The 60948-nt window shown below is 39.9% G+C and overlaps 4 protein-coding genes, 1 long non-coding RNA gene, 2 other non-coding genes and 1 pseudogene across 7 annotated transcripts; 5 read left to right on the plus strand and 3 right to left on the minus strand.

Moving 5' to 3' along the window:
* Positions 1–979: 979 nt before the first annotated feature.
* On the plus strand, positions 980–1926 carry LOC104893447 (uncharacterized). The gene is made up of 2 exons (XM_010679554.1): positions 980–1597; positions 1687–1926. The coding sequence occupies exons 1-2, from the start codon at positions 980–982 to the stop codon at positions 1924–1926; spliced, it is 858 nt and encodes a 285-aa protein (XP_010677856.1).
* Positions 1927–6132: 4206 nt separating this feature from the next.
* LOC125498042 (small nucleolar RNA R71) lies at positions 6133–6237 on the minus strand. The gene has a single exon (XR_007274810.1). It is a non-coding gene; the product is annotated as a small nucleolar RNA R71 (small nucleolar RNA).
* Positions 6238–17167: 10930 nt separating this feature from the next.
* LOC125497317 (uncharacterized) lies at positions 17168–21136 on the minus strand. The gene is made up of 2 exons (XR_007273948.2): positions 20553–21136; positions 17168–17436 (listed from the first exon to the last, which is right to left on the minus strand). It is a non-coding gene; the product is annotated as an uncharacterized LOC125497317 (long non-coding RNA).
* A 7419-nt stretch (positions 21137–28555) lies between these two features.
* LOC125497801 (glutathione S-transferase T2-like) lies at positions 28556–29314 on the plus strand. The gene has a single exon (XM_048645498.2). The coding sequence runs from the start codon at positions 28556–28558 to the stop codon at positions 29312–29314; it is 759 nt and encodes a 252-aa protein (XP_048501455.2).
* A 325-nt stretch (positions 29315–29639) lies between these two features.
* Positions 29640–30553, plus strand: LOC125497800 (uncharacterized; annotated as a pseudogene).
* A 7007-nt stretch (positions 30554–37560) lies between these two features.
* LOC104893411 (hypothetical protein) lies at positions 37561–39084 on the plus strand. Its single transcript, XM_010679516.4, has 2 exons — positions 37561–37779; positions 38381–39084. Exons 1-2 carry the CDS (start codon positions 37665–37667, stop codon positions 38956–38958), a joined length of 693 nt encoding a protein of 230 aa, XP_010677818.1. The 5' UTR covers positions 37561–37664; the 3' UTR covers positions 38959–39084.
* Positions 39085–41026: 1942 nt separating this feature from the next.
* On the plus strand, positions 41027–41860 carry LOC125497798 (uncharacterized). The gene has a single exon (XM_048645495.1). It carries the CDS (start codon positions 41027–41029, stop codon positions 41858–41860), a length of 834 nt encoding a protein of 277 aa, XP_048501452.1.
* Positions 41861–52667: 10807 nt separating this feature from the next.
* LOC125498142 (small nucleolar RNA R71) lies at positions 52668–52774 on the minus strand. Its single transcript, XR_007274908.2, has one exon. It is a non-coding gene; the product is annotated as a small nucleolar RNA R71 (small nucleolar RNA).
* Positions 52775–60948: the final 8174 nt, after the last annotated feature.

Raw genomic sequence — 60948 nt, forward strand, 5'->3', positions numbered from 1 at the left:
TTGGGATGCTAATATGGATATTGAGAAGGAAAATTTTGATGTGTTGCCAACCTGGGTGCAGTTGAAAGTTGATTTCAAGTATTGGGGGGAGTAATGTATAAGAAAACTGGTAGCTCCTGTAGGGAAGTTTGTGAGAGTGGATAAGGCAACAGAGATGAGAGAAAAATTGCAATATGCCAGGGTATTGTTAGAGGTGAAGGTGGATCATGAATTCCCGGATCAAATCTCTTTTGTGAATGAAAAAGGGATTGATGTTGTGTTTGAAATACATTATGAATGGAAACCTGTGATGTGTGATGTATGTCATCAACTGGGGCACTCTAAGGAGGAATGTAAAAAAGTAAGAGTGCAGCAAAGGTGGCAACCAAAAGCTCAGGTGCCAAATGTAAATGTGGCTGAACTCGAGAAGTAATTGTTTCAAAGAAGTTAAACAACCAGCAAGGGTGGCTAAAACTCCAGTGACTGAGGTGTGTGTTGGTAATTCATTTGAGGTCCTTGCTGTAGAAGATGAAGACATTTTGGTGGGAGAAATTGTATGTGACAGGGAAGGTGGTGGATGTAAACAGAGGGGGACCCTCCAGATGGTGATGGATAGCATTCTATGTTAGAATGTCAGAGGGATCAATAAAGTCAATAAACCGAAAGATGTGACGCATCTTTTGAATCAAAGATCCCTTGGCATTGTTAGTCTCATTGAGACTAAGGTGAAAGTAGGTAAGATGGGTCAGTTATATCAAAGGCTTTTTTCAGGGTGGTGTTTTTGTACTAATTATTCTTGTCATTCTAGTGGTAGAGTAATTGTGGCTTGGAATCCATTAAGCTTTGATGTTAATATTGAATTAGTTACTGATCAGCTATTCACTGTAGAGTCTGCTCTAAAGGAAATCAGAAGCAATTTAGATGCACATTTGTGTATGCGTTTAGTAGTATTGCATAAAGGAGGAGTCTGTGGTAGGATTTGGAGGGGCTAGCTAGTTCAATGAGTGATCCATGGATTGCGATAGAGGATTTTAATTGTGTCCTCAATAAGGAGGAAAGATTTGGGGCAGCAATGAGAGATGCTGAAATGGAGGATTTTCGTAGGTGTGTTACAAAGTGTGGTATGGAGGATATAAAATCTAGTGGATATTTTTTCACATGGAATAATAAGCAACAAGAGTTGGATAGAGTGTACTGCAAGTTGGATAGGGTGATGGGTAATGCAGGATGGATGGATTTGTTCCCAACTGCTGAAGCTTATTTTATGCATGAGGGTCTCTTTGATCGCTCTCCAATTTCGGTTAGAGTGTACCCTGAGGTGAATCAGGGTAAATGTCCATTTAGGTATTTCAATATATGGAGTAAGAATCCAAGGTTCTTGGAAATTGTGTCTGAAAGCTGGAATACAGAGGTTACTGGTTCAACAATGTTCAGGGTGGTTAGAAGAATGAAGAGTGTGAAAGAGGCTCTAAAGAAGCTAAATAGGGAGGGCTTCTCTAATATTCATGTAGCTAAATCCTTGGCAAGAGAGAGGCTCAACCAGGTTCAGAAAAGAGTGCATAATGGTGAGAGGGAGGCAATTGATGCAGAAATCCAAGCTGCTGTAGACTACAGAAGAGTCCATGATTAGTATTTGTCCTTCTTACAAGAGAAGGCTAAACTGAGATGGATTCAAAAGGGTGATGCAAACACTTCTGAGTTTCATAGAGCAATAAAAAGAGGAAAATTAAGAGTAATGTGTATGGCATAAGAGCTATTGATGGTACATGGGCAGATTCACCAAATGGTGTAAAGGAGGCTTTCCTGAATTATTATAAAGGGTTGTTGGGCACTGCAGGAGAAGTGAAGGGCCAAATTTATGAAGATGTAATTGGTCAGGGGCCTGTACTTACTGATGAGCAACAGAGAGAACTACTAGAGCCTTTCACAGGCAAGATGCGAAATTGACTATGTTCTCTATCCCAGAGGATAAATCACCTGGTCCAGATGGATTTGGTTTAGGTTTTTATAAGGAGAGTTGGGCAGTAGTAGGTGATGATGTGATAAGAGTTGTCCTTGAGTTCTTCAGGACTGGGAAACTACTGAAAGAGATAAATACAACTGTTTTGGCTTTGATTCCCAAAGTCAAATGTCCAGGCAGTGTGGCAGAGTTCAGGCTAATAGCCTGTTGCAGTGTAATATATAAATCTATTACAAAATTGTTGTGTTTGAGATTGGAAAAGGTGTTACCAAAGATAATTGCGGATAATCAAGGTGCATTTATATAAGGCAGATTTATAGCTCACAATATAATGATCTGTCTGGATATTGTGAAGGAGTACGGAAGGAAAAATGCAAAGCGTGGGGTAATTATCAAGATGGATATGATGAAGGCTTATGATTCCATAGGCTGGAACTTTGTGAGGAAAATGTTGTATGCTTTAAACTTCCCAGAGAAGATTATCATGTTGATAATGGAGTGTGTCAGTACTCCAAGGTTTTCATTATAGATAAATGGGAGTTTGCATGTTTTCTTTAAAGGAAGGAGATGACTGAGACAGGCAGACCCTATGTCTCCTCTTCTCTTTGTGTTGTGCATGGAATATTTGTCTAGGACTTTAAAATATGTAGGAGAAAAGCCTCAATTTCAGTTTCATCCTAGGTGTTTGGGGTTAAGCTTAATCATCTCTGCTTTGCAGATGATGTGATCCTATGTTCCAAGGGTGACTTTGTATCTGTTTATACCTTACTACAAGGTTGCAAACATTTCTCAGAAGCTTCTGGGCTTGAGGTGAATAAAAAGAAGTCTGAGGTGTTTACAGTAGCTATGAAAAGAAAAGAGGTGCAGAGGATCCTGGATGTAACTGGGTATAGCTTGGGGCATATGCCTTTTAAGTATTTGGTTGTCCCCATTTATTTTAAAAGGATCTCTGCCAAGTAGTGCAACTTTATAATAGAGAAGATGACAACAAGAATTCGAACTTGGAGTAGTAGACACCTCTCTTATCAAGGGAGACTTCAGCTTATAAATTCTATGCTTGTTAGTCTGCATGTGTACTGGGCGCAAATTATTAATCTGCCTAGAAATATGTTGAAGGAAGTAGATAGTATTTGTCGTGCTTATTTGTGGACAGGAGAATATTATAGTGGTAAAGCTGGCTATGTTGCTTGGCCACAAGTATGTTTATCGCTGCATGCTGGTGGTTTGGGCTTGAGAAATTCCCAAGTGTGGAATATTGCAGCGTTAGGGCGCTATATATGTCTGGGCTATTGCAAAAAAAGAAGGATAGCTTGTGGCTTAAGTGGGTGAGTGAAATTTATGTGAAAGATGTGAGATGGTGGGAGTATGAACTTTCAGTAGGGAGTAGTTGGTACTGGAGGAAAATTTGTGAGGTGAAAAATAGGATCAAAAGGAGCCTGGGTGAAACAGTGTTGTCACAGATGGAGGAATACTCTGTTAAGAGAATTTACAGTTGTTGTGTGGTGAGTTCGAGAGAGTTAGATGGGACTCTTTGGTGTGGAATAGACTGACTGTACCAAAGCATAGATTCTTTATGTGGTTAACTATGAAGAATAGAATGCAGACTACAGAGAGGCTGTTCAACATTAGTGTAAGTAGTGATCCCTTATTCCTAACTTGTGGATTAGAAGTGGAATCTCAGGAGCATTTGTTCTTCAAGTGTGTGTATAGCTGTGCAGTGGTGAGAAAAATTATAAACTGGCTGATGTGGAGAAATGGAGGAAGTAATATCTAGAGCATTTATAGATATATCCAGGGAAGCAAAATGTCAAGATTGAAGAAGCAGATATGTTATGCTGTTATTGCTGCTATGATATACCAGTATGGAGTGTTAGGAATGGTGTCCTATGGTTGCAAATGGTTCCTAGTGTTGATAAAATTGTACATATCATTCAGAGGAATGTTACAGATAAAATATAAAGTGTGATGCATAGGAAAGTTTCAAGGAAAGATAGAGAATGGCTGAGGCTGATTTGTTTGGTGATATGTAATTAGAGATAGTCGTTGCTAGGATGTATGGTCTTGGTTTGAAATGATACTTATCTTATTGAGCAAAAAAAAAAAAAGCATGGGAGTGGAGTATTCCCTCTCATTCCCTTAAGTTACTGTATTGTGTCATCTCTCTCTCTCTCCTCACTCTTTGATGCGTTTATTATTTATCGATTATTTACTTCAATCCCCTTAGTTTTAATGGTCGATTTGAGCCCTTTTGAGCTCGTTTCTTTTGGATTTGATGTGTTTGGAGTTCTTTTTGTGTGTTGCATGTTTTTTATGAAGATTAGTCATGGAGTATCTAATGTTCACACAAGGTCCAAGGAGTCCAATGGTCACACAAGGTCCAAGGAGTATCCGGAAGATTGCACGAGCGATTCGGTTGGATTGCACGGAAAATAGACAAGAAAACAAACTCGCCCGATCGGGCGAGCCACAGAACCTGAGCTGCTGCATATTCATTTTTCCCGGCCAACCGGGCGACCAAAGGAAGAAAAACGTTTACGCTCCCGACCGGGCGAATCAAGAAACTCAAATCTGCCAGCATTCACTTCGCCCGGCCAACCGGGCGACTAAAGGGGAAAATTCGCTTACACGCCCGGTCGACCGGCCGGATTTGCTGATTCGTCGTAACTTGTCAATCACTGTCGCCCGACCGAGCGGTTTCTCTGTACGGGTTTTTTCGCCTTTTTTTAGTTGCTTTTGTAAAAGTTATAAATAGATTTTCAGTATTTTCGATTAGACTGTCTTATTTTCTACGCTTTTTAGGGAACACTTAGTTTTTCTCTCTCTAGTTTTGTATAAACTTTTACCTTTGAAGATTATAGAGATCGTTGATTTCCTTTTCATTGTTCCTCAATCATTTGGTATTCCTCTTTACTTTGTTTAATTTAATGAATTCTTTGACTTTGATCATGTTTATTGAGTTTATTATTAGCATGAGTGAGTAGTATATTTCTAGGGCTTAGAGAGGGAAACTATGTTTATACCTTTTTTGTTGTGGTTTGATGTTTTTCGATATTTGTATTGAATTAGAATAATTCCTGTTGATTTGTTATGCTTGTTTAATTCATGTAATTGCGCAATATCATGAGTTATGTTTAGCTAATAAGAATTAGAATCGAAAGATCGTATTCATTAGAGGCTTGTTACAATAGGAGTTTGATTATTTTGAGTGACCGTACTGACATATGTTAATCTAAGAGTTGTTAATGCCTGACCAAGGATTGACGAAATACTTTTTTTATTTGAACCACAATCCAAGTATTGTTGAACTATGTTGTAGTGATTAGATTGGTAGAAGCATGGTGGACCGATCATTGCCCTAGGTTTTTAATTATTTGATAAATTACATCATTTTGTGTTTCTAGATTTTAGTTTAGTTAATTAATTCTCAATCAATTTTCTCTCTTGAAGTAGTTAATAATTGAGCATAAATCTGTAGAATCCTCTCCCTTGGATCGACCCGTATTTGCCAGTTTCTGCTAAACAGACACCTGCACTTGCGGTATATTTTAAACACATCAAGTTTTTGCGCCGTTGCCGGGGAGACGGCTAGTTTTATAGCTTTCTGATTAATTATTTGACTATTTCGCTGTCTCATTGGAACTTCAAGTTCCAATTGAGGCCATCTCACTGCACATTTTCTTTGTTTCTTTTATGCCCAGGTCTAAAAGAACAGGTACTCCAGTTCCACTGATCCTGATCTTGAGAAAACCTCGGCGCTCAAGGAGACACAAAAGAAGAAAAAGCAGTCTCCTAATCAGGGAAAACCCATGGAAGAACCAACAGAACCAATCATGCCTCCTAAGTCATTGAAGTCTTATGGGGTACCTTCTCCTAGCAATGTTCCCACAGGCCCTACTATGCCTGATATACAAGCAGCCAACTTCGAAATCAAGCCTACTCTCATTAATATGATCCAACAGAATTAATTTGGCGGACATCCATCTTAAGACCCTGCAAATCATTTACAACGGTTTCAATAACTCTGTCGTACCGTTAAGCACCAAGGGGTCACTCCTGATCAGTTGAAGGTCATGGATCTTCGAATTTTCATTAAAGGACAAGGCACAGAAAGGCGAACGATGTTAATGAAACTGAGTGGAGTGCTATATCTGACGCGTTCCTGAAAGAGTACTACCCTCCCATCAAGACTGCAGAAATAAGACATAAGCTTGCTACCTTCCAACAAGAACCCGATGAAACATTAAAGAAGCATGGAATAGGTTCAAGGATTTGTAGAGAGAATTCCCACACCACAATCTGGATAAGTGCTTCATCATCCAAGCATTCAACAATGGTCTACAACCTAATATCAAGAGTACAATTGATTCATCTTCCTAGATAAGGAGTTAGATGAAGGGTACAATTTTCTAGCCAACTTAGCAGCGAATGATCATAGTTCCTCCAGGACTATTACAAATAAAAAGTTGGATGGTGATGCATATGCCTTGTTGTCTTCACAAGTAGCAAGTTGAGCATGAAGATGGACTCACTAAATCTTCGCAGTCTAGTACTCCTCCATGAATATTAATGCGATGTCTTCCATGGCTCCTATTACTTCTTCCTTTTGTGAAGTGTGTAGTATTCAAGGCCACTTTGGTCATGATTGTTGCTACAGTCAACCTGATCTGAATCAGATGGAGCATGCAAATGCTTTTCAGTAGAGACCACACAACCCCTACTCTAACACTTACAACCCAGGTTGGAGAGATCACCCAATTTTTCCTAAAGAACAACAATGTTCAGAATCCTCAACCTCCACCACAATCTTCCTACCAACCACCACATCAAAACCCACCACAACATGCTGCTAGACAACCGTATTATCAAGGGGCTCCTCAGACCCCCCTCCTGGTTTCAATAGGCCTTCACACCAAGGCTATCAGCAGCAAGCTCCTCATAATCCAGCTCTCAAGAGCCTACCATGTCTGATCTAATGAAAATGATGGTTTCTATGCAGAAAATCATGAGGAGAGCATCAAGGAGCTGAAGAACACCACCAACATTTGGAGACTCAACTTGCTCAGGTGGCTGGAAAATGCACAGAACAACCAGGTCATCTGCCGGGGCAACCAATTCCTAAAGAAACTGCTAATGTCGTACTCTTCGAAGCGGTACACAATATGATGCCCCACCTATGCCTACTGATGATTCATACCTCCAGTTCAGAATGATGTGTGGATGAAATGAAGGTGAGGATAGCTCCAGAACTGAAGTTGAGCGCGGGAAAGTGGATGAGCAGAGAAAGCAAGGAGAAGGTTACTGATTCTCCTACTCCACCACTACCTTTCCCCCATAGGATGCAAAAATCAAAGGTCGATCAACAACTTGGTAAATTTATGTCTATGGTCAAAAATCTTGAGGTAACAGTTCCTTTCACTGATTTAATTTCTCAAGTACCTGTGTATGCCAAGTTTTGAAAGATATGATACTAAAAAAAGAGATTTTGGTGGGATAGATAGGTTGCTTTAACTGAAGAATGTAGTGTTATTCTGCAAAATAAAATTCCACCAAAACTAAAAGATCCTGGTAGTTTTTCCATCCCTTGTAATGTGGGTGCTTTTGCTTATAGATAAGGCTTTATGTGATTTAGGTGTTAGTGTATCTGTTATGCCCAATGTTATTAAAATCGCGATCCGGATCGTAGGATCGTACGATCCTACGATCCAGATGAGGCACATCGATCCGGATCGTTTGCACAATCGCAATCCAGCAGGATCGTATCAGGATCGCACTAGGATCGTTAGAATCGATGGGATCGCGATCCTGATACGACTTTAACGATCCTAGAATATAGTGGCCAACTGGACTTTTTTTTACTTTTAGAAGTTCAGCCCAAACAAAGTTCAGCCCAAACATTCATTTACCACGCAAATGCCGAAATCCCTATGCGAAATCCCTAATTCCTTTAACCACGCAAATGCCAACTGGACTTCCTCTCTTCCTCAGTTCCTCCAATTTTTCTCTTTCTAGTTTCTACTCTGCAAATTCAGCTAAATCCATAATTTGTGGTAAGTTTATTTCTCTTTCTAATTTATTTTTTAATTTCGTGGTGTTAATCTGTCTTAAGTTGATTAAATTCGAACCTTTTTTTGCTCTGTGCTTAGTAATTCGATTATTCGAAGCTTTTTTTTGTTATGTGCTTAAAAATTGTTGATTAAATTTGAACCTAATTTTTGCTAAGCTGATTTAACACTAATCTTTGCTTCCTGATTTAATTCGGAGCTAATTTTCGCTTTATGCTTGACTGTTTGTTTGTAATGTTCGTTCTGTGCTTAGAAATTGTTTGCAAAATTCTGAAATTAGAGCAATGTGAGTGTGCTACTGACTGTATTACAGATTTACAGTAGTACTGTGGATTATTAGTTTCAAATTTCAATGTTTCATTGCTCTAATTTATTTTAGTTTTTATTTTCCTTGTATTCTGTTTTTTATTTTGTTTTCTTTTTTCGTTTCTCTATTTCAATCAGTGTTATTCTTCATTGTTCTAAACTTCTAATTAGTTTTCATTTTTTAATTTTCTTTGTGTTTAGAACTTAGAAGTTAGATCATGAACTTCGTCTGGGAAAAAAAAGAGAAAAAATGCATTTGGAAGTAGAACTGATCCGGGTTGGGAGCATGGAACTGAGGTAGATAGTGACTCTAGGAAAGTGAAGTGTAAATATTGTCAGGTTGTGCATGCTAGTGGCATCTTTAGGCTAAAACATCACCTTGCCGGTACTAGGAATAATGTAGAACCTTGCTTGCAAGCTCCAGATGATGTTAAACAACAATTTCTAACCTTATTGAGGGCTAATGAAGAGGAGTCAGTTAAAAAAAACGGAAATTCAATGACATTGGTGAGGAAGAAGATGCTTATGATGTTTCTCGACCATATGCTTGTAGTCAAAGGGGGAAGGGGAGCATGGATCGTTTTGTAACTAAGAAGACATCTATGCAGACAACTCTTAATCAAAAGTATAAAAGGGAAGAGAGAGAGGAAGTGTGCCAACAAATAGCCCGTTTCTTTTATACTAGTGCCATTCCTTTCAATGCAGTCAATAATCCTGAATTTGTGATTATGGTTGAAAAAATTGCTAAGTTTGGCATAGGACTTAAACCACCAAGTTACCATGAAATTAGAGTGAAATATTTGATTAAAGAAGTGAGTAATGTGATGGATATGCTTGAGGAGTATAGGGAAGAATGGAAAAAAACAGGTTGTACAATTATGTCGAATGGTTGGAGTGATAGGCAGAGGCGATCTATTTGTAACTTCTTGGTGAATAGCCCTAAGGGAACTGTTTTCTTGTCATCTATTGACACATCAGAGATCTCAAACACTAGTGATAAGGTCCTTGAGATGCTGGATGCAGTAGTACAGAAGGTTGGTGAAGAAAATGTAGTGCAAACTAATGCTGCAAACTACAAGGCTGCTGGAGAGAAATTGATGGAGAAAATGGGCACGTTATTTTGGACACCATGTGCAGCCCATTGCATCGATTTGATGTTAGAGGATTTGGATAAGAAGATTAAAATTCATGGTGAGACAATTTTGAAGGCGAGAAAGGTAACAACTTACATATACTCTAGAATACTACTACATACATGGATGAAAGAATTTACTAAAGGGAGAGAACTAATTAGACCTGCTGTCACCCGATTTGCTACTTCATACCTAACTTTGAGGAGTCTAAATGAGCAAAAGGGTCCACTGTTGGCATTGTTTGCATCCAACAAGTGGAAAAACAGCAAGTTTGTGAATTCTGTTGAAGGAAAAAAAGTGCAGAGGAATTCTAGATACTCAAGGGTTCTGGAAAGGTGTGACCACATGTTTGAAAGCAACTTTGCCCATTGTTAAAGTTCTTCGTATGCTAGATTCAGATGAGAAACCTGCAATGGGGTTCATTTACCAAGCTATGACACAAGCAAAAGATCGAATCAAAGAAAACTTCAACAATGTTGAAAGAAAGTAAGTTTTCCACCAATTCTCTCTGTACTTAGATACTTATTTATTGTCATTTATATACTAAGTTGGGTTCTTTGTGTGTTAACTCTTTGAAAATAGCTATAAACCTATATGTGATATTGTTGATGAACGTTGGGAGGTTCAAATGCACAGACCACTACATGCTGCCGCATACTTTCTCAATCCCCAATTCCAGTATAGTCCAAACTTTAATGCTAATGCAGACATTAAGATTGGGTTGTACACTTGTTTGCAAAGAATGGTCGTTGACCCCAATGACCGAATGCTTATTGATTTACAAATGGATGCTTTCAATAATGCTAGGGGGCTTTTCGGGTTGCCTACTGCAGTGATGACTAGAAATAAAAAGAGTTCAGGTATTTTTATTATACTTTATTACTTTCTATGAATACTCAGTTAGTATATAAAGTCATTAATCTTACGTAACTTTACATATTTGTTTGAAGCTGATTGGTGGGATTCCTATGGGGATGAATGTCCCGAACTTAAGAAGTTTGCCATGAGAATTCTAAGTCTAACTTGTAGCTCCTCTGGTTTTGAACGTAATTGGAGTGCATTTGAGATGGTAAAATAACTAGCCTTTAATTATCCATTTTTCACATATAGGTGTAGGATTGTATCTAAATCATGTCTATCATCTATTGCAACAGGTTCATACTAAGAAACGGAATCGTTTGCATCAAAAAAAGATGAATGATTTGGTTTTTGTTATGTATAATCTGAGATTGAAGAAGAAACAACAACAACCTGTGATTCAAGAGACAATTGTTCTTGATGATCTACCATCTGATGATGAGTGGATAACTGAGAGAGATGAACCTCTCCTTCCGCATGATGAGACATGGTTGAACGTCCTTGATAGAGCAGCTAGAAGATATGCTCGAGAGGAAGCACAAAGAGAGAATGAAAGGGGTGATCAAGGTATGTTTGTTCTTTACTTTTCCTCCTTCCTTACCTTTAAAATTTCAGTTTGCCATTATAAGTTTATAACTTTATTTAAACGTAATGGGCAGCCGACAACATTGAAATTCACGAGTTGAGCGATGACGAAATTGATGGTCAAGTTACTCCAACGGCTCATGGTTCAAATGATATTGAGGATGGGGATTTGGACATGACATTTGGTGATGATGATATTGGTGATGAGGAACAAAATACTACCCAATATCAAATGAGAATAAGAAGCTCAGGTGCTAATATCGTAAACGATGGTGTACATGATGCAAACTTTGGTTATGATGATTGATTAACATATTTGTATTCTAATTTGCAATAACTTTTATTAAGATGTCTTTGTATTGTTGGTTTGTAATTTGTATTATTAACATTTTCAATATTTGTTTTTTTCTGGACGATTGTTGTTGTATGTTTGGATCTTTTTATTATGCAATATCAATTATTATCGATAAATGCTAAGTTTTTTAGCATTATTTTACTCCATGTATGAAGAATGTACAAGCAGATTAGCTAAAATTGACTTAATTTTACAAATTTCATAGGATCTTACAATCCTACGATCCGATCCTACGATTCGATCCTGCTAGCTCCTCACGATCCAAAGTAGGATCGCGATCCTGACAACATTGAGTTATGCCTTTATCAATCTATAGTAAACTGAACTTGGGTGCTTTAAAGTGCACACAGATTACTCTGCAGATGGCAGATCGATATGTGAAATATCCTTTAGGTATTCTAGAGGATGTACCTGTTAGAGTTGGAAAATTTTATATTCCTGTGGATTTTGTAGTACTTGATATGGAAGACGATAGTCAAATTCCCATTATTTTGGGTAGACCTTTTCTATGTACTGCAGGTGCTGTTATTGATGTAAAATCCGGCTCTCTGACTTTGAGTGTTGGTGATGATATTGTTACTTTTAAGTTAACCAATGCCATTAAGTCTCCTATGCTTGAGCACACATGTTGCAGGATTGACATACTCGGTGAGATCTCTGGAGTTAGTTATTCACAATTTCTATCAGATGAATTATTGGAGACAAGTCTTGATCTGAATGAGGGCCTTAACATTGATAAGGTAGCATATTGTAAGGTAAATAAGTTACAACTTAAACCTTTACCTTCTCACCTCAAATATGAATTTCTTGATGATGTTGAGGAATGCCCTGTAATTGTCGGTACTAAACTCACAGATAGCCAGCTTTCACAACTTCTTTCAGTGTTTGTATGCACAAGAAGGCTATTGGGTATAGTATTGATGATCTAAAGGGCATTAGTCCTGATTTTTGCATGCATAGAATTAACTTGGAAGAAAATCACCGCCCTTGCATACAACCTCAAAGACGTTTGAATCCTAATATGCAAGAGGTTGTGAAAAAGGAAATTATGAAACTACTTGACGCGGGATCATCTACCCATCTCAGATTCTAAGTGGGTGAGCCCGGTTCAAGTTGTTCCTAAAAAGGGGGGACTACTGTTGTTAAGAATGATAGGATGAACTAATTCCTACTCGTACTGTTAAGGTTGGCGGATGTGTATTGATTATCGCCGATTAAACACCGTCACTCTGAAAGATCATTTTTCTCTCCCTTTTATTGATCATATGTTAGAAAGATTAGCAAAAAACATAACTTTTTCTGTTATTTGGATAGATATTCAGGTTTCTTTCAGATTCCCATTCACCAGCTGATCAGGAAAGACGACGTTCACTTGCCCCTACACACTTTTGCATATCGCAGAATGCCGTTTGGTTTGTGCAACGCCCTGCCACATTTCAGAGATGTATGATGGCCATTTTTTCTGATTTCATCGAGAATATCATGGAGGTATTTATGGATGATTTTAGTGTTTATGGTTCTGACTTTGATGTGTGTTTGCATAATCTCTCTAAAATTCTGCAATGTTGTTCTGAGGTTAATCTGGTTCTTAATTAGGAAAAGTGCCACTTCATGGTGAATGACAGAGTGGTACTTGGACACCTCATATCTGAGCGTGCCATCCAGGTGGATACAGCAAAAATTGAGGTGATTGAGAAACTTCCTCCTCCTGTGAATGTCAAGGGAGTGAGGAGTTTTCTGGGTCATGCGGGTTTCTATCGCAGATTTATAAAAGACTTTTCAAAAATTGCGAAACCCCTTACTCAATTGTTGCTCAAGGATGCCACTGTTGCTTTTACTGATGCGTGAGTGGAGTCTTTTGACAGGATTAAGGAAGCATTGATCACTGCCCTATCATACAACCTCCAGACTGGAGTCTTCCTTTCGAGATCATGTGTGATGCTAGTGATTATGCGTTGGTGCTGTGCTTGGTCAAGGAAAAACAAAGTCCTCCATGCCATCTACTATGCCAGCAAGACCTTAGATGAAGCCCAGGTCAACTATGCTACTACAGAGAAAGAGTTGTTGGCCATTATTTATGCTCTTGACAAGTTTCGGACCTACCTCATAGGTTCGAAAGTGATTGTCCATACTGACCATGCTGCGCTCAAGTATCTATTGGCCAAGAAGGAGGCCAAACCACGACTTATACGATGGATACTCTTACTACAAGAGTTTGATTTGGAGATCCGTGACAAGAAGGGTGCTGAGAATGTAGTTGCAGATCATCTCTCCCGGTTGAGGTTTGAGTCAAGTGCTGACGGTCCCATAGATGATGCTTTTCCAGATGACCATCTTTTTACTGTGTCTACTCAATCTCCATGGTATGCTGACTTTGCTAACTATTGTGTTAGTGGTTCTCATCCTCCTGATTTGACTTATCAACAGCGAAGAAGTTTTATCATGATGCCAAGCATTATTATTGGGAGACCCCTCTTATACAAGAAGTGCAGATGGCTTTTCCGACGATGTATAGCTGATTGGGAGATAGTTGGATTCTCAACATTGTCATAGTATGCCTTGTAGTGGACATCTTGGCTCACAAGCTCAGCTTATAGAGTTCTCCAGAGTGGTTTTTATTGGCCTACTATTTTAAAGATGCTCGTGTTTTTGTCTTTTTGTAAGAATGTCAACGAACGGGTAATATTTCAAAGAGAGGGAATGCTGTTTTGGAGATTGAACCATTTGATGTATGGGGCATTGATTTCATGGGACCTTTCCTTCTTCTTGTGGAAACAGGTATATATTGGTTGTTGTGGATTGTGACTAAGTGGGTTGAAGTGTGGCTTCCATTACCAATGATTCTAAGGTAGTCATGAAGCTTTCAAAGGTATTTTCCTCGATTCGGAGTCCCGAGAGTCTTGATCAGTGATGGGGGATCTCACTTTCACAGAGCCTTCAAAGCTTTACTGAAGAAATATGGAGTCACTCATAAAGTTGGTTTAGCTTATCATCCTCAGACTAGTGGTCAAGTTGAAGTCTCCAATCGTCAGATCAAGCGCATCTTGGAGAAGGTAGTCAACAGGTCAAGGAAGGATTGGTCACAAAAATTGGATGACATCTGTGGGCTCTGTGAACTGCTTTTAAGACACCTCTAGGAACCACCCCATATCGATTAGTCTATGGCAAAGCTTGTCATTTACCAGTTGAAATGGAGTATCTCCCAGCTTAGGCAGCTAAAGAAGTTAACCTGGATTTCGAGGTTGCGGGGGAAGCAAGATTTCTTCAATTGAATAAGTTAGATGAGCTTCGACTGGAAGCATATGAAAACACAAACTTTACAAGAGCAAACAAGAGATTTCATGACAAGATGATTGTGAACGGGAGTTTCATGTTGGTGACAAAGTTCTATTATACAACTCTAGACTAGCTCTTTCCTGAAAGCTTAAGTCAAAATGGTCTGGACCTTTTTTGTCACTGACGTGAAACACATGGAGCTATTGAAGTGGCCAATGCAGTTTAAAGTGAATGGGACGTCTGAAACTGTACCATGAGGGAGCTTCATAGGCCAAGTAGAGGTTATGTACCTAGACACTCCCTGATTTTGAAATCAAAGGTACTACGGTCGTGGGGGACCATCTAAACCAGCGCTTTGCAGGAGGCAACCCGTCTTTTCTTTTTTTTCTTTGTTAGTTTATATTATTTCTTTTTTTTTAGAGTGGTGAGGGAGAGTGTACTGATATTTTGACGAGTTTAGTGTGTGCAGGAGGCAAATCTTATGACATGGGGAAATTTTAATCCCCATTAACCGGGCGAAAAAATTTGAGTAAAATTTAGAAACCGACCGGGCGGTTTTCCTTTATTTGCGGACGCCCAGTGCTGCGGAAAAAAGGCGAAAAAGTATTTTGCCCGGTCGACCGGGCGAGCTCCCCGACGTACCTATTTGTACGCCCAATCTCACCCTCTTCTTTATTCTTTCTTTTCACTCTCACTCAATTCCTCATCCTCTCCAAATCCTTCCTTTCTCTCTCCTCACTAATTCTATACTTAGGGATGGCAGTGGGGCGGGTTAAGTAGGAGACCCGCCCCCATCCCCGCCCAATTGGGGAGGGGATGGGTCTAGGTTTGGCGGGGACGGGGCGGGGATGGAGATTAAAATTTTACCCGCAATGGGTGGTGGAGCGGGTGTGGATTTTATGTTATACCCGCCCCATCCCCCCCGCCCCCCCCCCACCCCGGCCCTGCATATTTATTATTAAAATTCTATTTATATACATATATTACTAATGTATTTGAAGACACTTTTGAAATGTAATAAAACATTTGCCTTTAATTTGTTAATGTATTTTAACTTTTCTTTTACTATATTATATTGTGATTTTGTGAAGTAGATAACTATAATGGGCTTATGGCAGATTTTTTGGTGGATTTTTTGCAGGGATGAAGTGGTTATGACACGGGTACGGGGGTGGGATGGGGGTGGGTCTAGACTTTCCCCCCGCAATGGGTGGTGGGGCGGGGATGGGGATGAGAATTTAATGCGGGTGCGGGTGTGGGGGGTACCATCCTCCGCACCCGCCCCGCCCAATTGCCATCCCTATCTATACTTACTCTTCTTCTACCTTTCTTCACTCACAAATCTCATTTCCTCCTCCAAATTTTCTCCACCCTGCTTCTTTTTCTTCATCTTTCTCACAAATAAAAAAATATTCAGAAATTTCCCATCTTTTTTCCCACTCACTTCAATTCACCTTTTCACACAACTTCACCATGTCAAGGCCAAGCAACGGCAAACCTCAAGAGGGGAATCAAGCAACCAAATCCCACCTGATTCAACTTTTCCTGAGGTAATTTTTAAATCTTTAGAGCAAAAATAAAAGTTTCAAAAGTTTAAATTCCGAAATACAATTCCCACTCGTTTTGTTGATTCACAATCTTTGCATACTTTGGGTATATTTGCTGATACCAAGAATTTTTTTGAGAAATTGGGCTTAGTAATTATGTTTGGCATGTTCTTTTGGACTTTTAGGCACCTCACACTTGAATTTCTGAGTTTCCTAGAAGTAGGGAACAAAAACCAGGTTCTTCGTTTTCGCCTCATGAATGAGGATCGAGAACTCACACTAGGTCAATTAGCTGCTATTTTTAGCCTACCCATAACTGAGGACCATCGCCACCCTCCCCACATTCGCATAAACACGTTGTGGGCAGCCTTTACGGGAGAAGAGGAAGTGAACACCCAGCACATGTCTGCTGACCATTTACACTTTCCCAGTCTTCGCTACTTGCAGTGATTCCTTGGATTCACACTTTGTGGGTGTGTTGAGCCCCACTCCTTTCAAAAACAGGAGATTTTTCTGATGAGAAGTTATCTGTTTCCCGAGTTCGACTATGCTTTGTGCCTGCCTTACTTATTTGTGTCCTAACTAAAACGGACTGCAACTAATTTGCCTGCCACATTTGAGGATGATAGTTTTAGGGGGGAACCTATTATTTTAGGTGGTCTTATTACCGCTATCGCTGTTCATTTTGGTTATGTGCCTAACATCAACAATGCAGTAGCTGGCCCTGCAGAGATTGGCATAGATTATATGATTAATGCCAAGTGGATAACTGCCCAATCAGCCAATAAGTTTAGGTGGTACATTGCCAAGAAGGACTCAATCCTTCTTCTTGACCGTGCCCTGACCCGCCTTGAGCCTGGTGTAGGTTCGTACTGTAACAGCCCGAATTCTCCCGACCAGCTTACAGAGGATTAAGCACAACGAAAGAGACTCTGGTCGAGATAACCCGAACTATTACCATCACACTCACCCGAACTATTCCCAACTCTATTCAAATTAGTTAACTATCACAACACCACTCTGATTCTCGGACTTTCTTCTCATAAATTTCTACAAAAAATCCGACAGAATTTCCTTTGAAAATAAGACAACACTAAAGCGAGAAATGATTTAAACCTGTTTGCAAATTTAATTTATAAAATATTTCCAAATCCCAAAGCTCAGCAGCCTCAACACTTTCGCGGAGCAACAACCAACAGAGAATCAGGAGCACTAACGACTCTTAAATGGAAAGATATATTATAAATAATAAACGGCTAACTATTACAAAGTCAAGCGTCCTCACTTCGATAACAACTATAATACTACACCATCTCCTATCAGCTTCAACTTGTAGAAGATTAACTCACGGCTTCAACCTGAAACATTTAAGATACTGACACCCACCATGTGACAGGCCACAGAAATGACAAAACAACACACACATCAGCAAAACTGAGTACTAACCCGTAAATAAGCTTAACACATGCTTTGGTGGCTTTTACTTGAAAACAACTCTCACGCAATTAACATAAATTCAACAATCATACCAATCATAGCATGTTTAACAACAATATTCTTGTTGAACATACATATCATATTTCCAAAGCCCACGTTTCATAATGCAAAACCAATCACATAGTAACAGCACGATAAGGTGACTCCCAACAATAATATGTTTCATATATTCTCATTTAATCAACCTTTCAACTTACCACGATTCCATAGTAGGAATATGAGGTCACCAACTTTGATATAAACAATACTCTTCATTTCCTTTAGTCGATTTCTTAATGGAAATTCACACTTATGCTTTCATATTCTATCAATCACTTTCTTATATTCTATAAACAACCTCTTATCGGGCAATAAATATCATAACTTTCACTATAATGATTCCTTATCGGGAATCCACATAATAAGATACTATTCCTTATCAAGAATCCAACATTAGTATCACTTACCAAGATATGCCTCCTTATCAGGAAACCACTATCAATATTCATATTTATATACTAAATAAACATTCATTACTTACCTGATATGATTCCTTATCGGGAATTCAATATCGAAACAACTTACCACGATACGATTCCTTATCGGGAATCTATTATCGATATAACTTTCATACTTTGCGATCACATTCTTTTCAACCAGGGGGAAAGAGAACGCGGCGGAGGAGACAAAGCTTACACTCCGACAGTGGGGGTCGTCACCCAACCATTCGCTTTACTTTTGGCCAATAACCGCGACTAGTCCGGAGTACATTTTTCCGCTGATTTCATCACCCATCCACATGTTTCACATTACCTGATATATCGCCCGATTATCGCCCCACAGGGCAATGGGCAGGTTTCCCAGTGGGGCCCCCAAGGTTCACAGTCCATGGGGCACTGTTCGTGTCACCTCATCCGTCGACTCACACGAGGCTACTTTCCCCTTTTAGATTCTTTGCGTTATCATCGAATAATCGTTCATAACTCAATCAATCATTCTTGAAACTCATCCGATAACTTTAGTAATTATAGACAATTGTTGCATAACCAACCATACTAGAAAACTTCCCTCTAGAAAACTATAATCACATGCTATCGTGCTTTCTTATGAATTTCAAGTTCAGCGTAGTTATGCAACTAGGTTCAATTCAAATTCGATCATAGAACTTATAAACCATCATAATTTATACATGAGAGTTACTAATTCACAAATGCATAACTCTTAATACTTCATGGTTATCAATCGACACTTATCTCACTAGCGATAACAATTGTCATCAAACACACCAACAAGTAATAAGTCTCTCTCTTAGAATTAACTAAGGAGAGTTAACTTACACATCCCAACTTGGGCTTCTTAAGACAATATTGATATGATGTAACTACAAAATCAACGATGAATCCACTCACAATAGTGTACTCATAATCACATAGGCCAAGTCCAACTCATGTCCTTAGAGTATTACTCAAACATATATTCGAGGCCTCTTTAAGGTATTTCACAACTTATAGTTACTACGTAGTTGAACTCGAGCACTAATATAAACTAGTAGATACTAATCCGATAATCCGACTTTATTACTTTACTCCATCTATAGTCATTAAACTGAAATTCTTTATAAAACGCATCCTTGATACATTACTAGGTAAGCTAACTTCAATACTCTCTATTTCATTAACATTAGTCAATTATTTTAGAAATATTCCCAACTCCAACCAACTCACATCTTTTATTTAAAAGTCAATCAAATTGAATATCTTATAAGTTAACTTAGTTAGCTCAACTCCTAACCATATAACGAAGAAGTGAGTAATATCTTACTTTATAACCACCATATGAGTAGTTTACTTTTACTGAATTACTAGCTTTATTGAGTAACTATTATTAAAAGAAATAAACATCTTAATCCCTTTGTTGTAACTTTAAATAGTGTTCTGAGTTTATTATATTAAGCCGTTTATAGGATATTCCCTCATCACATTAACTCGGTTATATTAGAGATGGACCTTGCAATAGGGTTTACTTCTAACAATCTTCATATTATCAACACTTAATTAATCCTTTTTCTTTCTTTAGTTAACTAAATTGACATAACCAATTCATTCTTAAAAGTTATACAAATAGTCATTAGCTAACTAATTTATATATTTAGAACCTCTTAATCGTGATACTTTTAACTTACCAAGAACAAATAACTGAAATTACTACTATTCTTGGCAATACAATTACCGTAGAAAGATTAACAACATTCTACTATCATTAGGACCAAAGAAACTTACATTACCTTTACTAACTCATAGCTTTTTAATTCTATTAACTTCACTGACGCACATAACTCAACTTATTCAAACACCTTAGTTAAACAATCATTAACACCACAACAATAATGAGTAGTCCAACTGATTTCCGAAAAATAAACCAATTCGACTAACTCAGTTAATACAAACCATTCCATAAATCTTAATGGCAATTTCTAATTAAGAACATTAATCTAATTGTATAACTTACTATCAATATAACTAGAATAAGGCTTCCCATTAATCAAATGAAACTAGTAGGTTTTATTGAACTAACTTAAGAACTTCTAATCATAATTCTTTACCACAACCAACAACACATCAACTATGTTTATTAGTAAAGTGAAGGTACTACACCAATTTGAGTTCATCACAACCAATTCACAACTAGAGTACCATATATATTCAATCAATTAACACAAATACAAATCAAATTGGATTATCAATTCACAAGCAACATTGATTCAGCATCATTAACTATAATGATAGCAACACTAACCACCATAACAACAACTATTACTACCCCAACAGCATAACATCAGCATCAACCGTTCAAGAGCAAAAATAGAACCAGACTACTAATAACAACTCATAATTATGGTTCTATAACAGCACTAATAACATAACTCAACAACAACAATCCACAATCAAGTTGATAATTTAATTCCAAAACTAAAAGTCATAAAATCAAAACAAAGAGAAGACCAAAGGTTAGTACCGTCGAAGGGGAAACCCAACCACCAACACCACAACGACGGAGGTGCACTAGCAACAACGAAACCAACAACACCACACAGCCTCAGAACAATAACGAGCTTCAGCGACGACTGGTATCACAAAGAGCACCGGCAGATCAGCGGTGCGCCGCCGCAAGTAAACGCGAACAGGACCCGCAACACAAGCAGATGAGATAAAGAGTTTCGAGGGAGGAGAGAGAAACACAAGGCCGCGGTGGCTCGCGAGCAGCACCGCACACACAGCAGCGACGAACAAGAGCAACGGTGTGGTGGCTTGCGAGCAGCACCACACGCACAACACAATAGAGGAGAGAAAAACAGGATAGCAGCAACAACAACGTCACCGGCAGCAACAACGCGCACAAAAGAAAAGGAGGACTCTGGCAAGCAACAAGAATGCCGGCGAGGGAACCGGATTCCGACGAGACCGAAAACAGGGGACGAGAAAGAAGATTGAGGATTTGGGGATTTTTGGATTCTCACGGGAAGAGAAAGAGGAAAGAAAGGGTTTTTGGTTGGGGTTTTGTTTCATTAAAACCGACCGAAAAATGAAGGGGATATTGGGGTTTATCCAACCGACCAAGGAAAATGGGGAGATAAATTGGTTTTGGTATTTTGCACAATAACCGACAAATAGTTTTGGGTTTTCGTTTCTATTTTGGGCAAATACAACTCAACTTATTGCATATAGAACTCAAATAATTTTTATAATAATAATAATAATCTCATAAAATTAAATAAATAAATATATTACAAACAGGACAATATAATTCACACTCCACATCTTAAATAAAATAAGATTTTTCGAAACATAATTAACTTAATAAACATATTTATCGTTTAAATAAATGCTCTTAAAAACAGGGCTATTACGCGTACCTACTTCCTTTGCGGGGTCAGGAGCCCATTGTCAGACGACCTTTGAGGACCTATCATAGGCACTCCGCTGGGGAAGCCTCTTCCTCTGTAGACCCTATGATGGCCGCCCTTACCCGCATTGAGCAGGGACAACAGTCCCTTACTTCACAGATGGGCCGTCTTGAGCTCGGTCGGGCCACCATTCAGACCCACTTGACCACCCCAGACACACGGTTGACCACCATGGAGTCCGATGTGCGCTACGCCCTCTACCCCATCTATCATGACTACTACCACCAGGGGCTTATTGCCGATGATGCCACTCATCCCTCTTGGTATACGCCACATGTACCTGACCCCACTAACCAAGTTGGAAAGGGCACTTCTGGCCATGCTTTCTTTGGTACTGCAGGTACTTCTGGTGGCGGTTTTACTGCTGATATGTCTGGTGATGAGATGTGAGTCCTCTTTTTCGCTTTTACTGCAATGAGGTCATTGTCGAGTTCAGCTTGGGGGGTTTTGCTGTAAGTACACCCCCTCCCTTTTTATTGCTTTTTAGTGTAGTCAGTTTAGTTAGTTTGCTTTTTATAGTTTAGTTTCATTGCTTTCCTAAAAACAAAAAAAATCAGATATTGCTGAAAAAATACCAAAAATACGATTTACCTAGAATGGTGTGATTGCTTCCCTATGCCCCATGATATTCTTTGAAAGTGTATTTGGGCTCTTTATCTGGATAGCTGGGGACTTGAGATTGTGATACTGGAATGTGAACTCTCAATGCCTTGACCTTAAGTGAGTTTTGATGATAACGCGCTTATCTTGACTGCATACTTGCATTGGTTGGACTGTGAGTATTCATTCTTGCCAATGGATTTATTTCTATGTACATTTTGTTTCTTGTGTGTTCGTTCCTCATTAGCTGACCGATCTTGACTTTGACAACGTACTTATTGATATCTGATGACTTATGGCAATTGTTGTGATAGAGGTGTTCTTTTGTCTGATTCTCGCGCCTCAGAGTGATTTTTGTCGATATACTATTATCCTTGTTAGCCCCGCTGAGCCTAATGACTATTTCATGTTACTAAACCTCATTACATGCCTCTGGCCCTTATTTTGATATTAATCCCAAGCCTAGCTTGGGGGAGCATTTGTCTAAGTTAGTATCTGAGATAGTTTTTATTAGTTACTTTGGATGGAGATGATTGTATTAAGTTTCAAAATTCGAGAAAAAGAAAAGAATAAGCAAAGTGAAATACATGTGATTGTTGGATTGAAAAGATGCAAAGAAAAACGAAAAGAAAGATTGAAAAAATGAACAAAAAGTTAAAATTTCTTTCCTTCACAATTGCTTGCAAAGAAAAAAAAATTCATCACACTACTTCAAGGATGGGTTTATTGAAAATTTTGTTGATTCATAGAATTGGGACATTGTTATTGGCTATGTTTTGCTTGATACTTCTAGTGACTTTTGCTCCCCCATTCTTGGTTTTTCCACCACATTTCCTATACATATTCCCTACCCTTACCTAAGCCCCATTACAACCCTGAAAAAGTCCTCTTAAGCTTGTACTTACATTGTTTATTGGATTGATGTGGAGTCAGTTTGTCAAGGTCAAAGAGTATGTTTGCTACTTGAGTCTACATAGTTAGGATGTGTGGCATTATTACCTTTGTAAACACATGAGAGTGTGAGTGGGAAGGGTTATTATGGTTGGGATGGTGAGTGATCGGGTACATCTTTTGCCTGCCACAAAAATTTTGAGAGGAGTGACACCCTAGTGAGTGCCTTCTCGAGATTTGCATGTCATATAAGGCAATCGCATTTGACTGCTTATTTGGGCGATTGGTAAATAGAGAAATTTGAACAGTTGAACTTGAATTGTGTCTGCTTGAATGATTTATGAGCCTTATAAAATGATTTTGACCTCTGTTTTCATATATAAAGGGGTGAAGCAATCATATATTATTGTTCATGTCATGGTTTTGCTTAGGGACAAGTAAAAGGCTAGCTTGGGGAATTTTGATGTGTTTATTATTTATCGATTATTTACTTCAATCCCGTTAGTTTTGATGGTCAATTTGAGCCCTTTTGAGCTCGTTTCTTGTGGATTTGATGTGTTTGGAGTTCTTTTCATGTGTTGCATGTTTTTGATGCAGATTAGGCATTTGATGCCTTTATGTAAGTCGCGACACGGGAGTCCAATGGTCACACAAGGTCCAAGGAGTATACGGAAGATTGCACGAGCGATTCGGTTGGATTGCACGGAAAAAAGACGAGAAGACAAACTCGCCCGGTCGACTTGGCGGTTTGGCCCGACCGGGCTAGCCACGAAACCTGAGCTGCTGCATATTCATCTCGCCCGGCCAACCGGGCGCCAAAGGAAGAGAAATTCGCTTACGCGGGCAGTATTCACTTCGCCAGCATTACTTTGCCCGGCCAATCGGGCGACTAAAGGGGAAAATTCGCTTACGCGGGCGGTCTCGCCCGGTCGACTGGGCAGTTTGTTGATTCGTCGTCACTTGTCAATCACCGTTGCCCGACCGGGCGGTTTCTCAGGACGGGTTTTTTCGCCTTTTTTTAGTCGATTTTGTAAAAAGTATAAATAGATTTTTAGTATTTTCGATTAGACTATCTTATTTTCTACGTTTTTAGGACTAAACACTTAGTTTTTCTCTCTCTAGTTTTGTATGAACTTTTACCTTTGAAGATTATAGAGATCATTGATTTCCTTTTCATTGTTCCTCAATCATTCAGTATTCCTCTTTACTCTGTTTAATTTAATGAATTCTTTTACTTTGATCATGTTTATTATTATCATGAGTGAGTAGTATATTTCTAGGGCTTAGAGAGGGAAGCCATGTTTGTACCTTTTTTTTATTGTGGTTTGATGTTTTTCGATATTTGGATTGAATTAGAATAATTCATGTTGATTTGTTATGCTTGTTTAATTCATGTAATTGCGTAATATCATGAGTTATGTTTAGCTAATAAGAATTAGCTAGAATCGGAAGATCGTATTCATTAGAGGCTTGTTACAATAGGGAGGTTTGATTATGTTGAGCGACCGTACTGACATATGTCAATCTAAGAGTTGTTAATGCCTGACCAAGGATTAACGAAATACTTTATTTATTCGAACCTCAATCGAAGTATTGTTGAACTATATTATAGTGATTAGATTGGTAGAAGCATGGTGGACCGATCAATTGCCTAGGTTTTTTTAAATATTTGATAAACTTACATCATTTTGTGTTCTAGTTTATTTTAGTTTAGAAATTAATTCTTCAATCAATTTTCTCTTTTGAAGTAGTTAAATAATTGAGCATAAATCTGTAGAACTCCTCTCCCTGTGGATCAACCCATATTTGCCAGTTTCCGCTAAACAGACACCATGCACTTGCGGTATATTTTAAAACACATCACTCTTCAACCCACTTATCTCTCCTCACTCTTCAACCCACTTCTCACGACCTGAGCAAGTTCACGGAGTTTCTTGGAAAATTTGTCGAAAGAGGCAAAAATTTTAAACTATTGGAAGGCTCTATTTTTTAACATTTAAGCTCATGGTGATTAGTGAATTTAAGGTATGTAAAATTTATTGAAATTGCTTGGGTTAAAGTCATGAAATTTTTGGGTTAAAGTCATGAAATTTCGTGGTGTTATTTGTTGAAATTAAACAAAATAATTTGTTGCATGTTTTGAATTTCATGGCGTTATGTAATTTTGATGGTGGATTATAATTCACGTTTTGTTACATTTCATGAAACCGAGTGAGTTTTGTTAAAATTCGTTAATTTGAGTGGGTTATGTTAAATTTCATGAATTTGAGTGGGGTTTGTTAAATTTTATGAAATTGAGTGGGTTTAAAGTTATCAAATTTCGTGGTGTTATTTGTTGAAATAAGATGAGAGAGAAAGACAAATTGTGCGGTATTACTTGTTGAAGTGGTGCTAATTATGGAAAATTTTGAGCTTTTAGAGATTTTCAAGAGTATTATTTTTACATAATTGCAATATATATAAAGTTGAAGTTTTCTTTATTTGGTTACCACTTCAATTTCCATGAACTTGAATGAAATTTTTGATTTTTAGTTTTACTAAGTCATTCTAATATACACCTATTTTCGAATTTTTATTATTCACACAATTTAAAGTAGAAAAAGTTTGAATATTAAGCCAATTTTTAAATTTATATACGTTGTTGTATTGAGCAATTCTAATTTTAGTTTCAGTGATCCAAAGCAGCAGATGGAGTATAAATGGTATTTTAAAGAAATGAGCTTGAATGGGAGGAATATGTTAGCAGTCGTGGGTTTTATACACAAGGTCTATTAAAAGTATTTGCAAGGTATACCTCCTAGGTCGATTCTACACAAGTTCTCCTGCTCAAAAAGCGTAGATATTTTAGTATTTGAGAGCCCCTTGGGTGTGCATAAATGTTGATTCATCTCACCTTGGTAGTGCTAACAAGTACTAAAGAAATTCAAGTGTACGTAAACTATAATCGATGTATTGTGTTCCTCTAAAGAATCTTGTGCTTATAATTACTAGTATTGTGTTGGGTCCCATCTTAACCATATCTTTTGTATTTCTTTAATTGTGCTCTTGAATGGGTTCGTTATGCCAATGATGTTAGGGTTTCTACAAATATTTTGACATTATATTAAAACAAAGTACCGACTAGTGATTCATGTCGTGATTCGGTTATATTGTTGTTTATCCTTATTATGTTTGGGGTGTCTACAAATATATGGTGACATTAATGTGAAACATAATAAAAGGGCTGCATGATCGAACGTACCGACCAACGAAACATCCTTTTTTTTAGTTTAGGGTAAGTTAAGGGTATCACTAGTAGAATAAATGCTATTTGCTGCGGTTAAAAAGTGCCCTATTGCTGCGTTTTTGGGCGCGCAGCAATTAAGGGCGCAGCAATAGGTATTAATTATATTGCTGCGGTTTTAAACCGCAGCAATATCTCAACATATTGCTGCGGTTTCTAGAACAAAACCGCAACAATATTATCATTTTTTATCAGATTTATAAAGCATATTGCTGCGGTTTTTACTAGAAACCGCAGCAATATGCTATATTTAATAATAAAAAATGAACATATTATTGCTGCAGTTTCTTGGGAAAACCGCAGCAACAGGTACTGTATAGGTAAAAAAAAAAATTTTTTTTTTGCATTTTGCCATCAAAATTGAAAGACAAAAAATTTAAAAGAAAATAAAACACTATTGATTAATAGTGATGACAAAAAATTATTATACAAAATTTAAAAACATAGAAAATACAATATAAAAAATTATAATACCAAAAAAACTACAAATATGAAATGACATATGAATATCATTAATATATAAAAATAAAAAAAACTAATTATATAAATGATATAAAATAAAATTAAAAAACTAAAAAAATAATTATTACAAGTCACCTACTAATTACAAAAAAATAATAAAACAAAAAATTAAGAAACTGACCTAAAAAAAATCCTAAAACACAAATCTAAAAAAAAGAAAAATCCTACAACAATCACCAGATCTGATGAAACGAAAAAAGCAGAACAACTCTGATGAAACGAAAAAAAAAACATGTCGACATTAAAAAACGAAAAAAAAGAAAAAAAAAGAAACGAAAAAAAACAGAACAGATCTGAGGAAACCAACGTCAACATTCACCGTCGACAATCACAGCCACCATTTCGAACGACCGGCCGACGAAGGAGAGTTAAAAAAACGAATCAAAACCAACGAAATCACCAGCCATAGTCGACATTCACCGTCGACGTTCACCGACGAACCTTCGCGGCGCCAAAGAACCTTTGCGCGAACCTTTTCTCTCTCTCTCCTTCGATCTACTTCTCTTCTTGCGGGTTGTTGAAGGCGATGAAGGCGGCAAAACGAATCTGATGTTGAGACAAACGATTCTGACGTTGCGACGAACGAAGGTCGAATGTGGCGGCGACCAGAGACCGACAAAGAAGTTACGCGAGAGGATGAGAGGGTTAGAGGAAGAGAGAAGGAGAGAAAGAGTGAAAGGTGCGTGAAATTGATGAGAGGAGAGAGAGCGAGAGAATGTGTGAGGAGCGTGAAATTGATGAGAGGAGGAGCGTGAAACTGATGAGAGGAGGAGAGAGAGAAAGGAAGAGAAGAAGCGAGCCTTATATATTAAACCCTAAGAGCATCTACAATGGGGTAGTTTTACTTAGTCTAACAAAAAGTAAAACTAGTTTTAATTGGTCTAACAATTGGGACACTTGGTCCTTGGAGCTGGTTGGTCTAGAATTCCAGACCAAGAGCTCCTCGGATGGCGTGCACACAACAAATAAAGAGCAGCCACGTGGCGAAGAAAACTGGGCAAAAAAAAGGTGAAACACTGGGTTTAGGGTGAAAAAGGCGAAAGAAAGCCGGGGAAGTTATGCGTTTCAAAAACCGGGTGGGCCAAAGTAACTGATGAGCTGTCAGTGGCTCTGACGCGCATCAGATGCCACTGAGCAGCAAATCAGTTGCTGCCAAGTGTCTGCGCGAGCTTTCTTTTTTGATGCAATCTTTGCCAGCTTTTGTAACGTGTCTTTTGAGCCCAATTAAAGATACTTTGACATTTGAAAGTTAATTTGCACAGTAATTTGTAACGTTACAAATTTTGTAACGGTAAAAAATAAATGACGTTAAAATTAAAAAAAAATTACAATAACGGCTATAAAATATTTTTATCTATAAATTGAGCCCAAATTTCATATATTTTACCACACCTCTTCCTAATATATTTTTTATCTAATTAGCTCTCTACCTAATATTACTTAAAGTAAGTCAATATTATGGATTCAAATAATCCTAATTACTCCCAAAATAATCCAAACCCCACAAAATCCCCAAAATAATTTCCAATTCGATCCAAGTGTGCTACAAAATCTAGAATTTCAAAGAATGTTTATGTTTTTCCAAAGCCAATCGAATTACCAAAATTCTCAACAAGCTACACAACAATCTCCACAAAGTTCTAATCATCTATCCCAACAACAAGTTCAACCATCTTTTCCTATATCCCAACATATTTCACAACAACATGAACAACATTAACGAAAACGACGATGTAGTTGAAATCCAATCACAGGAAAATGAAAACACCCCTTCTCAAAAAAGCCACAACATCAAAGTTTCAATGGAGTGTAGATGAAGATCATGCACTCATTTCGGCATATCTAGAGTGCGGAGGAGATGTGTTGAAGGGAACCGACCAAAATGGTGACGGTTTTTGGGGTTCGGTATATCAGAGGGTTGAAGAGTCACGACGACTCAATCCAACTTTACGCCCAAGGACATTCAAAGCTATCACTAGTCGTTGGAAAAAAATCAACGGAGATGTTAATGCATGGGTCGGGATATATACCGAGGCGAAAAGGAAGAAGGGGTCTGGCTGCAATGTTGAAGACGTCATGACTGAAGCCCGTGAGATGTGGATAGAAGTCCATGGGCCCCGATTTTCATTGGAGCATGCATGGAATGTTCTGAAACACTACGACAAATGGACAGATGGCACCCAAATGAGCGGCGAAAGCTCAAAACGGTCTGGTCCAGATGAAGGTGTGAGCTTTAAACGTCCTGACGGCGTCAAGAAAGTTAAGAGTAGGAGAAAAGCCCCAATATCCAGTTCTACATCTCCATCTCGATCCTCTTCGGAATTTACGAGGAGGATTCGTGTGGGAGAGGACTTACTTGAGTATCAAAAGGAGCGTGATGCCTTGAGAGAATCAACGAAAGAGGAAGATAGAAAGTTCAAAATTTGGAATATATTAATGGCTAAGTCTTCCCTTGATCCGGATGAGAGAGAGATGTATGAAAAACTTAAGCTACAATTTAAGGACAAATATGTTTAGTTAGTGTTCATGTTTTTAATTGTTTTAGTTTGCAATTTGGTTGTATCGTAATTTTTAATTATGAATAAGTATGTTTCGTAACTTTTGATTATGAATGTATCATTATCATTATCGTTATAATTATTTATTACCATATCATCATCGTTTTCATTATTATTATTATTATTATTATTATTATTATTATTATTATTATTATTATTATTATTATTATTATTATTATTATTATTATTATTATTATTATTATTATTATTATTATTATTATTATTATTATTATTATTATTCCGTACAAACTTAAGCTACAATTCCGTTGATGCTGAGCAACAAAATGAAGAAGAAATTGTACCCCCGCACTAGAAATTTTGTGCGTAGGGAACGTGAGGAAGCTCATGAAAGATTGTTTCATGATTATTTCAGCAACGAACCTCTATACCCCGAGAATATTTTTCGTCGTAGGTTTCGTATGCATAGGCATGTTTTCCTTCGTATTATCGAAGGTGTAACAATTCAAGATGATAAATTCTTTACGCAAAATCCAGATGCTACTGGAAGGATGGGTGCATCTAAACTACAAAAATGCACAGCGGCTATCAGGATGTTGGCATATGGTTCATCCTCTGATGCTGTTGACGAGTACCTGAAAATTGCTTCAAGTACCGCTAGAGAGTGCCTTTTCATTTTGTCGAAGCGGTTGTTGCTAGATTTGGAGATGAATACTTGAGGAAGGCAAATGCAAATGACATTGAGCGTCTCCTACATGAAGGCGAGCGTCGTGGCTTCCCAGGCATGATGGGAAGTATCGATTGCATGCACTGGAACTGGAAGAATTGTCCTTGGGGCTGGAAAGGAATGTATCAAGGAAGAAGCAAAACAGCAACCATAACATTAGAAGCAGTTGCTTCAAGTGACTTATGGATATGGCATGCTTTTTTTGGCACCCCGGGTTCATGCAATGATATAAACGTATTGTAGAGGTCTCCCGTCTTGGATGATGTCCTACAAGGAAGAGCCCCAGAGGTCAACTTCTCGGTGAACGGGACTACTTATAACATGGGTTACTATCTTACTGATGGCATCTACCCGAGATGGTCAACATTCATCCCCGCAATAAAGCTCCCCCAAACCCCCAAACAAAGATTATTCACACAACATCAAGAAGCTGTTAGAAAAGATGTAGAGCGTGCATTTGGAGTATTGCAAGCTAGATTAGCAATCATTCGTAAACCCGTCTGCGTGGGATAAAGACATATTGTGGAAAATCATCATGGCATGTATCATCATGCACAATATGATTGTTGAAGATGAGCGTGATACTTATCAAAATTACCGAGATCCAAACGAATATGACCAGCTTCAAACTCAAAATAACGAGGGGTCATCTAACCAAGTCAGAGAAGACTCATTCGTTGTGCACAACGGAAGACTCGATGCGCGAAATTTAGGTGCATACATGGAGAGAAGATCTGAGATGCGAGATGCGGAAACTCACATCTCACTAAAAAATAACTTGGTTGAACACATATGGCGTAAGTTTGGGCCTAATCGTCAAGTTGATTAACTAACTTTATTTAATTAATTATGGTTTAAGTTAATTTCAAATTTCATGTATTTGTGTGTGTTAAATTATCTATCTTAGCTTTATGTATCAATCTATCATGTATTTGTGTTTTAAATTATCTATGTTTATGTATCAGATTTCATGTATGTGTGTTTTTTTAATTATCTATCTTATGTAATGTGTTCGCTTTTTTAAATTTATAATGTCAAGTTAACGTAATTTAATTTAAAGTAAGCTAATTAACACATATTTACTATAATCTCAAGTTAACGCTAATTTAATTTAACATAAGCTAATTAGCTTGTAACGTAATTTAATTTATCGTAATTAATTTAACGTAAGCTAATTAGCTTGTAATTAATTTAACGTAGTCTAATAAGCTTTTATTAATTTAAATCATCTATTTCATATTAAAAAAATTAAACATTGAATATGGTGGGGTTTGGTAAAAGTAGGAGAGAGAGTATAGGGTGGGGTTTGGTAAAAGTAAGAAAGAGAAATAGAAAAACCAAGTAAGACCAACCAAGCCATTGTGACAAAAAAAAAGATGAGTTGGTTGGAGTTTTAGTGGGATGTGAGGTGTAAGAAGGAGGGAAGGAGAGAGAAAGAAAAAAGCTCCAAGACCAACCAAGACCAACCAAGCCATTGGTGATGCTCTGAATGAGGAGCCTTTTTTGCCAACTAATATTGCTGCAGTTTCCATGTAGGACCGCAGCAATATATTAAAAAAATATTTTTTTAATATATTGTTGCGGTCCTACGTGGAAACCGCAGCAATATTAGCTGTTCTGGGCCCCACATTTTTTTTAAATGTATCCGTTGAACAATATTGCTGCGGTTTTAGGCGGGAACCGCAGAAATATTGTCAATTTTTATTTTTTTATTTCTTTTTGCGTGTTATATTGCTGCGTATAGGTAAAACCGCAGCAATATCACCGTAGCAAATAGCATTTATTCTACTAGTGGTAGCTAATTCGTGTTATTCCTTTAAAAGGTTAGAGTTTCTACAAATAGGATAACATTATTGAAAAACATAAACGAGGCCTAAATGATCGAATGAGGCACCGAGTAATGATTCATGTCGTGATTCGGTTGTTCTTCCTAATTAAGTCTATGATCTTCAATAATCAAATGGTGAAGTGTATTTTCCCCCCATAAAAAGTCCTCCTTGTACAAGTATGATGTATTTATTAATTATTTAGGGGATGACATTATATAGCATGTGAAAGATCTATTGTGTTACCATAAGAGAATCTTGTGTTTATAATTAGTGGTATTGTGTTGGGTCCCATCATAACCATATCTTTGTAAATCGCTACAATTGTATTCATGAATGGGTTTGTTATGGCAATGATGCTAGGGTTTCTACAAATATGGTGACATTATCTAAAAAATAAAGAAGGCTTAAACGAGCGAACAAAGTATCGGCTACTGATTTGCATCGTGATTCGGTTCTATAGTTGTTCATCCTTCTCAGGTTTAGGGTTTCTATAAATATGGTGACATTTATTATTTTAAAACATATGAAGGCCTGAATGAGCGAACGAAGTATGGACTATTGCTTCGTGTCGTGATTTGGTTGCATTGTTGTTCATCCTTCTTAGGTTCGGGATTCCTACAAATATGGGGACATTTTTGTAAAACCTAAACGGTGCCTTAACGACCGAACGACCCACGGACTACTGATTCGTGTCGTGATTCGCTAGTGTTGTTCTTCCTAATTCAGTTTATGACCTTGAATAATCAATTAATTGATACATACTACAAACATTGCAAATTAAAGACATTAAATAATTATGACATAAATATGCTAAAAAAGTAAACTATATTGTGTTTTTGGATAACATAATTACGTTTTACAGTAAAAATATTACGTTTCGGCTACCATCATTTTTCAATTAATTAATTGTAAAGAATTCAAAACACTTGTACATCTAATTCACCAATTAATAATGTTGTGAAACTTAATAAAGGCCTGAACAATCGAACGAAGTAGTGTCTAATGATTTGTGTCTTGTTTCTCTTTTGTTGACGTTCCTTTTTAACTCTAGGGTCTTCAATAATCAATTAGATATTGTTAAAAAAATCAATGGATAAACGAACAACCTAAGTACCAACTGGGGTTTGTACAATACGGTGACATTTATGGTTTTAATAATTAAAGGCTTTCAATAATCAATAAAATGTTATAAATTACCAACAATTGTACATATAAGTCATTAAATAAATAAGTTTTTCTTGTTACAAAAGAATTATGTTTGAAAGTAATCATATTATGTTCCCCTACACACAAATTATGTTTTTAAGTAACCATATTGTATTCCCAATCATCTAGATTGTGTTTCGCACTACAAGCAATTTTGAATGCTCTAAATTGGGCCATATATTATTTACCCAATCAATATTAAATATTTGATGTTGTTATTATGGTTAAAATAAAATGTATCCCTATTTATGTCAAATTATGGTTTTTATAATCAATTTACGATCCTAAGGACTTTGAGAAATACTACATTGTACATTTTAGTCAATAAATATTTATATTTAGTTATAAGGGAATTATGTTTGAAAATAACCATATTTAGTTATGTTATTACAAAAGAATTATGTTTCAAAGTAACCATATTGTGTTCCCACTAAAGATTGTGTTTCACCAATCAATTAAGGATCATATATTTATGTGTTGTTATAAAAAAAAATTATGTTTGAATGTAACCATCTTGTGTATTGTTACAAAAAAATTATGTTTCAAAAGTTACCATATTGTGTTCCCACTAATTGGGATTGTGTTTCCCACTACAAGCAATTTTCACCAATATTCATTGGTGAATTAACCCACTATATTTTAAATACTTGTTGGTGTTATTGTGGTTGAAATAAATTGACACTACTGTTTGTGTTGTGTAATATAGTACTTTTGATTTGTGGAAATTTAGCGCTTAACTAACAAAAATTTACATAAAGTCAACACAACAAAAATGCAACATGTTATTATCATGTTGTTATATTAGAAATAAGTAGTGCTTTATAGTAAGCATATTGCAAATATGATGAGATGATTGTAAAACATAAGCAACGTCTGAAGGATCAAATTAAGGAGTAGGATTTCGTCTCGTTATTTGGTTGTATTGTTGTGTCAAATGGAACAGTCATCTAAGATTTTAAGGTAAATTTGGTTTCGTCTCCCTATTTGGTTTTATCTAGTGCCAAAAATTGCAAAAAAATGTGTTATGTAACATAGTACTTGTGGTTTCGTCTCGTTATTTGGTTTTATTCAGTTCAGATAAGTTTCAATTATGTCCAATCAGGTCAATAAGTTCCAACCAGGTCTAATAAGTTCCAATAAGGTCCAAATAGTCAATGATCAATAAATTTTAATTAAAGTACCACTGTGATTATATAGTATTATATTTATATTATTGTCTATTATATTATTATTTATATTACTATTAGCTGATTATGTTATTAATAATTTTTTTAATTAAAGTAGCATTATGATTATTTAGTATTATATTTACAATACTATCTATTATTAGCTGATTATGTTATTATTAAAAATTATTATAATCATGGTCAAATAAGGTTAACAATAATAACCATCATAATTATAATATTTTGCAATTCATCTTCAAATAACTATAGATAACATGTTGTCTTTACTAATGACAATGAAATATATAAATGATATCAATTGATTTCCTACTAGTGCTTTATGAATTCAACGTAAGACTATTAGATATATCAGTAGTGAAAGTTGTGTATAACCAAGCATATAAATAGTATTTTTTTTGTTTAAATGTTAATCATAAGAGATAATTAATAATTATTATTTTTTCGAAGGATAGATTTTAATAATTATTATGTCATAATAAATTTTTAGGTGTAGTATTCATGTTAGGGGTAATATTTAGGGAAATTCTATATGGTGACCCTCAACTTTTTTAAATTCTATTTGGTAGACAATTTTTATCTTTTCTCTATTTGATAACCCTCTATTCTATTTTTTTTGTTTTCTTTGACCTTACTGCATTTTAAAATTATTTTTTAATTAAAAATTTGATTTTACAATTACAAAAAACTGATTTTGAAATTTTTTTTAGAAAAACCCAGCCACCCCTGTCCCCCAACCTGCCCAACCCCCCACCCTGAAACCCCATCCCCGAACCCCCACCTCCGACCACCCCATCTCCGACCCCCAAAGCCACCACTGAAACCCCCCAACCCCTTCGAACCCCGACGACCCCACCCTCATCACCACCTTCATTAATCACCATGGTTCGAATTGGGGTTGAAGTTGAGTTCGAAATCTGGGGTGGGGTGGTTCAAATTGGTGTGGGGGTGGTCCGATTTGGGGCGGCAAGAGGGTTTGGCTGGGTGGGGAAAGGGTGGTGTGCCATGGTGGTTGAAGTTGAGTTCGAAATCTGGGGTGGGGGTGGTTCAAATTGGTGCGGGTGTGGTTCGATTTGGGGCGGCAAGAGGGTTCGGCTGGGTGGGGGTGGTTCGATTGGGATCGGGGTGGTTCGATTGGGATCGGGGTGGTTCGAATTGGTGTGGGGGTGGTTCGATTTGGGGCGGCGAGAGGGTTCGATTGAGTGGGGAGGTTCGAATTGGGGTACAGAGGTGGTTGGGTTAGGTGCTACGGGTAGGGGTGGTTTCGGTAGGCTGGTGGGTGCTACGGGTGGGGGTGGTTTCGGTAGGCTGGGTGGGTGGGTGGTGTCGGTGGGTGGTGGGTGGTTTCCGATGTGGCTGGCAGTGAAGGAGGAAGTGGGTGATGGTGGCTAGGGGAGGAGAGGGGTGGTAGGATGGGTGGTTATGGTGGGGGAGGGTTTGAGTTTTTTTTTTCATTTTAAAAATTAGTTTTTTGTAATTAAAAAATGAATTTTTATTTAAAAAAGGTCAAAGAAAATACAAAAAATAAAATAGAGGGTTACCAAAGAGAGGAAAGATAAAAATTGTCTACCAAATAGAATTTAAAAAAGTTGAGGGTCACCATATAGAATTTCCCTAATATTTATGTTATTGCTCATCAAAGTTTTTGTCAAATAAGGTCAAAGAAGTTCCAATCAGGTCCAATAAGGTCTAATAAGTTTCAATCAGGTCTAATAAGTTTCAATCAGGTCTAATAAGTTCCAATCATGATCAATTAGGTCCAATAAGTTGAATCAGGTCCAATCAGGTCTAATAAGTTGAATTCAGTTCAGATAAGTTCAATCCATTCAGGGTTTTTTAGGTAAAGAGAACGCACCCTAAGAATGTTAGTGGTCCATGATATTGTGTTATGTAACATAACATATTGGATTTGGATTTAGTGTGAAACCATTAAACTCCATATGGGCTTTCTTACAACGGGCTTATCTTTTATCATATTATACAGATATGTTGTCTAGTTGAAATCATATTGTGTTTTGAAACATTTGATTTTTGTATTATATTCCACTATTTTATTTTTCATACGCAAACTAGTCAACCGTTTTTCAATAACTTTGTATATCGGTTTCTTCATCTTCATTACTTGTTTCAAGAACTCCTAACTAAACCTCCAAAGGACAACATCTACTGAAAGAGTGGGTTCTTCTGGAACGGACTCCGGATCTTATAAGTCAATTCGAGTAGCAACCACAATGCGGAGACAGTGGTCCGGGTAATAAAATCTGGCCCAAACAGAGGGGAAAAAAAATTCCACAGATGTCCTTATCGGCTTGTAATTTTCTTCTCTTATTGTTTGTGTTCATGAATTTTAACTTCATTTCATTTGTCAATAAATCCAGTGACGATGTTGTTCATCTTTCAATTATCAGATTTTTGATTCACTGCAGTTCTCCACCTCCATGAAAGTCCAGTTGCCTTCTCCAAATTTTCGCAATACACAACAAAACAACAACAATGGCGAGGCCTTTTTTCCACAATTGAACAATACTTAATTTCCTCCTTAATTTTGGTTTTTATTTCTCCCCATAATTTGCATCAAGTTATTGTCCCAGTATTACTAATTTGGTTTTGTTGTCCAGACACTTGTAGTGGAGGAGAGAGAGATGAAGTCACTTTTTACCCATTCCCTACTATTCCCCTTCTATTCCCTTTCTCAAACTCAAAAGGTTGAAATAAAATATGTTTTCTGAAAATAATACATTAATTATGTACTTTCAGCTTTATACAAGATTACTTTTTTAATATTATATTTCTGATATGGGCAAAATTCCCCATATCTAATATCGTTTTATCAGTACTCGTTAGGTTACTTCACCTCCTCTTAAAAAAGAGGGAAACAGAAAGTAGCACACACTGAGAAAAAAAGAAAGGAGGGTTTGCATGCTGAATTGCGGGATTTGTCATTTGGTCATAACATGTCCAATACATCAAGTATCCTAAAAAGTTCTAGCTCATACAGTTCACACTCCACCAAAAGAAAGCATCTTTTGATAGTATTATTTCTTCTTAAGCTTGTAATAAACCAAAAGTAAGGAAGATCACAAAAGTTTTGAAACAACAAATTGGTTTTTCTCATCCAAGTTTAAGACTCTTCATGCAATACAAAGAGAAGAATATTAAATAACTTTCACAACAGCAGCTCAGCCAAATCATAGACAAAGACATAAAGCAACTTAATGTTCAAGAAAGAAAAGAGGAATAATTTTCCCAAAGGAAATCTCAATTTAAACAAACTATAAAGATGCCCTTCAAATCAAGACCTATAAAAAGAAGAGGGTCTAACGTGAATATCCACACAATCATCCTTTTCTCAACAGTTCTTCATTAACATACAGTAAAAGGCTAAGCTAACTTGAATCAAAAAGAATGGCAAACAAAACCAAGACTTCACCTCCGACAGCACCTTCTTTCGTCGAGTTTGATCCTGCTTGTGATTTGCAGAAAGAGGAAGCACTTGATACTTTGATCATCCATCTACCTGGTATTGTCATGCTTCTTTAATTGGTTTTTTTTTATCTTTTTATTTCCCCTGACAAAGAGCAGCTGTAAAACAAAATATGTACTTCCTTCGTTTTTTGTTTACTTGGTAACACTTTTTTTCTCATCAACTCCGATGCAAAATCTGGGTAAGAGAGAGGTAGAGAGGAAAAAAAAAAAGAGGGCCCATGTGATTGGCTAGAGAGATAGAGAGAAAGGAAAAGGAAAAGGGAAAGTAGAAAGTGTTGCAAGTAATTAACTATTTTTATTTTAAGAAAGTGTTGCAAGTAAAAAAAAACGGAAGAAATATTAGAGTCGGATCACCTTAACTAGAGGTTTTAACTTCAAACTGACAATAACTTTCCCTATTCTGAGGCTGACCGGACTGAAATTCGGATTAGTTAGACTCTAGTAGGCTTGTGAGTTGTGACTGACTTGAAATAATATTATAAAGGGGTCATATTTTCATATGTATTCATAATTAGCATAATGAAGTACATATGTAAAGCACAGACATAAAGCAGGAAAATAGTCACTCATTTCATACATGAAAAAAATTAAGAAAATTAACTCCGATCCCCCTTTTAACTGTTATGCATACGTAGACTTCAAGAAGGAACAACTAAGGGTACAAGTCAACAAAGATGGAGTCCTCAAAGTATCTGGAGAAAGACCAACAAGTGTAAATGGAACAAAAAGGAGCCGTTTTCTCAAGGAAACAAAAGTACCAGAAGGTTGTGATATAAATGACATTCGAGCTAAGTTCACTAATGGCCGCCTAAATGTCATGATGCCAAAGAAAAAAACACCTGCAGCTCCCCAAATTGTCCAACAGCAGCCTGCATCAACATCATCAGGGCCTCCTCTTCAATCAGAGGTTACTGGTCAAAAGCCGCAAGCGCTTGCTGAGGCCCCGATTTCCAATGAACCAAAAACAAAGGCTACAAGTGCTGAAAATGGTAATCTGGGGACAAATGATACGAGTCACGATCAGCCAAAGGGTGATCAAATGTTCGAGCATGGAAGCATCATAAAAAGACTGCAAGGAAGAAATAAATTGGCTTTGGGATTTGGAGTTGCCGCTGTGGCAATGGTTACAATTGGAGCTTTTGTGGCTTATAAATATGGGTCTGATAGCATTTCTTCTCCTTCATTGTATGCTGAGGAGTTGGGGCTCATTTAAAATCCTCTTATTATTCTGTATTTTTCTGTATATTCTGGTGTTCTGATAATGGGTTGGGAGAATTATTTATGGCTTTGTGTATAGAAAAATTTACAAATAAAAAGCTTGGTGAATGAATTGATGAAATCTCTTGTGATTGATTATGTTTTCCTGGGAAGATCTATCTATATGTTTAAACCAATAGCCAAGTTTGAAGCACCAAATGTTAAAGTAAAATCAATGTCACTAAAAGCTGTAAAAGCTAGTGATTTGAAAACTTAGACCAAGTATCCAGAAAACCTCTGAAAGGATACTGGTAATCTTCATTGCAGTAGCCAATATGCAACCATCATTTTCAGAAACTACATCCAAAAAACAATAAAATGAATCTCATTTGTTATCTACCTTATCAGTTATCATGAGGTAAATGTATCACAAATGCTTAGCTGGTAGATGCTATACATGGTACTTGGTAGCACCATGGGCATTGTGCGTACAAAAGAACATTCAGTTCAATCAAAAAAAACATGCACTTATATTAAAACAACATTTGTAATGTTCGGAAACAGGACCAAACTCTAATCTATTTAACTCATATCTCTACTCAAAATGTGAGATCACTTCTCCACCAAAACAATTTACTCCCAACCACACACTTCCATAGTGTGACAAAGATTTTGCTTGGAATTGTTATGAAATGCTCAAACCAAAAGCAGATTCAAGTAAATATGTATCTAAGCTGACAGCCTAACTGTGGAATGTTGCATACGTTGATGACTCCGAGGATCAGCAGCTGCCTCGTCAAGATTGAGTACATTCTGTTCGAATCTGAGAAATGGCTTCTTTCTTTATTTCGACCTCAGAGAAAACACTAGCACAAATCATAAATTAGAACTTTTTTCCCCTTAATGCCAGCTGATCTAATTATAATACAAAAATTACTTATCACAATTGTATGGGTATAACCCAAGTACCTTAACGGATCCTCATGACGAGTCTGCGAGCATAATCATGGACGCGAGCATGGCAATGTCATCCACGGCTCCATCAAAGTAAGTTCAACGCATGGGAATCTTCCCACCTGTCAAGTGCGTCATAGCCCTACACGTGTCGAAGGATTACACGCCCTGTCAAAGAAAAGTACTTCTATAAATACCCCAATAGTACTATTCTGCAGGTACATTCTCTCTCATACTGAAAATAGCTTATCTCTCTCTCTAGTTTCTCTCTATAAATCTTAGTTGGACCAATACTGACTTGAGCATCGGAGGGGGTTTCCTCACAACCACCTGGAGGGTAGCTCATGTTTGTTTGGTGTGCAGTTATTCACTAAGGACTTTACTCTCCAGATCTTTGGCGGACTTCATTAAGGCCGCTAACTGTTTCACAACCGAAACAACTTGGCGCTAGAAGGAGGGGACCTTCTATCCTTTCGAGTAACAGTCATGGGCGATGCAAACAACAATGTTGGTCACGGTCCACAAGAATTCGATGTCGGTCAGACATCCTCTTAGTCTGCCATTACTGGGGCAATAGGGAATCCGCAGTTCAATTATTGGACGCCACGAAATGAGGAGTCGACCCCAAACAGTAACGTATCATTCAACTTTGCTCAACTGAGTCAATTTTCTCCTGAGCAACTTCAAACCGTAGCATCCTTCATTCAGATGTTAATAGGTAATCCTCAGCAAAATAACCCACCTGCTCAGCAGGCTGGCGGAACCCGTAAGTGACCACTGGCCATGGCCGGTAGGAACGCTGACGGCACTCCGCTCCGGAAGATCGCTCCTTGAATCAAGAAGGACGGGAGCTAGAGAAGCGAATCGATCAGTCAGGCTATGAGGAGCTAATATTGGAGACTGAGGAACTTTATCATTCTGAAGAAGAGACTCAAGGTTACTCCCGTCGTGAGTACAGCACCAATGGTGCTAGTAACTATTCGATAGGAGATCACCTTCTCATCAAACCAAAACTTTCTCCTTTCACTTCAGACATACTGAACCATCCGATGTCTAGAATCAAGATGTCATCCTCCAAGTATGATGGCACATCTGATCCCGACGATCACGTGGCGGCCTAAGAAGGCCACATGTTCTTATACACGCAGGTGGACGCCATCTGGTGTAAGGTCTTTCCATCCACGCTGACCGGGATAGCCCAGACATGGTTCAAAAGTCTCAAGCCAGGTAGCATCTCTAGTTTCTCACAGCTATCATCTACTTTTAGTACGCACTTTGTGAGTAACAGACGCCGCGAGCGCACTACCGGAGAATTATTATCTGTTAAGCAAGGCGAAAATGAAAGCTTGCGAGACTATATTGGCCGTTTCAATGTCGAAGTGATCTCAATACCGAGATTGCAGCAAGATGTGGCCGTGTTGGCCTTAATGACAGGACATAAGGAAGGATCACCATTCCGGAACTACCTGGGCCGGAAGTCATACATGTCCCTTGCACCAGTCCTTGGCAAGGCTAATGACTATATTAGGGGAGAAGAATTTGATAGGGCCGTGAGTAATCACGAGCCAGAAAATAAAAAGGAAGACAAGCAGAGAAAAGACAAAGGTCGAGAGAATGATCGCGGCCGGGAGGATAGAAGGCTGGAGTCAAATGTTGTGAAAAGAGGGAATGATCGTGAAAGAGATGACCGTGAGCGTTATGATCGGGTCAGAGTCGATCGGGAAGGAGGTGGCCGTGATAAGGGTGAACGTAGGGAAAGATTCGACGCGTATACCCAGCTCACCACCTCTAGAAGCCAGATTTATTTGATTAATAAGGACATTGATAAATGGCAACATCCAAAGCAAATGTTCCACAAGAACCGCGACAAGACCAAGTGGTGTGATTTTCATGGAGATCACAGACATTTGACTAAAGATTGTCGGCATATGAAGGATAATTTGGAAGACTTGCTGAGAAGATGATATTTCAGCCAGTATAAGGCTCGGACGCAAAATGGAGATTTGGTCAAGCCAGCTAACCAGAAATTTCAATCGAGGATCAGTGAGATCCATGTGATAAGCGGCGGTCCCATTCATGGGGGAAGTGTGAACAGAGCAAAGGCAAGCTTGAAAGAATTCGGGCATCAGATTAATTTTAATGAAAGTATGCAGTGGATGAGACCGCCGACAATGTCAGCAATGTCCTTTACTGCAGAGGACGCAGAGCACGTTGTGTATCCCCATGATGACCCTCTGGTGGCCACGTTAAAAGTATCAAACTGCTTGATTCATAGGATCCTGGTTGACAGAGGAAGTTCTGCTAGCATATTGTACTTATCAACCTTCGAGAAGTTGATGATAGGACGGGAGCATTTGAAGCATGTCCGATACCCAGTGATAGGGTACACAGGGGTGTTTGTGACTCTTGAGGGCCTGGTAACCCTCCCGGTCCGAATTGGGGACAGCGTTGAAGCCCGGGATGTGATGACGGAGTTCCTGGTGGTTGATGTACCGGGAGCCTATAACGCAATCATTGGGCGTCATTTCATTCACGATGTTCAGGGAGTCATCTCTACATATCACCTAACTATGTTGTACGTCTCTAATTTGGGGACGACAGCAAAGTTGAAGGAAAATCAGGAAGTAGCAAAATCATGCTACCTAACAACACTCAAACAACCAGCAAAAAGAATGCCAGTAGAATAGATGAACCCGCCAATAAGAAAGCAAAGGCGGGATCAGAGGAGAGCTTTGGCAAATGAAGCAGAGACCGAAAAGGAAGAAGAAATGATGGAAATTTCTATGGAAGAGTTGGAGGCAAGGCATGAGGATACTCCAAGGCCCCAACTGGATGGAGAAACCCAGCAGGAGATGCTTGCGGAAGACCCGGCGAGAACAGTGGTTGTCGGAATAGATATGGACCCAAAAGTCAGGGTCAACCTGGTGACTCTCCTAAGAGAAAACGCGGACGTCTTCGCGTTCTCGGCGGATGAGATGCCATGGATACATCCGATTGTGATGGTACATCGCCTGAATGTGGATAGCACTGTCCACCCTATCAAGCAAAAGAAAAGAAGCTTCTCTGCCGAGAAGAACAAGGTCGTGATGGAAGAAGTAGATAAACTGTTGACAGCAGACTTCATCGATCCCTGCGATTACCCAGAGTGGTTGGCCAATGTGGTCATGGTAAAGAAGGCTAATGGGCAATGGAGGATGTGTGTAGACTTCACCGATCTCAACAGAGCGTGCCCAAAAGATTGATATTCGTTACCAAGAATAGACCAGCTAGTAGATTCTACTAGCGGCCATGCGTTATTGAGCTTTATGGACGCATTCTCGGGCTATCATCAGATAAGCCTACTTGAGGCCGACAGGAAGAAAACAGCATTTATCACTGACTGCAGAGTATACAATTACAAGGCGATGCCATTTGGACTTCACAATGCTGGAGCAACGTATCAGAAGTTGGTAGATAAAGTGTTCGCGAATCAGAGAGGAAGGAACATTGAAGCTTACGTTGATGACTCCATAGTCAAGAGTAAGACTGACCGTGAACACTTAGAAGATTTAGCAGAAACTTTCAGAACACTGAGAAAATACCAGATGAAACTTAACCCTAAGAAGTGCGCCTTTGCGGTAAAAGTAGGCAAATTCTTAGGCTTCCTTGTAAGCAAAAGAGGGATCGACGCGAATCCAGAAAAGATCCGAGCTATTATCAACTTGCCTGAGCCCAGGAGTGTTAAAGACATTCAAAGGCTAACGGGGAGGATGGCGGCCCTCACTCGATTCATTTCTAAATCAGCAGACAAGACTCTGCCCTTCTTTGCATTGTTGAGGGGAAAAAGAAATTTCGAGTGGGGAGAGGAGCAAAGCAAGGCATTTGTGGCCGTGAAAGAGCACTTGAAAAGCTTGCCCACCATCACAAGGCCAGAAACTGGGGATGTATTGCAGCTGTATGTCTCGGCCTCGCCAAAAACGGTTGCAGTTGTCTTATTGGTAGAAAAGGAAAGAAGGCAACAGCTTATATATTTCATCAGCCACATTCTTAACGGTCCTGAGAGCCGTTACCGGTTGGTGGAAAAAATGGCTTTGGCCGTAATTATCGCTGCCAAGAAGCTCATACCGTATTTCAACTGTCATCCCATCCAAGTCCTTACAAATCAGCCACTGGAGAAGACTTTGCAGAGGATGGATAGCTCAGGCCGCCTACTGAAATGGGTCGTCGAGCTTTCTGCGTATGATATAGAGTACAAGCCCAGGACCGCCATGAAGGCACAGGCTCTGGCAGACTTTGTTGTAGAAGCTTCATATGAGGAAGATGAAACAGAGCAAAAGGAGAGTTGGCTGCTAGAGGTAGACGGATCCGCTGCTGTTAGCGGATCCGGGGAAAGAAAAGTAATGACTAGCCCAGAAGGGAACATCTACCAGTACGCCGTCAAGTTCACATTCCTAGCATCTAACAATGAAGCAGAGTACGAGGCTGCAATTGTTGGTTTAAGGATGTGTCTGGCAGCAGGCGCAAAAATGTACTCTTGAAGACAGATTCACAGTTGGTCAATGGTAGTTAAAAGGAGAATTTGAAGTCCGAGAGGCCAACACGGTGAAATACGTGGAAAAAGCTAAAGAGCTGATAACCCAGCTAAATCACTTTGAAGTACAAGCGATACCACAAGCTGAGAAAACAAAAGCTGACACCCTGTCTAAGCTAGCCAGTTCCGACTCATTCAGCATAAAAAAACGGTCACGATAAATATACTGAAAGAGAAAAGCATAGCGGAACATTCTGCGGTCGTCAATACCATACACCAACAAGCTGACGGGATTGCTCCCGGATGATCAAAGGGCCGCTAAAAAATTGCAAAGGCAGTCAAACTGGTATGATGATATACCAAGATGAGTTGTACAAGCAATCTTTTAGCTTGCTGTTGTTAAAGTGTGCAATAGTTGCCGAAGCCGTGAAAATAATAGAAGAGATACACGAAGGAATATGTGGGAATCACATAGGAGGAAAAGCAGTGGCCTTAAAAGCATTAAGAGCTGAATTCTATTGGCCAAGCATGCTAGCGGATGCTCAGAGCTATGTGAGAAAATGTGACAAATGCCAGAGGTTCGCGCCAGTGATCAACAGGCCGGAAAATGGATATCCTAGGACCATTCACCATCGCAACGGGAGGCAGGCGCTTCTTTATAGTTGGGATTGATTATTTTACAAAGGGGATAGAAGCGGAACCAACAGCGAAAATAAAAGCGAATCAGATGCGGAAGTTCATCTGGCAGAACATAATGACGAGATTTGGTATCCCTTCAGCAATTGTATTTGATCACGGGGTGCAATTTGATTGTCGTCTAATACAAGCTTTCCTGACGGATTTCCAGGTCAAATTCGCCTATTCAGTAGTGTGCCATTCACAAAGCAACGGCCAAGCTGAAGTCGCCAATAAGCAAATTCTGAATGCTCTCAAAAAGAAGCTAGATGAGTTCAAAGGAAGATGGGCTGAAATGGTGCCGTCAGTCCTATGGGTAAACAGGACAACAGATAAAGAAGCAATAGGGGAAAGTCCCTTTAAATTGGCTTTCGGCATAGAGGCAGTATTACCAGTAGAGGTAGGGTTGTCGTCCTACCGGATTAAGCATCAGCTCTTGGAAAGGAACGATCAGGCACTAAGAGAAAGTTTGAACTTCTTGCCTGAAATAAGGCTGATGGCAGAACTAAGAGCAGCTGCTTATAAGGACAGAATAAACAAAGTCTATAAGAAGAAGGTTTGGGAAAGACCATTGGACGTAAACGACCGTTTCCTCCATAGAACAGCGGCCACTGGAAAAGCGCATGCCGAAAGAAAGCTAACCACCAACTGGGAAGCCCCTTATGTCATCGCTAAGAAGATTGCTCCTGGCTCCTTCATACTCAGGGACATGGACGACAAGGAGCTTAAGAATTGCTGGAATGCTAGTGTACTAAAGAAGTACTATGTATAAGTTGTAAAATGTAATTGGCCAGGAGCTAATTTTTTAACATAAATAATATACTTCTTCTAGCGTCCCATGAAAATATTGTTATTTATGATTGAATGTTGTATAATAGATCACATATGACAGGCAAAAGTGCATTAATGGTCGCATGACAGACCTAGCACATGAATAAAAGCCATATGACAGGCAAAGTGCATTAACGGTCATATGATAGACCTAGCACATAACAAAAGCCCTATGACAGGCAAAAGTGCATTAACGGTCATATGACAGACCTAGCACAACAAAAGCCATATGACAGGCAAAGTGCATTAACGGTCACATAACAGACCTAACACATAATAAAACACCATATAATAGGCAAGAGTGTTAACGGTCATATGACAGACCTAGCGCCTAAATGAAAGCCACATAACAGGCTAAGTGCATTAACGGTCATATGAAAGACCTAACGCAGTCATAAAATAGACACAACTCCAGCTGCCAATCATTCAACAATAAGGATGCTAATAAAGCAAGAAAATACGAAAGTACTTTTCCATAAAGTAAAAGCTACTGGCTTGGCGGCCAACTACAAAAAAAATTATGGCGGCCAATAAAAAGGCTTTTAGTTTGAATAAAGTACTCGCAAAACTAAAAATGTTATTATTTACAAATGCCAACAAAAGGCTGATTACAAGGTTTAACTATTGAAAGTATTACAAAGAAAAACAAAGCTAAAAACTGTTGGAGGAGCAAGAAGAGCTGAGAGAAGGCCGCCAAAAGCTTCAAGAAGGAGGAGGTCCTTGCGTCGAAGGATCTCGAGGATCCACATCAGCGATGGCATCCTCGTCATCAAAGTTAGGATCCCCCTCGAAAGGCGTGAGATGTTGGCCGGCAGCATGAGCATCTTCAATCACGTTCCACTCAAACCCTGGAACGACTTTGCAAACACATCTCATGGCAGCCGCCCAACCGCCGTCGTATCTCTTGTGGAGAGCCGCCACATAGTCATCAGACTGTTTGAACTCAGCAACCGCCTTGCGACCCCCCTAGCTTCAGCTTTAGCGGAGGCGTCCAACACAACAACTTCCTTCTCAGTGTTGGCAGTCTCCACCGCCTTGGTCAACGCCTAGACGTTTTCCTCGGTCTCTTCCAGCAAAGCGGCCCTCTCCCGCAAAGTCTCCACCTCATCCTCTAGCGGTTTCAGCTCGTCCTTCGCGTCTTTGAGCGGGCCCTGGAAAGTCTCCAACAAGGCCTTGTAGGTGTCCGCTAGCCTTTGGTACTCGAGATACTGCTCAATCAGCTCAAGGGCAGCATTGTTGGCCTGCAACAAGGAAGAAAACGCAAATGAGTAAAAAAATTAAAAAAAGAGAAGTATACAGTGCATTAACCAAGTAAGAAAACATACCACAAGCTGATCATGGGTTAGCCGAGCTGCAAGTGTTACCAAAGACCTTGACGGTCTATCCAGGGGCAGCTACATGCCCTTCAAAATCCGGTAGGCAAGAATGCTACCGTTTTCGGGTATATCATAGTAGATAGACTCATCCTCCCTGACATTCCAGTCAGATTCATAAATCTTCCAGAAGTAATGGGTTGAGGAGCAAACGCGGCGGCCACAAAATCACTTAGCGGCACCTCCTTCTTCTCAAACCACTCCTGGTACCGATAAAAGATACCAGGAGATAGGTTCGAGAGAAAGCTAGGCATGGTAATCATCTCCCTTATCTTCTCCCTTATAGAAGAAGCAGAGTCTGACAGCCAAGAAGTGCCGCTAGGGTGCGTCGGACCTGTAGCTACGACAGTACGCTCTTGAGTCTCCTCTGGGCATCCACATCCAGGTCTTTCACCTGGACGACCTCGTTGGCAGCAGAAGTGTCTGGATCCTTTAAGGCCAACCTTTTATTTTCAACAGTATCGGCCGAGACCTGCTCGCAGGGTCACCTCCTGGTTACGCACCCCTGGTCACAGTCCGGTTAGTAGAGGACCGGAAAGGAATGGCAGGGGATAGCGGCATACTTGTGCTAGCAGCAGCAGCAGCGCCAACGATGGGGACGCGAGAGGTAATCACCCCTCCGCGGCCCCTACAAATGTCTGGGGCCCATGGCGATTACCTCCCCGACAACTGTTGGTAATTCCATGCATCGTCTCGTAGTCGTTAGCTGGAGAAGGTGGCAGATTTGTTAACGGCCGAAGATCTTCGTCGACGCAAAGCACGTCGAGGTCAAGATTGTCAAAGCCTGCAAACAAGAAAAAGGATTATAAAACAGGAAATACAATAACAAATAGCCTATAATTCTTATTACTATCATCAGACAGACCAATCCAACAGCATCACTTACCATTCTCATGTGTGGGTGACAACAAAACAGCCGACAAAGGCTTATTCCCCAAAATATACTTGGAATGAGGAATCGAATACTTGGGCTCCTTAACTCTAGCTGTCGTCCCATCATCAAAAGTGATATCATAGTCCTCCACGTCAAAATAGTCAAAAGCCGCTAACTCCTCTTCAGTTAGTGGCACCAAATGAGGATGCTCCATGTGAGGGCGAGGCTTTGTGAAACGGCGGCGCACAGGGTAATCTTCCACGTCAAAATAGTCAAAAGTAATCTTCATAGTCCTCCACGTCAAAATAGTCAAAAGCCGCTAACTCTTCTTCAGTTAGTGGCACCAAATGAGGATGCTCCATGTGAGGGCGAGGCTTTGTGAAACGGCGGCGCACAGGGTAATCTTCAGGGACTCGCAACCAGAAGAAGGCATCCTACCAGCCCTTCAAGCTCGATACTTTAGGCTGAACAGTCATCTTCTTGTCGGCCGTCATTAGAGACTACCATCCCGACTGCCTAGAAGACTCATTTCTCTTCAACCAATGGATATGGCGGAATAAGTTCACTGTTTGAAGGAAATCAAGAAAGCGTACAACCCAATGTATGCGATGATATTCCTGACCGCTAAGGGCGTCAGCTGCGCCAAACACGTTGAACGCATTCAAAATCTCGACCAGGAAAGAGTCCAAAGGGAAGCGGAGGCCAAGCTCAAAATGATGTGTATACACGGCCACATGACCGGGAGGGCACTCCGTTACAATGGCTCCTTCTAGTGGTACTACCAAGCGGTACCCTCTCGGCATATGGTATAGATCCCGAGCAACCCTCGGATAAGCAAGATCAAGAGCATCCTGACGCCATGGTCCATCAACCTCCACAGTAAGAAGGTTGGCAGAGGCATCCTCAGGCGGGCACAAAGCATTAGAACCTTGATCAGCCGCGATTTCTGTCGGCCAACTTGAGCCAGCTACGATTGCAAGCGGTGCCAAGGGAGTGGATACGCCAGCACTCACACCAGTTCGACACTGGTAGACGGCCTCGGTAGTATCATCGCGAGCCATAACGGTAGCAATTAGTCACTGTCGTCACCTAAATTAACAACAGGAGGGTTAGGAGCCGCAAACTCCTGCAAGAGGTCGTAAAAATAAGTTGGCACCTTAACTCCGGCATCTGCCAAGCTATCAAGCCAAGCATGCTCTCTAAGAGGGGCGACATCAAGGCCAGGAACGGCATCGACCGGTGGATGCCTACGGGAGCGTCTAGCAAGGATTTGATGTCTAAGTTCTCTAAGCGTTTGCTTATCACCACTTTGGCTAGCGGTTAGATATCTCAAAGTCAGGTTATGCTCCTTAGGAGTGGACGGGTCGTTAAGAAATTTTGACCTTAGTTCTCTTTCTCTCTCGACCGTAAGGGGTATATCCGCTAATAACCTAGTCCTCCCCATAGGGCTTAAGTCGAAAGCAAAACCATTATCAGTTAAAGGGTAGGACGGATCACTCTCGGTCATAAATGCCTCACTAAGAACATTTTGGCTATCAGATTGGTCCGACATGATGAAAACGCGAAAAAGACTTAAGAAAATGAGGAAAGAAATTGAAGAATTACCTGGAAACGAAGGGTTGCCGAAAAAAGAGAAAAAGTAAGGAGCAAAGTCGCCGGAGAAGGTGAACAAAGTCTCCAAATAGCAGAATCGCACCGAAAAATTGGATAGTACAACCAAACAACCACCGAAAAACCACGGAACTTCAAACACACAAAAAAAACCCAGAAAATGTTGGTCAAGAAAAGATGAAATTCTCAGTGCACTAGAACCGGAAGGGTGGTTCTTGAGCAATGCAAGCTTTTGCTATGGGGGTTTGTCAGAGGAAAAAGAAGAAGAAGCAAGAGAGTTTCTTTGAGCATAAGATAAAAACTCATAAAAAGGACAACTGCTCGATTATATATGTACGGACAAACGGTTGAGATTAAGAGAACTCTCCAAATTCTCTCCAGATCTATGCCAAGTGTCATGACGAAGTAAAAACCTAATAAAGTATTGGGCGGGATTTCCGGAAAAGTAATCATTAACTTTTCAAAATGCTTCAACTCTCTACAGTGACACTGATAAGTGCGTTTCTAACGCACTTTATGACTTTCTTTTGGCTTGTTTTAGCTCCCTTTTCCCCCTTTTCTTCCTTCTTTCTCCTCACTTTTCCCTTCTATTTCATTCACTTGATCATACTTGATCATATTGACATTTTGCTAGATTTTCGATCTATTTTGATCGAATTTCTAGCACATATGCTTTCACCATGTTTGTTCGTGTTTCTATTGCAGGTATTGCCCTTTTCGGGGCCGAGAAATGCGAGACATGGCACAAGGGAACGAGCTAGAGGCTGAGAGGTAGCCTGAGGTGCGCCCGCACCATCGACTAATTCTGGAGCACAAAACAAACTACATTGGTGCGCCCGCACAAAGCATAAGGTGCGCCCGCACCTATGTCTGGTGCGCCCGCACCAAACCGTGGTGCGCCCGCACATTCTGACGAAGTAATTCAGGCTGAGGCAGGAGACTTAGGTGCGCCCGCACCTTACATGTGGTGCGCCCGCACCTTCATCTGGTGCGCCCGCACCATTTGACGAGAGATTTCCACCTTGAGGCAGAAGACTCAGGTGCGCCCGCACCTGAGGTCTGGTGCGCCCGCACCTGAGCAAGGTGCGCCCGCACCTCCTTTGGTGCGCCCGCACCTCACGATCCGGACAAAAAAAAAATCGATCATTAAACCCTCTTTTCGAGAGGAGTTGGAGACTTACGCTTTATTCTATCTTTCACACAATATTTTAGGGTTTTGTATTAGAGAGAAAACACTTTAGTTTTCATTGGTAATTGAGATTAGAGATCATAGTTTGTGATTCGATTTACATTCAAGGTACTTTTCATTCAATTCAATTCAAAGTTTCAGTTTTTATTTCATTCTCTTGGTGTTTGTTTATGTTCTTATATTATTTAAGATCTTCATTCTCTTAGTTTAATAATTGTGATTTCTATTAGTTTAATAATTTCTTAATCATGTTTAACCTTAGATTAGTCATAGATTTTATGTTTAATTGCTTAAACTCCATGATTAGTGAGTAGTTTCATATCTAGGGTTAGGGTGAAAGTATGAATTAGGGTTTTAATTATGATGTTGATGTGATTGTGATGTATGGAGAAGTTTATGCATTGATCTTGGTGTTTTGAGACCTTAGGATAGATATTGATCACATTTATACTTTGGTATTTTGATTTCAAACGTTCTTAAATCGGATTTTGAACTCTTTTATCATCCCAAGAATCAACTTAATTTCTATACCAAGATATTGGATGGAAATTAAGGGGATCCTTCATTAGGGGTTTTCCAAACTTATTGAATCTCTTAATCAATTAACTAAAGACCATTCGAGAGAGGATTTAGTTGATTGATTGAAGTGATTACTCTTGAGGACCATTCGAGAGAGGACTCAAGTAATTTAGAGGGAAACTAAACCTTGCATAATCGTCTTTGTTGCTTCGCCAATCATTAACAATCATCATCCGTTCTTATTCATACTAGTAACCTTAACTCTAGTGTCTTTTATTTGATATTTAAACTCGTGATATTTGCTTGTTCTAGTTGTTAGATAGTTTAATTGTTACCAAACATCTTTCAAACCCCAAATACCTTTCAATTAGGTAGTCTAGACTAGATAGACTTCTAATCAATCCCATTTTCCCTGTGGATCGACCCTTGACTTGCCCTTACTATTCCTTAGTATTGCTTGTTAGGATTATAAATATTGTTTGGAAAGCGGTTCTTAGTGCCTAACGACACACTAAAAACCTCTTATCAAAATGGCGCCGTTGCCGGGGAACTGTGCTATTGATTGAAATATATTTTAGTTTAGTTTGCTTAGTTGATTTTTCTTTTATTTTCTTTTTAGCTGTGGTTGTTATTTGCTAATCCTCTACTTAGCTTTGTTGTGTTACATGAGAAGAAGAACTCACGGTTCACCCACATTGCCTCTAGATCTTGAAATCGACCGTACTTGCGAAAGCTTCGGAAGAATTTGGAAAATTGACTTTGGGTTCCGAGCCTTCTTCACCAATCTCAAGTACATCAAGTGAAGTTGAATCAGAAATGGGTGAAGCAAATCCACAACTGTTTAGGGATTTCGGAAATCCGGGTTCCTATGTTCTTCAAGGTGGAATTCGACTCCCACCACCACTACAAATTTCAGCATTCACCCTCAGTATACTCGGATGGTGAAAGCAGAGCAGTTTTGTGGGGGGCAGATGAAGATCCTCTAGACCATCTCGACAGGTTTCTTGAGATCTGTGCCATGATAACACTAAGATGTCTCTCCTGACTACATCAAGATGCACTTGTTCCGGTCCTCTCTTACCGGAAAAGCAAAGTCATGGCTCAAGAGCTTGCCTGCTAATTCCCTCACTACATGGGAAGAAGTCACAATGGCTTCTTGAAGAAATACTTCCCGGAGTGGAAGACTGCGGACATAAGGAGGAAGATCTCCTCATTTGAGCAAGAGAACGATGAGACACTTGCCGAAGCTTGGGAGCGGTTCAAGGAGATGATCCGTTCATGCCCACACCATGAGTTCAACAAGAATCTACTCATGCGATTTTTCTATGATGGTCTTGATCCGATTTCACGGGCCAACTTGATGCTGGAGCGGGAGGTCAACTATCTAAGATCCCGCAAGAACAACTTGAGTCCACAATTGAGGAGTGATCAAGAACTACTCATGGGGTGGAAGACGAAGAGGTGCTCAACCTAAGAAGAGCGGAAAGTTTGAAATTGACCCCATGGATCAAATTCAAGCAAGATGGACCAACTCGACAAGAAGCTCTCCAAGATCAATCTTGCATCGTCTACTCCTTCACAGGTAAACTCTTTTTCTTGTGATATTTGTGGTGGTACTAACCATGATACTTCTTATTGTGGAGGTACCCATTCGGAGCATGTGGCGGCAATTAATTCAAGAGGAGATGGATATCAAGGAAACCAAGGGTATAGGAACAATCAACAAGGAGGTTGGAGACAACCTCAACAAAACTACACCCAAGGATTCAACCAACCTCAACAAGGATGGAATCAACCTCAACAAGGGTACAACCAAGCTCACAACCAAGGGTTTGCGCAAGGGTATAACCAAAACCAAAACTATAACCAAGGTGGTTCCTCCTCACAAGGGTCCAACACATACCAAGCTCCACATCAAAGGACCAACAACCCAAAACCTCCCTCCAATCTTCCATTTCCCAAACAAAATCCCGAACCTACACCATCTTCCGATCCAACCTCTCTCCAAATTCTCCAACAACTCCAATCCATGAACCAAATTCTCCAAAACCATGAGCAAAGGTTTCAAGAGCTACAAGCCCACAACAAAATGCTTGAAACCCAAATTGCCCAAGTAGCTGAGAAGAATCCCTCCACCCCCACAAATCAACTTCCAGGCCAACCCATCCTAACCCCAACCTCCATCAAGCCAAAGCCATTCATTTGAGGTCGGGAACAAGTTATGCGGGTCCTAAGATGCCGAATGGGGAGTTAGAGCAGGATGGAGAAGCTGAGGTTGTTGAGAAGGAGGATGGAGCTGAGGAAACTGAGAAAGAGGAAGTTGAGGAGAAAGATGAGTCACATGTTCAAGTTGGTGACAAAAACACATTGCCATCACCTCCACCAACCAAATCCTATGTGCCTCCGGTTCCCTATCCTCATAGGTTGGTAGAGAGAAAGTTGAGTGACAAGTTCACTAAATTTCTAATGTGATGAAGAGCCTGCAAATCAACATCCATTCCTTGAGGCTATGTCTCAAATGCCAGCTTATGCTAAGTTCTTGAAAGAGATCCTCTCCAATAAGCGAAAACTTGAAGATGAGCTTATCTCCCTACCTTACCAAGTGAGTGCTCTTGTGCAACGAACTATGCCCAAGAAGCAAAGAGATCCCGGGAGTTTCACCTTGCCGGTGAAGATAGGTGACTTAGAGCCTAAGGGTGCACTGGCCGATCTGGGAGCCAGTGTCAATTTGATGCCCCTTTCTATTGCAAAGCACCTGAAATTTCCTCTTCATCCTACGCGCAAAACGATTCAATTGGCGGACCGCACTGTGAGAGTCCCTTGTGGTGAGTTGGAGGATATACCGATTCAAGTTGGGCATGTGTTTGTACCATGCGACTTTGTGGTGATGGATATGGAGGAAGATCCTGAGACTCCTCTTATTCTGGGAAGAGAAGCTCTAAAGACTTTGGGTGCCGTGATAAACTGCAAAAACGACACAATCACGGTTGAGGTAGCTAATGAGCGGGTGGTGTTTGAGTTCTCTAAGACACTGAAGAGACCTATGATGGAGAAAATTTGCCGGGTAAGCCTAGTGGAAGATGAGGTAGAGGACACCATGAGTGTGGAATTCTGGGACGATTTGTATGCTGCACTTACCGACACCCTTAGCTTGGACATGGAAGAGGAAACGCAAGATGAGGCGTTTGAGGTTCTAGCTGCATCATCCACTGATAAAGAGGAGTGTTCTAAGCCTCCTCCCAAGGTAGAGTTCAAACCCCTTCCCTCCTCTCTTAGATATGTTTTTCTTGATGATGCATGTACTTATCCTGTTATTGTCAATTCGAGTCTTGATGACATTTCTATATCAAAACTGATTGGAATTTTGCAAAAATATAAAGATGTCATTGGGTATTCGATTGATGACCTTAAGGGGATAAGCCCTTCTCTTGCTATGCATCGTATCCATCTCATCGATAGTAATGCCTCCTCCATCGAGCATCAGAGAAGGCTCAATCCCAACCTCAAAGAGGTTGTGAAAAAGGAGATCTTGAAACTACGTGACGCGGGAATCATCTATGCTATCTCAGATAGCAAGTGGGTGAGCCCGATTCACGTGGTTCCAAAAAAAGGAGGCATGACTATAGTTGAGAATGAGAAAGGAGAAACAATCTCAACTAGGACTGTCACTGGGTGGAGAGTCTGTATTGATTACAGAAAACTGAACAAATCCACCCGGAAAGATCATTTCCCCCTTCCCTTCATTGACCAAATGTTGGAGAGGCTTGCTCGTCATTCACACTTCTTGTTTTCTGATGGTTATTCCGGATTCTTTCAAATCCCCATTCATCCGGATGACCAAGAGAAAACCACCTTTACTTGTCCGTATGGGACATTTGCATATCGAAGGATGCCCTTTGGTTTGTGTAATGCCCCATCCACTTTTCAAGGTGTATGACAGCAATCTTCTCTGACATGCTAGAAGATTCCATTGAAGTCTTCATGGACGACTTTAGTGTGTGTGGTTCGTCTTTTGACACATGTCTGGTTAATCTTGAATGTGTGTTAAAAAGGTGTCAAGAGACGAACCTTGTACTGAATTGGGAGAAGTGTCACTTTATGGTCGAGGAAGGCATTGTACTTGGGCATAAAGTGTCGAAAAAGGGTATTGAAGTAGATCCGGCAAAGGTTTCGGTTATTGAGAAGCTTCCGCCACCGAACTCGGTGACGGGAGTTCGCGCTTTCCTTGGACATGCTGGTTTTTACCGACGTTTCATCAAGGATTTCTCTCAAATAGCCAAACCATTGACGAATCTACTTCAGAAAGATGTTGATTTTGGTTTGATGAGTCTTGTACTAAGGCTTTTGAAACTCTTAAGAAAGCCCTTACTTCTGCCCCCATTGTGCAAGCTCCGGATTGGAGCTTGCCTTTTGAACTAATGTGCGATGCTAGTGACTTTTCAGTGGGAGTTGTTCTTGGGCAACGCAAGGAAGGGAGGCTACATGTGATAGCCTATGCAAGTAGGACTCTGGATGATGCTCAACGGAACTATGCAACTACGGAGAAGGAAATGTTGGCCGTGGTATTTGCTTTTGACAAGTTCCGTTCCTACTTGACATGTAATAAGGCGGTGGTGTATACGGATCATTCTGCGGTCCGGTATTTGATGAGTAAGAAGGATGCAAGCCTAGGCTCATTAGGTGGGTGTTGCTTCTTCAGGAGTTTGATTTTGAGATGAAAGAGAAGAAGGGGACGGAGAATGTGGTAGCTGACCATCTTCTCGCCTCCCTCTTGACAATCTGGAGGAGATTCCTATCGAGGACGATTTGAGAGAAGAAGCCTTGTTCGCCATTCTGAACAATGAGGTTCCATGGTTCGCTGATTATGCAAATTATTTGGCTTGTGGGATTGAACCTCATGGTTTTACTTCCCAACAAAGGAAGCGGTTCTTTAAAGAAGTTTTGAGGTTCTACTGGGATGACCCGCTCCTTTTTAAGAAGTGTGCTGATGGCGTGTTTAGGAGGTGTGTTCCTAATCATGAGATGGCCTCGGTTTTGCATCATTGCCATACTTTGGCATGTGGAGGACATGGTGGAGCAAGCAAAACTGTTGCTAAGGTGCTCCAATGTGGTATGTTCTGGCCAACATTGCAAAGGATGCCCGAACATTTGTGGTGGCTTGTGATAGATGTCAACGGAGTGGTGGCATCACAAAGCGACACGAGATGCCTCAACAGAACATTCTTGAGGTTGAGCCGTTTGATGTCTGGGGGGTCGACTTTATGGGCCCATTCGTTCCTTCCTGTGGGAATGTATATATTCTTGTTGCGGTCGACTACGTGACCAAATGGGTGGAAGCCATTGCCTCTCCCACCAATGACCATAAGGTAGTCACCAAGCTTTGAAGAAGATCATCTTCCCTCGATTTGGGGTGCCCCGTGTATTGATCAGTGATGGCGGTTCACACTTCGCCAAAAAGCAATTAGAAGCATTGAAGAAATACGGGGTGAATCACAAAGTAGGTCTTCCTTATCACCCCCAAACACAAGGCCAAGTTGAGGTTTCGAATCGAGAGGTTAAAAATGTTCTTGAGAGAGTGGTCAATAGGACACGAAAGGATTGGTCTTTGAAGTTGATGACGCTCTTTGGGCTCTTCGCACGGCTTTAAGACGCCATAGGCACCACTCCCTATCGCCTTGTGTATGGCAAGGCATGTCATTTGCCGGTTGACTTGAGCACAAGGCTTGGTGGGCAGTTAAGGAGCTCAACATGGATCTACACTTGGCGGGAGAAGCTCGAAAAGAAAGGCTAGTAGAACTGGAGGAATTCGTTTTGACGCTTATGAGAGTTCTAGACTATACAAAGAGCAAACGAAGAAATGGCACGACAACCGGATTCAACAACGAGATTTCCGGGTTGGGGACAAGTCTTTTGTTCAACTCAAGACTAAAGCTTTTCCCCGGAAAGTTAAAGTCAAGTGGTCGGGTCCCTTCTCCGTGTTGAAGACTACTCCTATGGGCTTATGAGGTTATGGGTGAGAACGGTCCATTCTGGGTGAACGGTCAAAGATTAAAGCTCTACCATGATTCGCATGCTGTTGGCTCCATTGGTTGCTTGATTCTTCGCTCACCTGAGCGACTCTCATGATGGATGTATCCTTTTTAGTCAAGCTAATGACTTAAAAAAGGCGCTACACGGGAGGCAACCCGTTTCTCTTCTTTCCTTTCTTTTATTTCTTTTATTTTTCCTTTGTTTGTTAGTTAAGCTTTTGATTTATCAGTTAGCCATGAGAGGTACATTGGAACATCTGAATTTTTATGAGAAGTTGAGTGAATTGAGTGTTTTGGAAAGAAATATGTACAATCAGACGGGTTAGGTGCTCCCGCACCTGTTCAATGTGCGCCCGCACATGAGAAAAATTTTCGAAAAAAAAAAAATTTTTGGTGCGCCCGCACCAGATTTTGAACACGATTTTCAGAAAAAACAGAAGACTTTGGTGCTCCCGCACCTAGTCCATGTGCGCCCGGACCTTGTAAAAAATTTTCGAAAAAAAAAGCAGGTGCGCCCGCACCACTTCTGTCGACTGATTTTGAAAAAAAACAGACGACTTTGGTGCGCCCGCACCTCGACGTGGTGCGCCCGCACCAAAGCCTACGAATTTTTTTTGGAAAAAAACAGAAGGGGTTTGGTGCGCCCGCACCAACGTTTTTTTGAAAAAAATTTTCGGTTGGTGCGCCCGCACCAGACCAGGCTGGGCGAAAAAGCACGATTTATTTTTCGGGCCTCTCCTTCTTCCTCACTCATATTTTCAAACCTCTCTCTCACTCACTTTCTCTCTCTTCCTCCTCTCTAGATCCGGCGACTTTACACCCTTTTCCGGCGACTTTCAAGGGCAAATCTCACCAAAATCTTCATCACCATCTTCTCTACAACATTCAAAGCACAAAAATTGGGGGTTTTGCAAGGATTGATTTCTAGGGTTTCAAAATTGGGGATTTTCATCTCCATGTTGGTAACTCCCTTAATCTTTGCTTTTTCATCAATAATCTACTAAATTGGACTTTGTGTGTTTTCTTTTAGATTGCATGCTTGTTTTCCTAATTTCTTTTGATTGTTCATGAACTTTGTCATTTGTGTTTGGTGATGTGGTGAACATATGCAATTTTTGTGGTTTGTGATAAATTCATAATATTCTTACTTTTGAGAACTACATTGCAAATTGTAGGTGTTGTTGCTTTTGTGCATAATTGTGGTTGGTTTGGTGAAATTGGCTTGAAAGTCTCTTTGAGTGGTGAAACTCTTGATTGCTAGCAACTTTGTTGCTACTAATTGTGGATGGCTAGCTGGTAGATCTTAGGTTAGTTTTTGATTTTTCTTTTTTGTGTGTTTTCCCTTTTGTGTGGTTTGATTTTTCTTTTTGTGTGTTTTTCGTTTTTTTTTTTTTTTGCGTGTTTCTTTGTGTAGAGAGTCCGCTTTGTGTTGTGTCTTTGCAGCAGATCATCACTTCTCCTTCCCTTTTTGCCAAACAAAATTCTTTTCACCATGGGAAGAAGTGGTGGTGAAGGCTCATCCAGGTCTAAGCGAGCAAAGACGGGGTCCTCTTCACAAGGACCTTCGTCTAGCTCGCATCCCCCTCCCCTTTATGCTCTAAAGTTTCCAAACGCCGCTCATAAACAAATTTTCCAACAACTTTCTGAGCGCACGTTTCGTCCCACAAGTTCTATGACCACACTACCTGCAACTACCTTAACATCGAGTCGATGATAAGGGAGATGGCAGATAATGTCGGGTTATCGGACTTCCTTGATATTCATGAACCTACTTACGATCAACTCACTCTCGAGTTCTTGAGTACGTTGAACGTAAGTAATGTGACAGGTGCTCTAACTATTCAATTTCGATGTTTAATCAAGCTAGAGCACTGTCTTTTGACGAATTCTGTGAGGCGTTTGGGATGGACCCTCGAGCCCCTGCGATGCCCCTTTGGGCATCATCTGGCAGGGATACAATGAGCAAGAGTGGTGGGCAAAGATCACCATGGTACGACTTCGTTTCGAACGAACTCGTCCAAAGCGTCGGAGATCATCCACCTTGCTCTCCGATACTTCCATAGGATGTTGGTTTACACCATCTTTCCTAAACAGGAAGTCGGGCAGTTGCGGAAGGACGAGCTGCTGGTTCTCTGGTTGGCCACTGACGGGGCCACCATAGAGCCCGCATTAACTTTGCTGCTCTCCTCCTCAACCGACTGCAGGAAATTCGGGGGGGCACAACGGTGACTGGGGAGATTCTTTGTGGTGGCATGGTCACCCGGCTAGCATCCTACCTTGACTTGACCGATGACTTGGCTCGCTTGGAAGCCAGCATGCCTACTGTTGGCAGTCCAACAGATTGGATGGTGCCAGCCTGCAGCAGATGAAATTTCTGCGCAATTATAAAAAGGAAAACTGCATCTGGCTTGTGGGGGGCGACCTTACTGTTATATAGGGCCCGACTTCGTTTGGGACCTCCCAGCTAACGTTGAAAACCGTTGGCGGGTTCCCCCTGCCCATGACATCCCACGGGCTATCCCTGAGCCCATGCCTATGGAGATCGATCCCCGCGTTCCGAGAGGTCCGAGGCCCGACCACCGCATTCCTGAGAGTGAGGTGGCCGAAGCTTCTCCTCTCAATCCTTCGACATGGGTCTGTCATGGCAGCCATAGCCAGATGCAGGCCTCTCAGGAGGCCAATCACCTGCGGTTACGGCTACTCTTGCCGGTATCCGCACCGACCTGGACCATGTGTCTAGGGTGGCTTGGCGCACTCACCTCGCCAATGTCCACTCCGGACATGAGCCTCCCTTCCCTAACCATCCCCACTATCCTCCTTCTTTCGACCCTCGAGAAGGGCCGTTTAGGAGCCTTCATTCCGTCCTTACCCCCACTACCCATCCTACTATGATGGGTCCTCTGGTGGGTATTTCCCCCTTACCCCCCTCCCGATGGGGGGGATGGTGGGAACTATTAGGAGCTTTTCATAACCCCCCCCCCTCCTCTCCTTTTTGCAACTCCGAGCGCGGATTTTGCTTAAGCTTGGGGGACTTGCTTGTATGTCTATATCTTAGGGAGTTTCGGGGTCATAGATGGTTAGAAGTTAGGGGTCTCATTGGTTTTCGGTTGTTATTGGTGATTATCTGTCTGTGGTATTGACATCCCCACCCCTGCTGACTTCTCTTCACCTTACAGCTTGCTTTGGTAGTTTTGTTTTTTCTTTTGCTTTGCATATTTTTATAAAAAAAAAAAAAACATTTCTCTTTTATTCTTTTTCTTCTTTTTTTCTGCATTTAGGATAGCTTGGTTGCATGCATGATTTGTGGCTAAAGAGTTCATGACTTGATTGGAAGACCTTCCTTATATTAGACTTGATGATTTTGGAAGCCCTGTTGTGACTTTAGGCGTCCCTTGAAACCGATAACTTTTGGTAGAGTCTCTTTGAAATTAGGCGAGTTGG

The sequence above is a fragment of the Beta vulgaris genome, chromosome 5 (genome assembly GCF_026745355.1).
Source record: "Beta vulgaris subsp. vulgaris cultivar EL10 chromosome 5, EL10.2, whole genome shotgun sequence".
Taxonomy (NCBI): Eukaryota; Viridiplantae; Streptophyta; class Magnoliopsida; order Caryophyllales; family Amaranthaceae; genus Beta; species Beta vulgaris.

What these genes read in the sequence shown, in the direction of transcription:
- LOC104893447 (XM_010679554.1), top strand. Translation starts at nt 980, where the DNA reads ATGAGTGATCCATGGATTGCGATAGAGGATTTTAATTGTGTCCTCAAT. An exon ending in CTGCTGTAGACTACAGAAGA is followed by an intron (nt 1,598 to 1,686) that starts GTCCATGATTAG and finishes TGAGTTTCATAG; the next exon opens with AGCAATAAAAAGAGGAAAAT.
- LOC125497801 (XM_048645498.2), top strand. Translation starts at nt 28,556, where the DNA reads ATGAAAACACCCCTTCTCAAAAAAGCCACAACATCAAAGTTTCAATGG.
- LOC104893411 (XM_010679516.4), top strand. Translation starts at nt 37,665, where the DNA reads ATGGCAAACAAAACCAAGACTTCACCTCCGACAGCACCTTCTTTCGTC. An exon ending in TTTGATCATCCATCTACCTG is followed by an intron (nt 37,780 to 38,380) that starts GTATTGTCATGC and finishes ATGCATACGTAG; the next exon opens with ACTTCAAGAAGGAACAACTA.
- LOC125497798 (XM_048645495.1), top strand. Translation starts at nt 41,027, where the DNA reads ATGTTCTTATACACGCAGGTGGACGCCATCTGGTGTAAGGTCTTTCCA.